This window comes from Aotus nancymaae, unplaced genomic scaffold (assembly GCF_030222135.1).
Source record: "Aotus nancymaae isolate 86718 unplaced genomic scaffold, 86718_ANA_hifiasm-v0.15.2.pri h1tg000025l, whole genome shotgun sequence".
Taxonomy (NCBI): domain Eukaryota; kingdom Metazoa; phylum Chordata; class Mammalia; order Primates; family Aotidae; genus Aotus; species Aotus nancymaae.
This window is the reverse complement of record NW_026988438.1, coordinates 34,053,516-34,124,604: the sequence shown is the minus strand read 5'-3', so window position 1 is coordinate 34,124,604 and position 71,089 is coordinate 34,053,516. Positions and strand designations below refer to the sequence as shown.

The window sequence follows — 71,089 nt, the reverse complement described above, 5'->3', positions numbered from 1 at the left end:
AAAATGAAAATGGATGGTATCAGGAGGGGGGTAGTAGCAGTTGCTTGGCCTGGCATTAGAGCCCTGGATCACCACAGGAGGTGAGGAAAGCGGGGCTGGAGACACTGTGCTGGGCAGCCGGTGTGGGGTTGGCACAGAAGGCCGGATTCCTGCCCTGAAAAGCCGGGACAGTGACTGCACAGAGCCCCGGGTGCAGACGGCCCAGGCAACCGGCTGCCGCGGAAGCTTCTAAACCCCTGAGACTTAGAGGCATTGGCACTTGGCACTCTCTCCCCACTCCATTGTTACCAAACTACTATCGAGAGGAGGGAAAGATGTATATCAGAATCCCAAGCAAACTCCAGAATGAGCCAGATCTTCTTCTCTTGCATAAGAAAGAAAAGGAAAAAGAAAAAACAAGCTGAGTGATCAGAAAATGAAAAATTATAATGGGACATTACCTTTGAAACTTTTGTGAGTGGCCTGAAGAGAACAGGATGAGAGATACATGGGAACCTCTACAGAAGGAGGCCACAAGGGGAAATCAAGTAACCTGGGGACACAGATATGAGCCTGCCCCCAGAGAGAGCGGCAAACCATGACCTGGGCCCATTAGCGTGGGAAGGGAGCCTGTGACCCTCCTTATCCCCGAAACAGCTGTGTCTGTGGACGAGGGCCACAGTTCTCCCTCAGGCGGCTGTGTCTGCTCCCTTCCCACCTCGGCTCCTGTCCACCTGCCCTGGAGCACCGCCTCCTTACCATGGCGTATCCAGCTTGCACTCAGCTCTCGGATGCCTTTTTCAAGTTAAGGTCCTTTCCTCGGAGCACACCAGGCTAAAATCACTGATCTGTCTTCTAAGCCCACAATTTAATAATAACAGGTAACACTCAGCATTTGACCTTGTGCCAGGCACTGTTCTAGGTGCTTTTATGTATCTCAACTCCTTTAATCCTCATAAAAACACTATGAGGGAAGTATTTGTCTCCACTTTATAGATGGGACACAGGGCGGTGGAGCAACTTGCCTGAGGTCACGCAGCTGGTGAGCAGCAGAGCTAGGATTTGAACTCTGGAAGGCTGGCATCATTGTCTATAGTTTTAATCGCTCCATTATCCTGACTCTCAATTCCAACCTGTCCAATAGTGTTGGATATTAGGATGTGTCAGTTAATATTTAGGTCCTACTTTTTTTTTTTTTTTTTTTAACACAGAGTCTCACTCTGAAGCCAGGCTGGAGTGCAGTGGCGCGATCTTGGCTCACTGCAGCCTCCACCTCCTGAGGTTGATTCTCCTGCCTTAGCCTTCCAAGTAGCTGGGATTATTACAGGTATATGCCACCACGCCCGGTTAATTTTTGTATTTTTAGTAGAGACAGGGTTTCTCCATCTTGGCCAGGCTGGTCTCGAACTCCTGACTTCAGACGATCTCCCCATCTGGGCCTCCCAAAGTGCTGGGATTACAGGTATGAGCCACCATGCCAGGCTGGGTCCTACTATTTTAGCCAGAGAAGCCTCCCACAAGCGTACTCAGCCCTGCCTAATTTCTGAGCCCATCAGGACCAAGGCAGTTCATGGCTGGGATCCTGGCACCTTGCCCAGCTCTTACCAGGTCCCTTCCCCTGGGGCTCGGCCCTAACTCTGTATCTCAGCTCCTGGCTGGGGTCCTATCAAAGCAAACCTCTTACCTGGGACCACCATACTGCACCTGGGCTGACTTTGAGTCCTTTCTCTATGTGGAAGCCTGGTTACTACACGGCAGTCACAGGACTGAACCCTGTTTATGGTAAGTTGGCCCAGCCAGGGTACCCACTTTCCCTCACACTGGGCTGCTCACAACCCATCTTCTCCCCAGCTTCCTCCCATTCCCCACAAGCCCCTGCTTCCCTACAGAGCCCATTTGAATTATAACAAGCTCAGATATCCTATGAGGGCAGGGCTCTTATCCACGAGGTCAACACTCCAGACAACTAGTGAACTGGTCCTGGCTCTTTAAAAGTAAGCTGGTAAACAAAACGCAACTAGAGTGGACGCTTCTTCCTAAAGGCCACGTGAAAGGAGCACTATGAAATCCCTGCCCTCAAAGTCAGTCAAGGCCTCTGCTAGGTCCCCTTTCCAACTTCTCATTTGCTACCGGCTAACCACACTGTGCAAGCAGTGACAGAGTTGACAACAGTGTGACCCAGGGAAGCAGAAGGGAAATGGTCCCCTAGGTGTGGTTTGGAGATTGTGTGGAGGGAAGCAATGAAGACAGAGAGTAACGATATCTAGTACAGCATCCCTGGGTGCACGCCGGTGTGGCATTTCTTAAAGGCTTATCACAGGGGCTTCCAGCAAGCACTGTAAGGTGGAGGTGATATGTGGAATTGGTATTTTCTCCTTTGGCTCAGGCATTCATTCCCAGGGATACAATGTCAATTCAGAGTTTCCAGATGAAGCTTTGCCAGAAACATTGCCAATTCTGCCATCCAGGGCTTTTCTAAGAACACATTCAGCTTATGGCCACTAGTGAACACAGCCTGCAGAAGACTGTCAGAGTGGTTCCGGACAGCTAAGAAACACACGCGTATATTAATAAGTGGCATTATTTTAAGTAATCTAGACACTAAAGTAGTATTCTCCAAAGCTGACTCCAATGGGTAGTAAAAAATATGATAAAGAATGTTGGCTGGGCAGTGACTCACACCTGTAATTCCGGCACTTTGGGAGGCCAAGGCAGGCGGATTGCCTGAGGTCAGGAGTTTGAGACCAGACTGACCAACATGGTGAAACCCTGTCTCTACTAAAAATACAAAAATTAGCCAGCATGGTGGTGGGCACCTGTAATCCCAGCTGCTTGGGAGGCTGAGACAGAAGAATTGCTTGAACCCAGGAGGCAGAGGTTGCAGTGAGCCAAGACCAGGCCATTGCACTCCAGCCTGGGCAACAAGAGTGAAACTCCATCTCAAAAAAAAAAAAAAAAAAAAAGAATGTTTCGGGTATCAACTAACTGGGGCCAGTGGCACAAGGATAAAGGAATTTGCCAAGACAGTCATAAGTAAAAAAGGCAGAGTTATTAGGAGAAGGTATGAAAATATGTTGCAAAGGTGCAATGGGCAGATCAGCAAGAGAGGAGCTGACTGCAAGGAGACAAAGGTTTGGTGGGGATTGTATAGGATGGTGTTTGTGCTGGAGAGGGCTATGTGCTGCACTGAGGTTGCAGTGAGCTAACTCATTTTTCTATCAGCCGAGGGTCTGGTGATAAGTCAGTGCAAGAAAAGCGTGAGTTATTTGTGCAGGAGGACTACGTGTCCAGGACCATGAGGAAAGGCCGACTTACAGCTTTCCTTCTTTTCCTTTTTGCTTTCCCCTGCTCCCACCAGCCTAACTCCCTTTCCCTTATGAGGACTCCACGTAGAATGAAATGCTCATAGTCAAGTGAACTTGGAAAATACAGAATCAAACAAAGTGAAATGGGCTTCTTTCCTGCAGAACCTCCCGGGGCAGTGGCATTGGAGTCTGCGGCAAGAGGAGTCCGTCAGAGGCAGCTTTTTCCTCACTTTTTGGTCAACAATCCCCCTTCACCTCCACCCCCATTTTTTTCCCCTCAGAGAGTCCCATAAAGCAGCAAAACAGAGCTGCTTTAATGTTAACTAAAAGCAAAATGGTCAGAGCACCTCACCTCAATGAAAAGCATGCTGCTGGAACCCTACTGCAATAGGCAGTGACTGTCAAGGGCAGCTAAAGCTGTTAGATGAAAAGTCCCACAGGGAACTTAATCATAAATGGATCAGGCTGATGCTAACTGAACCCACCCATCAGTCCTAACATCACAAAAAGAGAGGCAGCAAGGCAGGGTGCCTCCCGGTGGGATGCAATGGGATGTTCCCAGCACCTCCTATGAGGTTTTCTTGCCAAAAAATCCCACGTGATTACACCTCTAGAGCTGACTACTGTCTGTAGGGAATATAGAGGGAAGTAAAACATAGTCACCAATGTCATGGGAATGCATTCAACAAAATCCAAAATCAGGGACATCTAAGGAACAAATGGCCAGGTTTCTTCAACAAATAAATGACAAGAAAGAAAGGAAAAAAGAAAGGCTGCCTGGCAAACATGGTGAAACCCTGATCTCTACCAAAAAATACAAAAATTGGCTGGGTGTAGTAGGCCAATAGTCCCAGCTACTTGGGAGGCTGAGATATGAAAATCGCTTGAACCCAGGAGGCCGAGGTTGCAGTGAGCCAAGATCATGCTACTGCACTCCAGCCTAGGTGACAGAGTGAGACCCTGTCTCAAAAACAAACAAGCAAACAAAAGGACAGTAGGGTAAATAGTCAGGTTTAGTCTTCTTAGATTTATAAGACCTAGCAACCAAATGCAATATTTGAATCTTGATTTAAACAAATCGACTATTTTAAAAAAACACATTAATAACCAGGGAAATGTCATAACTGGCTGGATTTTTGGTGATATAAAGAAATTATAGTTAAACTTTTAGGTGTGATTATGGTATTGTGGTAATGCAAAAAGAAAAGATTTTATTTTTAGAGGTACCTACTGGAGCATTCATGGATAAAAAGATATGTCTGGGATTTTCCTCAAAATAATTCAGTGTAAAGAAGGGAAAGAAAATGGATGGCAGATAGAAGAAACAAGAATAGCCTTGAATTCATAATTGCTTGGAGCTGGCTGTCCTATCTAATTTTGTATTGAATTTGAAATTTTCCATGATAAGTTTAAACAAAAATACATTGCTGAGCAGCAAAATGTAGAGAAGGACCTAAAGTCTTGGACGTATTAACTTTCTAATAATCCAACCTCTTATAAATATAGGGTGTTGAAATTTCACCTAAAGATTACAAGACCAGGATTTTTATGTTTGCTTTCCATCTTTTCTGTCAATTTTAGAAAAGATGATACCATTAGAAAAAGACAATGCCATTTATATAAAGCAGAATGGAGAGCTCTTTTAGAGTCAAGGAAAAGTAAAAATTAAAGCTAGGCTTTCTTCAGTCCTCACTGTGTGTGATATATGGTGTTTTGTATGTATTAATTTCCTGTTTAAAATCCTCTAATAGCCTGGGCACAGTGGCTCATGCCTATAATCCCAGCATTTTGGGAGGCCATGGCAGGAGGACAACTTGAGTTCAGGAATTTGAGACCAGCCTGGCTAACATGGTGAATCTTTGTCTCTACTAAAAATAAAAAATAAAATTAGCCAGATGTGGTGGCACGCATCTGTAGTCCTAGCTACTCAAGATCCTGAGACAGGAGAATAGCCTGAACCCAGAAGGCAGAGGTTGCAGTAAGCCGAGATCACACCACTGCACTCCAGCCTGGGTGGCAGAACAAGACTGCATCTCAATAATAAAAAATAAACAGATAAAAATAAAATCCTCTAAGAGCATCCCACCCTTCTCAGAATAACATACGAATTCTTCACCATAGTCTGTGATTTTCAGTGTGACTTGGTATATAATACAGGTTTCCTTCCTTCTCCACTGGCCTCTCCCCGTTCTTCAAACATGGTTGCTACTCTCCTTCCTCAGGGCCTTTGTACTTGCTATTCACACTACCAAAAATACTCTTTCCCCCACCAATAACTGTGTGACTTTCTCCTCTTTCAGGTCAGACATCCCCTGCCTACCTCCCTGTGTAACACAGGTAGATGATCCCATCTATACACCATCACCCTCCTCCCCTTCATTTTTTCCCCCTGCTTTATTTTTCTTTTTAGCACTTATTATCCCCTGGAGAAAAAAAAAAAAAATCTGTTGTCTGTCTCTCCCAAGTGGATCGCAAGCTCCATTCGATCTGGAGCTTTGTTTTATTCATGGAACAATGTTCTCAGATCAATGCCTTAAATATAGCAGGTGCTCATGATATATTTATTGAATTAATTAATTAACTTAGCACATACAAAAATCTGTTTGGTAAACATGCCCACGTATCTTTGGAGACTGGAATTACGTGTTTCCATGGTGCCCAAGATCCCCATAGATTAGTTGTACCTAGTTAAGCTGGGCTAAGATGTCTGCAGAGCAGTTGAATGCCATGCCGTGAAAGAGGACACACACTCCTGGTCTATCCAACCTAAGGGAGGGACAACTGGAGGAGCTGGCCTAGGGCCCTGGCTGAGGCTGGGATGACTGTTCTCTTGGGAAAAGTGAGATTCGATGAAGGTGTAAATAAAGGGTGGCAGTATCTGTAGGAAATAAATTGGGAAGGAATGGCATAGCTAGATGGAGTGTTTGAGGGCTTCAAGAATGTTGTGGAGTCAGACTCTACATATGGTTTGAGGTTCCCAAATTAATTCATTTTCAGGGAGAGTTGGAAGAGACACAGATGGATAGAAATGCTGAGTGGCAAACATCCCACTGAGCAATACACTGTAGGAGGAAAAATGGGCCCTGAAAACTGTTTAATGCATTTTGAAGAATTTCACTCTGCTGAAGTCAAATGAAATATACAGACAAATCTCTGAAATTAAAATGTTTTATTTGGGAAAAAAGAATTGCAATTTGGGCCATACACACAGACTGGGAGGTCTTCAGTATGTCTGAAAAACAAAGAGAAGGTCAGAAGTTTTCTTTAAAAGGAGAAATGTGACATATTGCTCTTTGAGAAAGTTCATTGGCACTAGTAATGTTTTAGGAAGCTGGCAAGTTTTGATTGGTAAATGACAGCAACAGGTAAATGATTCTTAGAGACACAGGAGGTAGTTTCAGTAGCTAGTAGATAAAACTGGTTTTAGGCTTCAGCAGGCAGTTTCAGCAGCCAGGCTTGCGGAGAATAACACTCTTGGAGCAATGTTATGTGCCCTGAGGGCCATCTCCTCTTGGCCTCTCAACTCTGTTTTAGTTGGGTAGAACAAAAATGACCCAGTTTATTGATCAACTTTCACAACTCCTACCTGAGATGACCTTTTGAATTATTCTTCAGGTTACTACTCAAAGGAATCTGAGTTTTCTCCAAAGGAATCCAGGTAACTAAGCCCCTCCTTTGGAACTCAAGTCAGATAACTGACCATTCTCAGAAGCATGTTGAACAGGCTTGCCTCCTAAAAAGAAAGGCTATTGATGATAGAGGTGAGGCACCAGCATAGACCTGGGGGCTGCAACACTCTGAGGTGCTAGACTTTGTGTGTTATGCTTCAGCCTGAAAACTGCAACAAAACTGTGTTTCCATCTGCAATAGGAGAAAGTATTTGCTTCAGAGAAAGCTTATTTGCTTCAGAGGAAGCATAGTTGAAACAATAAAACCATGAGAGGGGCCCCATGTTTTACCTATCAATTGCTCACTTTCTAAAATGCTGTACAACAAAATAACTTGTTAAAAAGATCTGAATGTTTAAATTGATTAGGTAATCTTGCTGATTAAAAGCTTCCTATGGGAAATACTATGGTAAACAATCTCTAATTTATAGTTTTAAAAATGAAACACATTACTACACTTCCAGTTTTCACATAGCAAAGCACCGCCTCCCTCCCTCCCTCCCTCCCTTCCTTCTTCCTTCCTTCCCTCCCTCCCTCTCTCACTTGCTTGCTTTCTGTTGGAGTCTCACTCTGTCTGGAGTGCAGTGGCATGATCTTGGCTCACTGTAACCTCTGCCTCCCAAGTTCAAGCAATTCTCCTGCCTCGGCCTCCCAAGTAGCTGGTATTACAGGTGTCTACCACCATGCCCAGCTAATTTTTTGTATTTTTCTAGAGATAGGGTTTCACCACGTTGGCCAGGTTGGTCTTGAACTCCTGACTTCAGGTGATCCACCCACCTCAGCCTCCCAAAGTGCTGGGATTACAGGTGTGAGCCACTATGCCCAGCCTGTATAAGCCAGTTTTGGATCTGTAAGCCATCTTGCTGAATTTGTGTCAGTTATGCCAAATAATCGTCTCTTGGCTGGGAAAAGATTTTCCAGCAGGCCCTCAAAGACAAGGACAGATGGCATTCTACTGGGGGTACTCTTTGTTTTAACAAATATTGACACTTTTGTAGGAAACTGATCCAGATCCTGTTTCTTCCTAACTCATCTTGGCAATCTTGAAGGTGTGAAGAGGTATAGTTCAATAGAATTGTGAAGATGCACTTACCACTGGATTATAAAAAGGCATACATCCTGAAGAATAATGTTCATGGTTAATCGCTGCTTGTAAAAGTCACAAAGTAATAAATAATACTGGGACACTGTGATCACAGAGCACTTTCAAGCAGAAGTGAGACAGGAAAAAAGGGAGAGAGGAGAGGACAGAAGAAAAATGCTTCCAAAAAATTCAAATTGCTATATGAAACTTTTAAAATTTTTATTTTTATTGTTTTTGAGACAAGGTCGGCTCTGTCACCCAGGCTGGGGTGCTTTGGTGCCATCTCAGCTCACTGCAACCTCTGTCCCCCAGGCTTAAGTGATCCTCCCACCTCAGTCTTCTAAGTAGCTGGAATTATAGGTACACATAACCATTCCTGGCTAAGTTTTGTATTTTTTGTAGAGATGGGTTTTTGCCACGTTGCCTACTGGTCTTGAACTCCTGGACCCAAGTGATCTGCCCACCTCAGCCTCCCAAAGTGCTGGGATTATAGGCATAAGCCACTACCCCCAGCCTGAAACTTTTTTTAAAAGACTCTTTCTAACCTAGATGTTAGTAATATCAAGGTTATGGTAGTTTACCTAGAAAATCAGGGAATATTTACTATAATTCAGAATTAGTATATACTATTTTGTTTGTTTGTTTTTGAGACTGCGTCTCACCCTGTCGCCTAGGCTGTAATGCAGTGGTGCAATATCAGCTCACTACAATCTCCACCTCCCAGGTTCAAGTGATTCTCCTGCCTCAGCCTACTGAGTAATTGGGATTACAGGTACCTGCCACCACGCCTGGCTAATTTTTGTATTTTTAGTGGAGATGGGGTTTCACCATGTTGGCCAGGCTGCTCTTGAACCCCTGACCTCAAATGATCCACCCACCTCGGCCTCCCAGAGCGCTGAGATTACAGGCATGAGCCATCATGCCTGACCCAATAACTCATCTTATAAAAGCCTTAGGTTTGTGTTTTGCTGCAGCCTTGTTGGGGGTGGGAGGAAAAGGATAAAATGAGGATGGTACAGGTCAACCTTGAAGGTAAGACAGGAATAGAAGAAAGGATGCAGGTGGTCTTCTCAGGCAAGAACCCACTGTCAGTGCCAAACCATGTCCTGTGTTCCTGCTCCACCATGCTGGACAAGTGCTGGCCCCGAGTGCAGTATCTCAATGCCCTGCTTCAGCAGTCCTCCCCCCTTTACCTTTGCTCCAAGGCTGCCTTGAACTCAGCAGCACCCAGAGTCTCCCAGTTTTTACTCAGGGAAAAAGTTCTTTTTTTTTTTTTCAGTTTTACTGAGGTAAAATTGACAAATAAAAATTATATATATTCAAGGTGTACAATATGATGACTTGATGTATGAATACATTGTGAGATGATTACCACATCAAATTAATGAACACATCCATCACCTAACTAATGCAGTTAGTTACCATTTATGTGTGTGAGTGTAGTGAAGACCTTAAAATCTAGTTTCATTGCAAATTTCAAGTTAACAATACAGTATTATTAACTACTTACTCATCCGATAACAAAGTTTGTTATAGAACTTACTCATCCTATAACAAAGTTTGTACCCTTTAACCAATCTCTCAGGCCCTAGAAACCACTAATCCACTCTCTGCTTCTATAAATTTGACTTTTTTTTCTTTTTTTAAAGATTCCACACATTTAGCTGGGTGTGGTGATGCACACCTGTAGTCCTAGCTGCTCAAGAGGCTGAGGAAGAAGGATCACTTTGGGCCCAGGTATTTGAGGCTGCAGTGAGCTATGACTGCACCACTGCACTCCAGCCTGGGCTGGACAGAGTAAGACCCTGTCATTAAAAAAATTTTTTTACTTTAAAAAATTTAAAAAAGATTCTACACATAAGTGAGATCATACAGTATTTGTCTTTCTGTGTTTGGCTTATTTCACTTGGCATGATGTCCTCCAGATTCATCCATGTTCTGCCAAATAACATGATTTCCTTCTTTTTTGTGGCTGAATAATATTCCAAGACTGGACATGGTGGCTCACATCTGTAATCCCAGCATTTTAGGAAGCTGAGGCAGGAGGATCGCTTGAGCCCAGGAGTTGGAGACCAGCCTGGGCAAATAGCAAAACTTCGTCTTTCCCAAAAATACAAAAATTAGCCAGTGTGGTGGCGTACACCTATAGTCCCAGCTACTCGGGAGGCTGAGGTGGGCCCAGGAGGCAGACGTTACTGTGAACAATGGAAACCGCTCTATTGCCCTCCAACCTGGGTGACAGAGCCAGATCCTGTCTCAAAAAAATAAATAAATAAAATCTATATGTACACACACACACATACATATTCCATAGAAATAGTTCTTATGTAACAACAAGAACAAAACAAAAATGGAAGGAAAATAAAAAACATATCTGTAATAGTTTCCCTGGAATGCAATAACAAACGACCACAAACTTGGTTGCTTAAGATGACAGAAATGGGCCTGTCATGGTGGCTGATGCCTGTAATCCTGTCACTTTGGGAAACTGAGGCGGGTGGATCACCTGAGGTCAGGGGTTTGAGAACAGCCTGGCCAACATGGTGAAACCCTGTGTCTACTAAAAATACAAACCATTAGCCGGGCATGGTGGTGCATACCTATAATCCCAGCTACTGGGGAGGCTGAGGCAGGAGGATTGCTTGAACCCAAGAGGCGGAGGTTGCAGTGAGCCGAGATCGCACCACTACACTCCAGCCTGGGCAACAGAGCTAGACTCCATCTTGGGGAAAAAGAAAAAAAAGACAACAGAAATGTATTCTGTCATAGTTCCAGGGCCCAGAAGTCTGAAGTCAAGGTGCTGGCAGGGCCATGTTCCTCTGAAGGCTCTGGGGAGGATCCTTGCTTGCCTCTTCCAATGTCTGATGGCTCCTGGCATTCCTTGGCTTGGGACAATATCACTCTAATCTCTGCCTCTATCTTCATATCACCTGCTTCTCTGTGTCTTTGTATGAGTTTTTCTGTCTCTTATAAGGCACTCATTAGATTTGTGACCCACACTAATCCAGTATGATCGTATCTCCAGCCTTACGTCAGGATTATATCTGCAAAGACCCTATTTCCAAATAAGGTCACATTTTGAGGTTGAAGTGGATGTGAATTTAGGGATGGGAGGTATATTCAACCCACTACAATAGCATGGACACATTTATTCAACAAATCAAAATTATGACTAGCATTTACCTTTTTAGAAAGCAGATAGAAGGCAGGCAGAGGTTGAGGGGGCTCAGAAGTGGGCCTAGATGGCTGAGGAGTCCCACCTTCTATTCTGTTGCCTTCTGACAATCAAAAGGCTGCTGTCTGGTTAAGATCAGATAGTGATTCCACAGAGCTGATGATAAAACTAGGAATTAAAGACAGCAAGGACTAAGAAACAGTTGAAAAGAAATTGTTTAATGATGTGAATTACTAAAGAGAATATTATAGTTGCTACCAAAAATATAAATGTGCTCAAGGGAGATGATTAAACAATTGAGAGAATTCAGGTACTAAACTAATAGGTCAATTCAAATATAAAAACCCATCAACTAGGCTGGGCGCGGTGGCTTGCGCCTGTAATCCCAGCACTTTGGGAGGCCAAGGTGGGCGAATCACCTGAGGTTAGGAGTTTGAGACCAGCCTGACCAACATGGTGAAGCCCCATCTCTATTAAAAAAAAAAAAAAAAATAGAAAAAAGAAAAAGAGACCGGGCGCGGTGGCTCAAGCCTGTAATCCCAGCACTTTGGGAGGCCGAGGCGGGTGGATCACGAGGTCAAGAGATCAAGACCATCCTGGTCAACATGGTGAAACCCCGTCTCTACTAATACAAAAAAAAAATTAGCTGGGCACGGTGGCGCGTGCCTGTAATCCCAGCTACTCAGGAGGCTGAGGCAGGAGAATTGCCTGAACCCAGGAGGCGGAGGTTGCAGTGAGCCGAGATCGCGCCATTGCCCTCCAGCCTGGGTAACAAGAGCAAAACTCCGTCTCAAAAAAAAAAAAGAAAAAGAAAAGAAAAAAACCGTCAACTTTATTAAATACTGATCAGGGTCGCTGGCCTCAAAACTAAGGTTTTTTCTAGCAAAAGCAATAATTAGGTCCTCTGCAGAATGTGCTTTTGTTAATTTTCAGTTACGAGTGCTTGGGTTTTCTAATTTGTAAATAATCAGTGACTTTGCCCACAGTCCAACTTACTTATGTACTGCTTTCCTACCATCAAATAGTGTGCAATTAGGGAATGCAGATCAATATCAGTGTCACACATTCACAGTGTCAGCAGGCAGATACATGTACTGACAAAAAGAGTAAGATGCATCCCAAAACCAGAGAGAGACCTTTCAGATTCTTCCTCCAGATGGAGATTTAATCAAGAGTAGAGTGAAATATCTTCTGTGTTTTTGTTTTGTTTTGTTTTGTTTTTTTGAGACAGAGTCTTGCTCTGTCACCCAGGCTGAAGTGCAATGGCATGATCTTGGCTCACTGCAACCTCCACTTACTGGGTTCAAGCGATTCTCCTGCCTCAGCCTACCTGGTGGCTGGGATTACAGGCACCCACCACCATGCCCGGCTAATTTTTGTACTTTTAGTAGAGATGGGGCTTCACAATGTTGGCCAGGCTGGTCTCAAACTCCTGACCTCAGGTGATTCACCCACCTCGGCCTCCCAAAGTGCTGGGAGGACAGGTGCGAGCCACCACACCTGGCCATATCTTCTGCTTTCTTTTCCAGATCTATATGGTAGTGCTTTTAGGGCTGAAAGCCACAGAGTTAAGCAAGAACACCAGAGTTTGGTCATTATCCAGCATAATTCTTCACTTGTTGCCAGGGGTTTCAGAGACACTCAAAGTGTGAAGGGAACTTAGAAATCTGTCCAGCTCAAGTCCTCACTGTGAAGATGAGTGGCTCTGAGGTCCAGAGATGTAGTAGGTGTCCATTCTAAAATGACTTGCTTGTGCCATACTAGGATGAGACCTAAACCCCAAGCTCTTTCCATGATATGCCCCACTGACCATCCTCACCAGGCAGCATTTCCTAAACATCTAGACTGTCAGGGTAAAGTGCTGCTCTACCATAAAGAAGTCATTGAGGTTTGCGTTAATGTATTAATTCACCATGAGTGGCTAAAAGAGTCAAAAAAGAGCAAGATAGCCAGTAGGTATTAAGTGGTTTTCAAATGAATGGAATACAGAATAAAACCAAAGGTCAGTAACTTACCACGTGTGCAAAGATAGCCATCCATGCTCTCTTCTTGGTCTTGGGCACAGCTGGGCCCTCCTTGCAGCCTCCCTTTGTGAGAGTCTGCAGCAACTTCAAATCTTGCCCCCTCAGAATGCAACTGAGGGGGGACAAGGCAGAGTGAGAGACTGAGGCAAGTTTTAAAGGGGGAATGAAAGTTTATTAAAAAGTTTTGGGGCAGGAATGCAAGGACATAAAGTATACTTGGAAGAGGGTCAAGGGGACACCTTGAGAGATCAAGTGCATGGTTTGACCTTTGACTTGAGTTTTCTGTGTTGGCATGCTTCTGGGGTCTTGCTGTTACTTCTCCCCAATTCTTCCCTTGGGGTGGGCTGTCAGCATGTGCAGTGGTCTGCCAGCGCTTGGGAGGGGCCACACGAGCAGTGTTTACTGAAGTTGTATGCATGCTCACTTGAGGCCTTCCTAGAGGAAGATCATATAGCAGTTAAATGCTGGCATTTTGCCTCTTAGTGCGCATGCGTGAGCTCACTCGCCCAACTCCTGAGATCTTATCGGGAAGCTGCTGATCACCAGTTTCAGGTTTTTTCTATCTGTTGGGAGATGGCTTTTCCCGGGTGTTGGCTGTTACCAATTATTATTTTAGAGAGATGGTTAACCATCACCTGACCGTCACCTGACATTTCTGGTGGGGAGAGGGAAGCCGTCTCCTGCCCTGTTCATATCTGACTAGCTACCTATCATAACACCTCGCCGTTTAGGTGTGGCCATGTGGCCCAGTTCTGGCCAATGAAGTATGAAGTGCAAGTAATGAGCACCACTTTCCGGCCTGACCCATAGAATCCTCCTGTGCTTGATTTTCACTCGCTCCACCCACTGGCTGAATAGACAGGACTCTGAGGATCCAGAGGAGTCCAGAGCCACAATAAGAAAGAGACTTTGTCCTCAAATGACCTTAAAGGACACCGTTTCCCTTTATCTTACACCCTTTTTCTGAACCATAAAATAAGCAAGAGGCCAGGTGCAGCAGCTCACACTTGTAATATCAGCACTTTTGGAAAGCCAAGGCTGGAGGATTACTTGAGCCCAGGAGTTCAAGACTGGCCTGGGCAACACAGCATGACCTCATCTCTATTAAAAAATATAAAAATTAGCTTGGTGCAGTGGTGCACGCCTGTAGTCCCAGCTACTTGGGAGGCTAAGCTACCTGGGGGAGATGACTTGAGCCCGCAAGGTAGAGGTTGCAGTGAGCCAAGATCATGCCACTGCTTTCCAGCCTGGGTGACAGAGCCAGACCTTGTCAGACTAAAGCACTGAGATTTGGGGATTGTTACAGAGGCTGTCCCATCCCGACTAGTGCACTACGCTTGTGTGGGTGGTTAAACAGAAACAGATCCAGCACTTTGGATCTCATGGACAAGACAAAAGTTGGCAATGGTAGTTCCCCTTTGCCTCTAAATGTGTATGTTGTAATCCCCACTGATCAGCCTGACTCCAAAGTCCCCTAGACTCCCCTTTCATAATTCCCTTTCCATCCTCTGTGCACACGCGTGAACACACACACACACACACACACACACACACACACACAGAGCAATCACAAACCCTCGAACCTTAACCTGAGTATAATAATTCCAATTCACGGCCTGGCGTGGTGGCTCACACCTGTAATCCCAGCACTTTGGGAGGCCGAGGCGGACGGATCACCTGAGGTCAAAAGTTTGAGACCAGCCTAGGCAACATGGTGAAACCCTGTCTCTACTAAAAATACAAAATTAGCCGGGCATGGTGGCACACACCTGTGATCCCAGCTACTGAGGAGGCTGAGGCAGGAGAATTGCTTGAACCCGAGAGGCATAGGTTGCGGTGAGCTGAGATCGCACCATTGCACTCCAGCCTGGGCAACAAGAGTGAAACTCTGTCTCAAAATAATAATAATAATAATTCCAATTCACACCAAAGAGACTAGGTGGGAGCTGGCAAGCCTACTTAGCTTGTGATATCCTGGGATAGGCCTAGTCCTAAACATGTTTCTCATATGAGGAGTCCCAGATTCCTCAATCAGTGTTGTGCAATTCTCCATGTACACATCCTGCTTCCCTAATAAGACCACAAACTCTTGCCTTGACAGTGTTTGCATCCCAGGGACTATCACCAATGGATGCTTAAAATATGTCTTTGAGAGTAAACAAGGCTGGCATGAATCAATAGGAATCAATAGTATGCAGGAACTACCAAAGAGCCAAGCAACAGGAAAAAGTGCTCTAAACACAGTTAGTTGTTTTTGTGTGAAAGATAAAGAAAGAGAGGCATCATATGAAGGGGCAAAATCCAATACTTCATTTCTTCTGACACTTTGCAGAGAAGAGAAGATGTTGGCAGATTTTACACTTGCCAAAGCTGTGGGAAGAATGCTTGATTGAAGAAGGGCATTCTCTCTTGCAAAAGGAGGAGAATGAATCAAATAAACATGCAAAACCGTGCAAAGGAATGGTGGACGGCAGCAGAAAGTTGACAGATTGTGGATTTCAATTCTGATTCTGCTGTTTACTGAGGGCTTGTCTTTAGGCAGAGGGTGGCATGTCCCAGAGCCTCAATATCCTCATCTAAACTCTAAGAAATGGAGATAATTTTAGGAGCTCTAGCTGGAGCTCCTAAAGTTACCCGTGTAACTTCCTGAGTAATAAGTGATAAAAGCATCCCTTTTTTTTTCTTTTTGAGACGGAGTCTTGCTCTGTCGCCAGACTGGAATACAGTGGCACAATCTTGGCTCACTGCAACCTCCGCCTCCCAGGTTCAAGCAGTTCTCCTGTCTTAGCCTCCCAAGTAGCTAGGACTATAGGCAGGTGCCACCACACCCAGCTAGTTTTCGTATTTTTAGTAGAGACAGGATTTCACCATGTTGACCAGGATGGTCTCGATCTCTTGACCTCGTGATCCACCCACCTTGGCCTCCCTTACCCTACCTAGGATTTACAGGTATGAGCCACTGTGCCTACCCAAAAGCATCTTTTGATATGATACTTGGTTTTTGTCCCTGGCTACCCTACTTTACAGAGATGCTGTAAGGAATAAATGCACGAAAAGGGCCCAGCACAGAGCAGGGTTCAGTGCAACATAGCTGCTATTGTGAATGCTGTGTGCAAGAACTCAGTAATCATTGTCATAATGTCGAAAGCAACTTTAAAGTCAAACTTTTGGAAGATTGTAAACTAACAAGGAAAAAGCATAAACTCATCCTCTGCATTAAGTATCAGTTGATTCATCACCATCAAGATCGGTATTACACAGCAAATCAGGTCATTCATAAAGCTATTCTCTTTTGCAAAAGCCTTTGGCAAAAGGTCCCAAGATATTTAATTCTCGTGATTATGCCTGCTTTAAAACTAGCTAGACGTAATTCTCTTTCCTAGATGATACAATTTATGTCTTAATTTATGTCTTGGACTTTAACAGGCTATTTTGCTTAATCCTGGAATTTCTACCACAAATTTAAATTTCCTGTGGCTAATATTAACAGAAACTTTCTTTAAAAAAAAAGGATGTCAAAGTTTTGACCTGTTTTCTTTCTTGCTGATTTTGGATAGATGCTGTGCTCTTGTGATACAATGAGAAATATATTTTTGGCTAGGTGCAGTGAGCCAAGATTACACCACTGCACTCCAGCCTGGGTGACAGAGAGAAACCCTGTCTCAAAAGAAAAAAGAAAAATACTCAAACCCACCATTTATACATATGTCTTTGGTCTTTGTCTCTGGCTTCTGGCCAGAGGGCCTAAAACCCTTATAACTTACAAGGTAATAAGACTGGGAAAGGAAAAGGGCTAGAGATTGAATTCAGTCCCCAAAGGCTAACAGATTAATCAACCATGCCTACAGGCCTGGTGTGGTGGCTCACATCTGTAATCCCAGCACTTTGGAAGGCTGAGATGGGCAGATCACTTGAGGCCAGGAGTCCAAGACCAGCCTGGCCAATGTGGCGAAATGCTATCTCTACTAAAAAAAAAAAATTAGCCAGGTGTGGTGATGCATGCCTGTAGTTCCAGCTATTCAGGAGGCTGAGGCATGAGAGAATTGCTTGAACCCGGGAGGTGGAAGTTACAGTGAGCCGAGATTGTGCCACTGTACTCCAGCCTGGGCAATTTTAAACTTCTGTTTAAAAAAAAAAAATCATCCCTACATAATGAAGACTTCATAAAAAATAAATAAACAGCCCAACGAGGTGGCTCATGCCTATAATCCCAGCACTTTGGGAGGCCATGGCGAGCAGCTCATGAGGTCAGGAGTTCGAGACCAGCCGGGCCAGGAAACCAACCTGGCCAATATGGTGAAACCCCATCTCTACTAAAAATACAAAAATTAACTGGGTGTGGTGGTGGGTGCCTATAATCCCAACTAATGGGGAGGCTGAGGCAGGAGAATTGCTTGAACCCAAGAGGTGGAGGTTGCAGTGAGCCAAAGGTCATGCCATTGCCCTCCAGCCTGGGCAATAGAATGAGACTCTGACTCATAAATAAATAAATGGACAGGGTTGGGAGACAATCTGGGTTGCTGCACTCATAGAGATGCTGGGAGGGTGGTGCACCCGGAGAAGGCATGGAAGCTCTGTGCCCCTTCCCCATACCTTGCCCAATGTGTCTCTTCCACGTATTGCATCTTTTATAATAAACCCGTACACATGAGTAAATGTTTCCGAGTTTTGTGAGCCATTCTAGCAAATTATTGAATCTGAGAAGGGGGTCATGGGAACCCCCAACATATGGCCCATCAGTCAGAAGTTCAGAAGGCACAGATGAGATTGGCATCTGAAGTGAGGTCTGATGCTAACTCCAGGCAGATAGTGTCAAAATTGAATTGAGCTGGAGGACACCCTATTGATGACCCCAGAGAACTGGAATCAAAGAATTGCTTGGTGTCAAAAACCTACACATTGGTTGTCAGAAGTGTTGTGTTAGCGTACAGAGAGGAAGAAACAAGTTTTTTCTATTTAGATGTCTACAAGAAATTTCCATATTGTGTTCATCTCACACCAGCTGGGATGGCCATGTTTTTGTAGTCACTATCTTTCATGGCAAGTTATAATTTTTTTTTTTTTTTTTTGAGACAGAGTCTTGCTCTGTCACCAGGCTGGAGTGCAGTGGCTTGATCTTAGCTCACTGCAATCTGTGCCTCCCAGGTTCAAGCAATTCTCCTGCCTCAGCCCCCCGAATAGCTGGGACTACAGGCGCATGCCACCACACCCAGCTAATTTTTGTATTTTTAGTAGAGACGGGGTTTCACCATATTGGCCAGGCTGGTCTCGAACTCCTGACCTCATGATCCACCCGCCTCAGCCTCCCAAAGTGCTGGGATTACAGGCGTGAGCCACCACACCTAGCCAACAAGTTATAATTTTACATTTAAAGAGTTAAGGCCTTTAAATACATCTAGGGACTAGAAGGTACTACTGTAAAGTTACTTCCTAGTTATAAATTAGTCATTGACTATATCATTAACCGTATAGCACAACTGCAGTTGCATTTTCAGCTCCTTCTACTCGACTGATGTCTACCTCTTTTTCTTTTTTAAATAGAAACAGGATCTCACTATTTTGCCCAGGCGGGTCTCGAACTCCTGGGCTCAACTGGATGTCCACCTCTGGCACAAGGTATACAAGTTATCTATGACTACGTAGCAAATTACCCAAAAATGTAGTGACGTCAAACAACATTTATTATCTTAGATTTATTTTTGGGTCAGGAATCCGTGTGCAGTGTAGATATGTCCTCTTGCTCGGGGCCTTTCACAAAGCTGCAATCAAGGAGTTGGCGTGGACTGCAAGCCACCTTGGTCACTTCAAGCCTCAACCGGGAAAGGATCAGCTTCTAAGCCCACTCAAGTGGCTGTTGGCAGGTGTCAGCTTCTCTCTCACAGGATATTGGCCTTGTCATATGAGCCTCTACATAAGACTTCTTAAAACATGATAGCTTCCCTGTGGACATGGTGGCTCATGCCTGTAATCCCAGCACTTTGGGAGGCCAAGGTGGGTGGATCACCTGAAGGCCAGGAGTTCAAGGCCAGCTTGGCCAACATGGTGAAACTCCATCTCTTCTAAAAATACAAAAACTTAGCTGGGCATGGTGGTGGGCACCTGTAATCCCAACTACTCGGGAGGCTAATGCAGGAGAATTGCTTGAACCTGGAAGGAGGAGGCTGCAGTGAGTCGAAATCACGCCACTGCACTCCAGCCTGGGCAACAAGAGCAAAACATTGTATTAAAAAAAAAAAAAAAAGCAAACAAAACAAAACATGGTAGCTTCCTTCTCCAACAAGAGTGAGGGCTCTAAAAGGGAGAAAGTGGGAGAGAGGGTAAGCACGATAAAAGCCACTCTGTCTTTTTGTAATCTAAACTCAGAAATGAATGAAAGCCCACCATTTTTGCCATATTTTGTTTGTTAGAAGCACATCACCAGGTCTAGCCCATGCTCGAGGGAAGGGAATAATCACTGGATGTTATCTTAGGAGTTGCCTACCCTACCAGGATGCCATTTAAGGCGGTGCTTCTCAAACTAACCCCGGTGAAGAACCAACTTAAAAAAAAAATTCAATTTGTTGCAAGTCAATACTTTTGTAAAATAAAATAGAAATTCAAAGAAAAAATAGAAATTCATTTCTAGGCCGGGCACAGTGGCTCATGCCTGTAATCCCAGCTCTTTGGCAGGCCAAGGTAGGCGGATCACGAGGTCAGGCGGTTGAGACCATTCTGGCTAACAACATGAAACCTTGTCTCTACTAAAAATACAAAATATTAGCTGGGCATGGTGGCACATGCCTATAGTCCCAGCTACTCAGGAGGCTGAGGCAGGAGAATTGCTTGAACCTGTGAGGCAGAGGTTATAGTGAGCCAAGATCATGCCACTGCACTCCAGTCTAGGCAACACAGCAAGGTTCTGTTTAAAAAAAAAAAAACAAATTCATCTTTAGAAATATAAAATGAAATTATAAAGGCATTTTTTAAAAAAGCCAAAACCATGGCTTATTTGTTGATGTGGTAATGATGTCCAATTGCTATAAAAATTTCTTTAGGCTGGGCATGGTGGCTCACACCTGTAATCACAGCACTGAGGGAGCCTGAGGTAGGAGGATTGCTTGAGCCCAGGAGTTCAAGACAGGTCTGGGCAACACAGCAAGACTCCATCTCTACAAAAAAAAAAAATTCTTTTATTCTCAATTCTATTACTTATCTCATTTGGATCAGAAACAAATATTTTACATATGGGCACCAGTTTCCGGTCAACCTTTGAGTAGCACTGATTTTGGGATTTTATGAATGCAGATGACTTTTCAAGTCTTTTACAACACAATGGTTTGGACTTTTCACGTGGCTATTTCTAGATGGAAGATTCTAGAAATAAATCTAAATAGAAGCTCCTTCTAATTTCATTCATCTCTCTCCATGCTCCTAAAAATGGGACTTTTTATTATGAGTAAAGTCAAGGGTATGTAGGATTAACACTTTCCTGCAAGGTCTTTTAGGGACCTCATTCCCACCAGTCAGAACCCACAGAGTTAAGCCACCATTTTGAAGTGTGTAGTCTGAAAGATATTTAACATAATGATTATCAATTCACCTTGTACAATAGTGAGGGGTCAGCCCACTTCCCAACAAATGTTAGAAGTTTGAATGCCCTTCCTGTTCCTAGTCTATTCATATTTATCAAAATACATCTCAAGTGTAACCTCCTCAATTCAACTAATAAATACATTTTTTGAGCATCAACTGTGTGCAAGGTTCTGGAGGGACCACCTTGAAGAAGATACCGCCTCTGCTCTCAACTGGTTTATAGCACTCCCTATGTAAACCTTGAAGTAATTTACATCTAAGTATTTTGGCAACTGAGTACATTATTTCTCTTGTTTCTTGGTGTTTCACAAATGTTTGACTCATCACCTTAATGAAACCATAAACTTAAGGAACAAAAGTACTCCATTTCCTATCCTTCATGCCTCCAGTACAGCATCAGGCAGTTAGTAGGTCCTCAGTAAAAAGCTGAAGGCAGCATTTACTAGGCCAAGACTCCCCAAGAGTCCCCTGTTCAGAGACTAAATGCTGTCAATGGGGTCTTGGTAACCTCACAATCACCTTTCTTCATCCTCTTTACCACGCCAACTCATCCTCCAAGGTTTAACACAGAAGAAGCAACTTAAGAAGTCTGCTTCTGCTGCCCTGGCCCCTATTCTTTTCTGTTCTTACTACACTAGTCCAGGAGAGAGAAGAGAAAGCCAGGTGGAGGAAGGGACCTTTTAAAACAAGTCTTGCTCAACTTTTTACACAACTGCCCACTCTCAGTTGGGCACCCCCTCGTATCCCCTTTTCTTCCAAGGAAGGGAGCTAAAGTTAGCAAAACCTACCCTGGCAAGGCCCAGTGCCGGGTACTGTGCATGCACAAAGGTGAACCAAACAGATTCCTTGCCCTCAAGAATGTACAATGGGCAAATCAGGCCGATTCTCAACTACAACACAGAGTAGAATGGGGCCAACTGTTACAATGTTGGCAAACGGAGAAAGCACTGTGGAACAGATGGGGGAGAGATTAATGCCAACCGGTAAAAATTCAGAGGATGTAGCTTTGGAGCTAAGCCTTGAGGGTGAGTAATACCAACAACGGGTAGCAGAGAGCACTTCCTACCTATGCAGTGCTGTGGTCGGTAGTCGACATGCGTTATCTCATTTGGGGTTCACAAGAGGTCTGCGGGGGAGGTGCTATTATTAGTCTTATTTTACAGTGAGGAAACTGAGGCACAGAGACAAGGAGAGATTTGTCCAGAGTCCCCCCTCAAGTGGAGGGGGGACTTGAACTCACTCAGGGTAACTAGAGCTAGTGCTCGCAATCCTCAAGGAAACAATGGATAAGGAGCAAAGGATACCAGGAGTTCTGGTAGTAGTATGCAGAGCACGCCCAGAGAAGAGGGGTCTGTGAGGCTGGGACAGGGGTGTGCAGAAGGGTGGGGTGACTGATCCCAACGGCAACGGTGGAATTTATATGTGAAACTCCTAACTTTACACAAAATATTTCATCTGATCTCATCACATCCCTGTTTGACAGGCGCCATGATCCTCGTTTTACAGACAGGGGAACTGAGACAGAGCGGTTACTCTTGCCCACTGTGCATGCCAAGTGTCCTCACGTGGGTGGAAGCCCTTTGCAAGCTGCCAGGCGCCTCACAGCTGCCCAGTCACTCTCCGCCCAGTCTACACATCCTGTCCCTTCCCACCCACCTAACCCGCATCGAGACCCCCACCCCAACTCCCGCCCTTGGCTTTCAGCTAGGATGATCCAGCTCACGGCCACAGGGTGGCAAGGGGCCACTTGGTGCCCAGAACAACTTCTCCTCCCAGAAAGCCTTGCGTTCCCCGGACATAAAGAGGCTTTGAGCTCGGGGAGCCCCGCCTCGCGCGGCCCCTCCCACGGGCACGGGCCCCGGGCAGCAGGGGGCGTGTTCCCGGCGGCAGCGCCCGCGGCCCGGGGCGGAGCTTGGCCACAGTATAGGGCTGCGGGCGGCCGGGCGAGGCGCTCGGCTCGCAGGTGGCTCCTCCTTCGCTTTTCCTGATCCCCGGCCGCGCCAGGCACGGTGCCGGCTGGCGCGGGAACGCCTTTGTGCCCAGTCCTGGGAACCTGCGACGGCCGCTGCGCGTCCCGGCTCATTGTTCAGCTTCTCCGGGTTCCAGGCAGGTGCGGGCGGCGCGCGCGCGGGATCCGCACGTGTCACCGCGGCGGCTGGGGCGCCGGGACTCGCGAGGGCCGGCAGGTGCGTTCCCGGGCGCGCGGCGGGCTATGAAGCACCTGAAGCGGTGGTGGTCGGCCGGCGGCGGCCTCCTGCACCTCACCGTTCTGCTGAGCTTGGGGGTACTCCGCGTAGACCTGGACCTCTACTTGCTGCTGCCGCCGCCTACCCTGCTCCGGGACGAGCTGCTGCTCCTGGGCGGCCCGGCCAGCTCCGCCTATGCACTCAGCCCCCTCCCCGCCTCGGGAGGGTGGGGGCGCGGGGGCCAGCTGCACCCCAAAGGCCGGGAGCTGGACCCCGCCGCGCCGCCCGAGGGCCAGCTGCTCCGGAAGGTGCGCGCGCTCGGGGTCCCCTTCATCCCCCGCACCCGGGTGGATGCCTGGCTGGTGCACAGCGTGGCGGCAGGGGACGCGGACGAGGCCCACGGACTTCTCGGCGCTGCTGCCGCCTCGTCCGCCGGAGGAGCCGGCGCCAGCGTGGACGGCGGCGGCCAGGCTGTGCAGGGGGGCAGCGGGGACCCCCGAGCGGCTCGGAGTCGACCCTTGGGCGCCGGGGAAGAGGAGAAGGCACTCGCGGAACCGACGGCTCAGGTGCCGGACACCGGCGGATGCGCGAGCGAGGTAGGTGCAGAGCGGGACGCGAGCGAAGTGCGGCGTCTTCGCCGCCGGGAGCCCCTGAGGCTTGTGTCGGACCTGGGCAGGGGGCACACCCGCTGTGTCCTGGCACCCTTAGCCCCTGAGCGTTGCGGGTTCGCAGACGCTGCTGCTCTGATTCCGAATGAAGAGCCAACTAGTGCTGTCGCTGTGGATTTTAGGTTTTTAAGGAAGAAGTGGACGAAATCATCCGTTAACAACTTTCCTTGTGTTTGATGGCTGACAAGGGTCGTTCGGAGATGGGGAGGGGAGAAGCAATGCCCAGTGTCTTCGCTCAGCACTTCATGTACACTGGGTTGTTGTTTTCTGGGACCCGTGCCCGACCGGACGATAGAAAGGAGGCCTTGACTCTGGGAGGATGCACGTTTTTAAGAACGACTCTCCCGGCCTAACACAAGGGCCCTTTCCCTGATTTCAACCCAGTTACTGTTTGTTTTTGCCGCTTCCCTGGATTAAGGTGCCATGGTGAGGGTCTACTCAGAGGCCAGCTGGCAGGCGGTCCCCCTGTGACCTAACCATCACCCCGCACCTAGCAATCCTCCTTCCTGGAATTTGTGTAACCTCTTATTAGCATAAAGAAAACAGGTACTTTAACAGTCACCTAGTGACTAACAAGTTCCCTTTAGTTTATGGGTGCAGACCCTTCTCTGGCTTCACTTCTTTGTGAAACCAAGTTTGCCAAGATCTGTTGAAGTATCTGGTGCTCCCCATGGAGAGTTTGAGTTCAGTCTAACGACACTTTAACACCAATTTCCACAAAACCAAAGTTCCTTCCAGGAGACTTTTAAAATTCTTCCTTGGCTCAAACTTTAGTGTTTACAGCTGGTATCGATCAACAAGTGGTGATCAACGAGTGTTCCTCCGATGTTGTTTTTGTGGGGTGCATTCTTATGCAAAATGGGAATTGGGGGCTGAACTGGTTTGTTTGCTGCTCTTGAGAATTGCTGTTTATGTAGGCAGTTGCCTGACTAGCTTCTCCACCCTCTCCTGCAGGGGTCATTGTGTGGAAGTGCTTGGTGATTCACTGTTATGCTGATGTGAGCCCTTCCTCTTCCTGGGGACCAGAACTAATGGGGAGGGGGCCAGTGTGAGTTGTGGAGAGATCCTTCTGTGTTCAGAATATACAGTGGGAGTTTCCTGTTCACTCATCCAGTCTGGACCCTATGGGGTCTGTCTAACCTAAATGGCCTGCCCTCTAATAAGCGGGTACCTGCTGCACTACCACCTTTCCTGGTTCTGTAACACAGGGTTGAAACCTAGTGCTGGACGCTGTACCAGATGGCACCCTGCCACCCATACCCGAATGCCAACCTGTGTGTAAAGTGTACAGGGACCTGGAGGGAGGAGAGAGGAAGCTGTTCAGTCCTCAGAAACTTCCCTCCTGGCTTCACCTGGGAGACAAGGTGGCCTTCCCTTAGTTGTTTTTTGTTTGTTTGTTTTGAAGACAGGGTCTTGCTCTGTCACCCAGGCTGAAGTGCAAAGGCGAAATCGTGACTCACTGCAGCCTCAACCTCCCCTGCTCCAGTGATCCTTCCACTTAAGTCTCCCAAGTAGCTGGGACAATAGGTGTGCACCGCCACACTGGCTAATTTTTTTGCAGAGACAGGTCTCACTGTGTTTCCTAGGCTGGTCTCAAACTTTTTGGCTCAAGCGACCCTCCCGCCTCAGCCTCCGAAAGTGCTAGGTTTACAGGCATGAGCTACCAAGCGTGGCCTAGATAAGCAGGCCTGCCTTTGAGGCAGCTCTTGAGCCTGGGCCCGCCAAACCACCTTGGAGGCTCTTAGTCCAGCTTTCCTTGGGGAGACAGTGAAGCTCCCCCAGAGCCATTCTCTTGGCAGTGCCTTCCTGGCTGGGCTGGCATGTGTGCACCATGTTCACTGCTGGGATAACCTGATTACATTTAATCTGGCAAAAATCAGCTGTCAGGCACCTTAAGTTCTCATGGCCAGTTCATCTTTGTTGCCTTTTACATCAACCTTTTGTGGTGCGCTGGCCAGGCATCCTTATATCCAATTTGTACTTAAGAAAAAGAGGACTGTGTGTGGTGGCTCACACCTGTTATCCCAGCACTCTGGGAGGCAGAGGCGGGCAGATCACTTGAGGTCAGGAGTTCGAGACCAGACTGGGCAACACGGCAAAACCCCGTCTTTACTAAAAATACAAAAATTAGTTGGGCGTGGTGGTGCGCGCCTGTAGTCTCAGCTATTCCCAAGGCTGAGACATGAGAATCAGTTGAACCTGGGAGACAGAGGTTGCAGTGAGGCGAGATTGTGCCACTGAACTCCGGCCTGGGTGATGGAGTGAGACTCGGTCTCAAAAAGCAAAAAAAAAAAAAAAGAAAACTAGAAGCCCAGGTTAGGGATTTGGCAAAAGCCACATCAGTGCCAAAAGAGGGACCAGAGTCTGAGGCTCCCGACTCCCATTAAGTACCTACACTGGCACATTAAGTACCTATACTGTACTCAGGCTCTCTGGACATCTGGGACATCTCAGTGCATCTGGGATGAGGTAACTCAGTCTCCCACTGCCCAGGCTAACCACTCTCCTGTGCTAGACTGTGCCATTCATAATGAAGAGGTTCCAATTTGGAACCATGACTTTGAGAGAAAACGGGCTGGAAAAACATCACTGGTCTTTGCAGTCTGCTAGACCTAGGTTTGGGAGCATCACCTGCTAGCATGCCTTCCCACAGGCTGCTTGAATCATTCCAAGCCTCAGTGTCTCATGTCAAGTGGGAGAAGAATGTGTGCTCCAGAGGGAGTTGTGCTGAGTACGTGAGAAAAGCCCATGGGAAGAAGGGCAGCACGGTGCCTGGATCGTAGCTTCTCTCTTCTGCCCTCTGTCTTTTTTTTTTTTTCCTTTGAGACAGTCTTACTCTGTCACCAGGTTCCAGGCTGGAGTGCAGTGGTGCAGTCTCGGCTCATTGCAACCTTGGCCTCCCAGGTTCAACCAATTCTCCTGCCTCAGCCTCCCAAGTAGCTGGAACTATAGGCGCGTGCCACAACACCCAGCTAATTTTTTTTTATTTTTTAGTAGAGACGGGGTTTCACCATGTTGGCCTGTATGGTCTTGATCTCTTGACCTCGTGATCTGCTCGCCTCAGCTTCCCAAAGTGCTGGGATTACAGGCGTGAGCCACCACGCCCAGCCTCTGCCCTCTGTCTTTAACCCACCCTCCTTCACCTGTCCCCCTTCACTGGATTCCTTTTGGCTTTTTTGCCTAATATCTAGTTTGGTTGGTTATGAAAGGAGTAGGGTGTGATGGAGCCAGACTGCCTGGTTTTGAATCCCAGCTCTGCCACTTCTGTGACCTTGGACAAGTTGCTTAACCTTTCTGTGCTTCATTCTCCTCCTCTGCACAATGGGAATCAGAAAGGTGCTTACCTCAGAGGGTTGATGTGAGAATTAAAAAGTGCATTCCATGTAAAGGCTTAGAACTTGCCTGTCACTTAAGTGCTTAGTGAATTTTAGCTACTGTTAACTTCAAAAAGAGAAAGTGCTTTGTCCCATAGGAACATAATTTTTTAAAAAAACAGATAATTCCAGTGGCTTACATTTGAGTTGCAGGAGCTGTTTTATACTATAATTTTCCATAATTTTTGTACATATGCAAAAATATTTTGGAGTTGGGGATTTTCCAAGTATCAAAAGGAGTACTGCTGTGGTTTCACTTCTTACTGGGGCTTATCATTATCTGAAAACAGACTCTGGAATTCCCCAAGGCCGACAGGCTACTCTTCATAACCACAGTTATTCACAATGGATGAAACATGCATTCTTCAAAGTAACACACAGGTTAAACAAATGAACAGTTTTTGTAGAACTGAATGTATAAACATACTTGAAGATGGATCAGCTACCTATAGCCAGCTTCAGTATTTCAGAGAGCTGTTGCCACTTTGAAACTGAGAGGGCTTATGGTCATTTTGATGTGGTTTTCTATCCTGGTATGGAGACTTTCTGCTGGGTGAGGGGTCTGGTAAGACCTCTTGATTAACTGCTTGAAGAAACTGTTGGGCTGGGCCAGGCGCAGTGGCTCACACCTGTAATCCCAGCACTTTGGGAGGCTGAGGCAGGGTGATCACGAGGTCAGATCTAGACCATTCTGGCCAACACAGTGAAACCTCATCTCTACTAAAAGTACAAAAATTAGCTGGTCGTGGTAGCATGCGCCTGTAGTCCCAGCTACTCGGGAGGCTGAGGCAGGAAAATCGCTCGAACCCAGGAGGCAGAGGTTGCAGTGAGCCAAGATCGCGCCACTCTACACTGGGCAACAGAGTGAGACCCCGCCTCAAAACAAAAAAAGAAACTGTTGGGCTGGTTTCTTCAGGGCCCAGAGAGAATCTGATCCAGTCAATTTTTTTTTTTTTTGAGACAGGGTCTCACTTTGTCTCCTTGAGTAGTGCCATCACAGCTCACTGCTGCCTCAACCTCCTGGGCTCAAACGATTCTCCCACCTAAGCCTCCCAAGTAGCTGGGACTACAGACCTGTACTGCTGCCTCTGGCTAATTTATTTTAGTTTATTTTTTGAAATAGAAATGAGGTATTTCTGTGTTGCCCAGGCTGGTCTCAAACTCCTGGGGTCAAGTACAGGCATAAGCCACTGCACCTGGCCTCAGTATTTAATTCTAAGAGTAAAGGAAAAAGAAAGAAGGTCCTTGATTGTTAAAGTAAAAATTGCTTTTCATTTCAGAATAAAAAGTAGTCTCTAATGCTTGGGCAATTGGACAAGAGATAAAATTTCAGACATTTACCTGTTTTTAACTCACAGCTATGTCACGGAAATAGTCTTATAATTACATACATTGCAGTTATGACAAGTGTTCACAGTGGGGATTTTCATTTTGTTTACTAAATGACATTGTAAAGGTAGACTATTGTCTTTGTATGGGAAAGCCTGTCATAAGTCATTGTATTAGTTTGCTAGGGCTGCCATCATTACTAAAATGATGGATGTGTTGATCTATGCAATAAACCACCATGGCACACTTAAAAAAAAAAACAAAAAAAAAAACAGAAATTTGTTCTCTCACAGTTCTGGAGGTGAGAAGTCCAAGATCAAGGTGTGGCCAGAGTTGGCCCTTCTGTGGGTCTTGAAGGAGAATGTGTTCCACAGCCCCCTCCTGCCTTTTGATGGTTTGCTGGCAATCTTTGGCACTCCTTGGTTTCTTCATCACCTGATTTCTGCCTTCATCTTCACATGGGGTTCTCCCTATGTGCATGTCTGTATCCAAATTTCCCTTTTTTGTTGTTGGGTTTTGTTGTTGTTGTTGTTTTGAGATGGAGTCTTGCTCTGTCTCCCAGGCTGGAATGCGATGGTTGCAATCTCGGCTCACTGCAACCTGTGCATTCAAGCAGATTCAGTGGGTTCAGGGGATTCTTCCGCCTCAGCCTCCCAAGTAACTGGGATTATAGGCACCTGCCCTACCATGCCCAGCTACTTTTTTAAATTTTTGTAGAGACAGTGTTTGGCCATGTTGCCCAGGATGGCCAAATTTTCCTTTTTATAAGGACATCATCAGTCATTGGATAAGGATCTACCCTCTTCCTATCTCAACTTGCCTAATACCCTCCTTTCTATCTTAACCTACCTAATTACATCTGCAATGGACTCAGTTTCCAAATAAGCTCATGTTCTAAGTATGGAGGTTAGGAGTTCAACATGAATTTTGGGGACACAGTTCAATCTGTAACAATCACCATCTCCCTTCCGTCAACTCTTGGGGTGTTCAGCTTGCTTATGATTAAAAGTTAAGTAAGCTGTTTCTGAAAGCAGCTAGTCTATATGGAGGATCATTTCATAGGACTTGGTATGTGCTCATGAGAGTCTGGGGTTTTGCTGGCTGGATGTACAACCGTGGGGAAGCTTGGCTCAAACCATCTTTTTCCAGTCAGTCTTCCCCCTCGATTAGTAGGTTAGAGAAATCATCTTTGCCAAGTTATCATTCTCCTTCTTTCCATGCCCCCTACTTCTCAACCTAGACAGTGGGAAATTAGCATGCAGGGCTCAAGCGCTGACTTGAGGAAGGCTGGTCTAGGGGGTCTTTGGTGCTGGCCCTACAGTCAGACTAGCTGGGAAGATCCCAGCGCCACACTGGTTGTGTGATCTGGGGCACACTTATTACTGCTCTGAGCCTTGGTTCCCTTATCTGTAAAATGAAATGGTAAGAGCACCTTAGGAAGTGGTGAGGATTGAGTGAGGTAGTGCAAGTTGAGCAGGGTTGTTACACTGTTAATAATTCAGGTGGGGCTTGTACTGCTTCCTCCCCAATTTACTCCCATCCATTGCATCGTCAGGTGCAGGTTTTCAAAGCATACCTTGGTTCATCTCTGCTTTGTGTGGGATGCCTCCTCTAGCTCCCCATTGCCTACCTATTCAATATTTTGTCATTGGGGGCCGCCCTTGTGGCTTATGTGACCCAACCCCCAGCTGCCCTTGCTGGGCCTCTCCATGTAGCTTTCTTACCAGCAGAAAACTTTCTCCATCCCTTTCCCCAAACAACCCCATGCTCTCCTGTCCTTTACTCTGTTCTTACCTTTGCCTGGAATGCCTTCCTTTCATTCCTCTCAAGTCTTTTACTGTTAAATTCTCAAACTCAGCTCAACCATCATCTCATCCATAAAACATTTCCCATTCTTCCCTTTGAGCCCTATTGCACTCTCTAACATTTCTTCTGTAGGACTTAGCGTCCTCTCCTTTGAACTGCAGTGGCTGGAGTGTGGAGACTGGGTCTTGGCTTTCACTTGCAACAGCACCCAGGGACAGGGTTAGGAGCAGAGGTCAGTTCAGCCTGTGTCTGTCTGTTGAGCACTTAATCATAAATCACATTGGCTTTGTAGAACTTCCGAAGATACCAGGGGTGTGAAGGTGTGTTGGGTCCTTCAAGGCCCGAGTCTCAATTAGAAAGTAGGTCAGATCTGAAATCCTGATGGGCCATCTGACTCTTTAATGCCAACTATCTGAATGGATGATGGCAGTGGAAAGCAGACTTTCAGGCTGGCATTATAATTAATCAAGTGGTGAAACTTGGGATTGCCTGAAGTTATATAGCAAGTTAGTGACCTTGCTAGGAATAGAACAGGTCACTGTTGTTAAGCACTGAGTAAACCACACCTCCTGCTCACTATAAAACTTCAAAGGTAAAAGCAAAAGTCTCTCCCATTCATGGCAGCCTTGTGGTAGGAGGAGTTTATTCTCAAACTCTTGTCTTTTTTCTTTATCCCTTTTTTTTTTTTTTTTTGAGAGAGAGTCTTGCTCTGTCACCCAGGCTGGAGTGTGCAGTGGTGCAATCAGGTCTCACTGCAGCCTCAACCTCCGGGCACAAGCCGAGCCATCCTCCTGCCTAAGCCTCCCAAGTGGCTGGGACCACAAGCATGCACCACTGCACCTGGCTAATTTTTTGAAAATTTGTTTGCAGAGACAAGGTCTCACCATGCTGCTTAGGCTGGTCTCAAACTCCTGAGCTCAAGCTATCCTCCTGCCTCTCCTCCTAAAGCGCTGGGATTACAGGTGTGAGCTACCGCGCCCAGCTGGATCTATGTTAATATTCAAATACAGTTCTGGGCAGCTGAAGCCTTCCTAGGCTGAGGTACATCCCTGAGTTTTTGGTGGCATTGCAGGTGGTTGGCAGAATGCGGACAAGTCACAGAGGCAAGATGGGGAGAACTGGGTTCCTATCTGTGTCTGTCAGAGTTCTCCAGAAAAACAGAATGAGTAGAATATGAATAAATAAATACATACATACAGATTTATTTCAAGGACTTGGATGACATAATTGAGAAGGCTGGCAAATCCAAACTCTCCAGAGCACCCAGAAACGCTGAAGGCTCCGCAGGGGCTGCGATGCTGCAGGCTTAAGGGAGAATTTCTTCTTTCTCAAGGAAACCTCAGTTTTGCTCTTAAAGCTCTTCAGTTGATTGGATGAGACCCACCCAGATTATTGAAGATAGTCTCCTTTACTTAAAGCCAGCTGGTTGATTGTAGATGCTAACCACATGTGCAGAATACCTTCAGAGCAACACATGGGTTAGCATTTAATTGAATGACTAGTAACAATAGCCTAGCTCTTTGACATTTAAAATTGACCACACCATCTAGCTCCATCTCTATCTGGGAAACCATGGTTTCCAAATTGGTAAATGGAGAAAATTAACATCTTTCTTGAAGAGTTCTTGTGAGGATTAAATGGCACTCTGTTTAAGGGCTGGTACAGTTCCTGGCATAATAGATGGTGAACAGATGAGTCGTTTTCACTGCTTCTGAGCTCCAGATCAGACCTCCATGATACCCCTGTCTTCTAGAGGAAATTACCAAAGACTGGAATCCACTTCAGCATGAAAGGAATCCTTCCCTCCCCAAGGGGTAGGTCATACTGGAAAGGGTTGAACAAACTAGGACAGTTCCATGCAGAGGAGATCAGACTGAAGAAGGATCATAATCACCAACTTCAGATATTTGAAGAGCTGTTACGTGAAGGAGGCCTTCTACTTGAGGAGATAGAACGCCATTGCCAACTAAAGTTCTGCTGAAGCTTAACCATAGGAAGAACTTCTTAATTTCTTAGCTTTTCTCACTCTCTTTAGAGTTTTCTAAAGAGATCTGCCTTTCTTTAGAGTTTTTCCAAGCATCTGAGGGCAATCCAGGGACGGTAGTTAAAATGCAGATTGCTGGGCCCACCTGTCTACCACCAGGCTGACTGAACACCTCTGGAGTTTTCACACCCCCAGGTGGTTCTCATGCAATCCCAAGCTTAAGGTCCTCTGCCACAGCGCTCCTCCCCCAGGGCTCCTCAGTGTCCAGCAATACCTGAATGGGGAGGGAGTGTCTGGCTGAAAGCCCTTCTGTAAGGCCCAGAGCAGTTAAAAAATTGGTCCAAAGTGACTTAGCAGGTATTGAAAAGTCAAAACCCGATTTCCCTAGCTCCTTTTATTATTGCCTCGTGTATTTTAAAGAACATCTCTCTGGATGGGGGTGGAATGGGGAATGGGGATCTAGCATGCAAAAACAATGAATACAGAACTAGCTTGCACATATGTGCAGTTTAAAATTCATGCTTAAGGCCAGGAGCAGTGGCTTATGCCTATAATCCCAGCATTTTGGGAGGCCAAGGCAGGCGGATCACTTGAGGTCAAGAGTTCAAAACCAGCCTGGCCAACATGGCGAAACCCTGTCTCTACTAAAAATACAAAAATTAGCTGGGCATGGTGACAAGCATGTGTAATCCCAGCTACTTGGGAGGCCGAGGCACGAGAATCATTTGAACCCAGGAGGTGTAGGTTGCAAAGTGAGCTGAGATCACGCCACTACACTTCAGCCTGGGGGACAGAGCTAGACTTCATCTTAAAAGAAAAAAAATGTTCTTAAGCTCTAGAACAGACAAAGCTGAGCTAAAAATATCAGCAGGAGAGAACTTTCTGAAATGTTCTGTATAATGGTTGGGGTGTCAGCTTTATGAGTGCCTCCATTTGTCAAAATATACACGTAAGGTTTCTGCATTTCTGCATGTGTAAATCTTACCTAAAAACTATTAACGAAGAATTGAGTGGGGAGGGGTGGAGGCATTGATGATAAAAGAGTGCTGATCACGGTTGCAACTGGGTAATAATTACATGGAAAGTGCACTGTATGATTCTGTATTCTGTTTACATATGTTTGAAAATTTCTATAGGAAAAGTACAAAGACATCATGTATTTTGAGGACCAGTTGGCCTATTCTGCCTGCTGGGATAATCTAGCACTAAATAAATGAATCATAAGTGATGCTCTTTACTGCTGCCCCCATGGAACATGGGCCTGATGTGTTAGCTTCAGCTACCTACAGGATGTCTGCCAAGTTTTTCAGCTGTTTCCCTGCCTTTTCCAGGGGACCTTAGAAGTAAGTTCAGACTATTTCACTTTTATTTTTTTTGAGACAGGGTCTCACTCTGTTGCCCAGACTGGAGTGCAGTGGCATAATCAGGGCTCACTGCAGCCTTGACCTCCCAGGCTCAGGTGATCATCCCACCTCTGCCTCCTGAGTAGCTGGGACTACAGGTATTCACCACCACATCTGGCTCATTTCTTGTATTTTTTTGTAGAGATGGGTTTCACCGTGTTGCCCAGGCTGGTCTCAAATTCCTGGGCTCAAGTGACCCACCAGTTTTGGCCTCCGAAAGTGATAGGATTACAGACTCATATCACATTTCGTTATGGAAAATGTCAAGCATGTATTACTAATGGAGAAAAATCAAGATGGATAATGACCCCCCTCTCCATCATGTAGCTTCAGCAGTTACTAATTCATGACCGATCGTTTTGTCTTTAACTCTCACTCCCTCTGTCTGTCCCTCTATTCTTTTGAAACAAATCCCAGACATTTTTTTTAATTGCATTTTAGGTTTTGGGGTACATGGGAAGAACATGCAAGATTGTTGCATAGGTGCACACATGGCAGTGTGATTTTCTGACTTCCTCCCCTTCACCTATATCTGGCATTTCTCCCCATGCTATCTCTCTCCAACTCCCCACCCCCTGCTGTCCCTCCCCTATTTCCCCCCAACAGACCCCAGTGTGTGATGCTCCCCTCCCTGTGTCCATGTGTTCTCATTGTTCAACACCTGCCTATGAGTGAGAACATGCGGTGTTTGATTTTCTGTTCTTGTGTCAGTTTGCTGAGAATGATGGTTTCCAGGTTCATCCATGTCCCTACAAAACACGAACTCATCGTTTTTGATGGCTGCATAATATTCCATGGTGAATATGTGCCACATTTTCCCGGTCCAGTCTATCATCAATGGGCATTTGGGTTGGTTCCAGGTCTTTGCTATTGTAAACAGTGCTGCAATGAACATTCGTGTGCATGTGTCCTTACAGTAGAACATTTCTTATCAAGGAGAAAAGCCAAGCATTGTTCCTTTCTTACTCTTCCACTACCTCCATTGACTCAAAACCTTCTGTAAATATTTCGGTCTATATCCTCAAATCGTAAAGACTCTTTTAAACATAACCACAATCCCATTAGCACACCTGAAAGAAATTCACAAGGATTCCTTTTTGTTTGGCTTTTCTTTTTGAGACAGAGTTTCACTCTTGTTGCCCAGGCTGGAGTGCAATGGTGCCATCTCGGCTCACTGCAACCTCCGCATCCCAGGTTCAAGCAATTCTTTTGCTTCAGCCTCCCAGGTAGCTGGGACTACAGATGTGCGCCACCACACCCAGCTAATTTTTGTATTTTTAGTAGAGACAAGGTTTCACCATGTTGGCCAGGCTGGTCTCAAACTCCTGACCTCAGGTGATCCACCCGCCTCGGCCCCCCAAAGTGCTGGGATTACAGGCATCAGCCACCGTGCCTGGCCAGGATTCTTTAATAGTCATCACATATCCAGTCACTGTTCAAATTTCCTGTTATCTCATGAATAATTTTTCATAGTTGGTTTGAATAACAATCTGACAAGATCCATATCTTGCATTGTATCCAGCTGTTTTTGCATGATAAAGTAATATTCAAGCAGACAGGAGCTTCGTTGGATTGGTATGCAGTCAGCTCCTGCCAGCACCACCTTTGTAATCTGTGTGATGCAGCGTGTATCGAGGTGTGGTGGAGGGTGGGAGGGTGGTAGCAGGAAGCAGAATTCACCCTGGATGGCTCAAAGGAAGAGAGTTAAATGAATGACTTCTTAAAGCCATGTGGTCAGGGCAGACAAGGACATTGGAGTGCCCAGAGGCTCCCAGTAAAAAGGGATGGAAGGAGTTGCTAGAGCCCAGGATGAGGGGCTGTCATTGTGGATCATGGAGGAAATGCCCTGACCTCCCTATTGGCTACCCCTGTGTTCTGCTCTAGCCTTCCCCTGGTGAACCCAGCTGGATGCCAGCCAGGACAGGAGCCCTAGAGTTTCTTAGGGACACACATGGACCTGGAGGGGCAAATAAGAACCAGTACTATGGTTAAGAGCTGGCTGTAAAATAAAAATGCCTGCCGCCAAATCCTGGTTCTGTCATTTACTAGCTGTGTGACTTAAGGCAAGCTGCTTAAGTCTCCGTGCCTCAGTTTCCTCCTCTGTAATAACAATACATACCTTACAGGGATGCTGAGCAACTTAAATGAGATAATGTACATAGGGCCTGGCTTACAGCCAGTGCTGAATCAACACAAGCTGGAATTATTATAAACTGCTATTAAACCACCCAGGCCAGGCAGGACACAGTCTCTCTTTATCTAGCCCTGATGACTCCAGCTCACCTCCAGCCTAGAGACAGGCCTCAAAGTGCTTTGGCCTCACCACTCTCCCTCTGATGTCATCCTTCTCATAGACCACACTGTTCTTTGTCTTTGAAGGTTCTTCCAACCCTAGAGGTCAAAGCAGGTCTCAGTCCTTCCTCCTCCAGATGAATAAGTGAAAGGCCTAGCTAAGGCTGCTGAGGCTGTTCACAAAGGGTATTTTCAGGGGCAAACCCTCTACCACGTGACTCAGATCCCAGAACAGCATGACAGGGGCTTCAGAGACTGCAAGGAGAAGAGAAAAGCCCAGCTTTGCTCTTTCTTGCCCTTTCCACTGTGTTACTTGATTTAGAAAACCTTTGCGCAAGACTCTTCTGCTCTGCTCCTTACATAGGTGGCAAAGGTGAATGGCTGGAGGGCAGGTATCAGGTTTACAGCTAGTAGGAAAGAAGAGACCCATATAATTTGTGATTTTAGATAGACCGGGATAAGTGCTGTAAGAAAAAAAACCTAGAAGACATGGGATTTTAGAGACAGGAGAACCCAGTTTGGGTTAAAGGGCCCAAACTGAGAAGGTTCTGGATCTTTGCAGAGCACGGAGGAGTCAGTTCCCAGCACAGAGGGATGTGGTGGGGCAGGCCTTTCTACCAGGTGCCAGTTCTGTACAAGTCATTAGGTTTTTAGTTGTGATAGTTGTGACTAAGGGCCCCAGCTCACAAGTTCACGATAGCTTCCTGTGGCAGGTGTGAAAATGTACTTTTTTATGTCTCAGCCCCACAAGAGTAAAAGTCACCTGCACACAAATAAAATGTAACTTAATGATGGGTTTAACTTGCCTATTATTTAAATTAAGAGCATGAACCATAAACCTCAAGTGTATATATACAACAGTACTTGTAAAACATACTCTGTATCTCAGCTCTATGTGACTGAGTTGAGAAGAAAAACAGAAAACAGCGCAGAGAAAATAATTACTGGCTACCAGAGCTGGGCGGTTTGGCTTTCTCTTGAAATTCAGATTGAGTTATTGGCAGTTAATCATTAATTGTAAATCTTCAGAATCAAAAAGCAGTAGAAAGGAGTAAATTATGTTTATATAGCAGCTTACATGTATGAAGGGGCTGTTTCTAACATGAATATCTGATTTTAAATTTTTTAATTAAAATTTTTTTTATTTCCAAACAGGTGATGTTGGGTTACATGAGTAAGTTCTTTAGGTGGTGATTTGTGAGATTTTCGTGCATCACCCAAGCAGTATACACTGAACCCAATTTATCCCTAACCGCCTCCCACCCTTCCCCCATCCCCCAAGTCCTTGAGGTCCACTGTGTCATTCTTGTCATTCCTTTTTTTTTTTTTTTTTTTTTGAGATGGGTTCTCACTCTGTCACCCAGGCTGGAGTGCAATAGTGTGATCTTAGCTCACTGCACCTCCACCTCCACCTCCCGGGTTCAAGTGATTCTCCTGCCCCAGCCTCCCAAGTAGCTGGAACTACACACCACCACACCCGGCTAATTTTTGTATTTTTAGTAGAGACAGGGTTTTAACAAGCTGCCCAGGCTGGTCTCAAACTCCTGACCTCAGGTGACCCACCGCCTCAGCCTCCTAAAGTGCTGAGATTACAGGCATGAGCCACTGCGCCTGGCCATTCTTGTCGTTCTTATGCCTTTGCATCCCCTTAGCTTAGTTTTCACTTACAGGATAGTCTATGTAATTGTTAACCAAGTAGTTAAAATCCACCTTGAAAGTCATTTCAGTTTGTAACTAACTCTTCATTTATTTATTTATTTATTTAGAGACAAAGTCTTGCTCTGTCACCCAGGCTGGAGTCCAGTGGGGCGATCTCGGCTCATTGCAACCTCTGCCTCCTGGGTTCAAGTGACTCTTATGCCTCAGCCCCCCGAGTAGCTGGGATTATAGGTGCCCACCACAACGCCTGGCTAATTTTATGTATTTTTAGTAGAGATGGGGTTTCACCACGTTGGACAGGCTGGTCTCGAACTCCTGGCCTCAGGTGATCCACCTACCTTGCCTCCCAAAGTGCTGGGACTACAGGCGTGAGCCACCACGCCTGGCTATTCTTGTCATTCTTATGTCTTTGCATCCCCATAGCTTAGCTTCCAGTTATGAGTCAAGAACACATGATGTTTGGTTTTCTGTTCCTGAATTACTTCACTTAGAATAAGTCTCTAGTTCCATCCAGGTTGCTGTGAGTACCATAAATTTGTTCTTTTTTATGGCTGAGTAGTAGTCCATCATATATAGATACACATATATGTATATTCCACAATTTCTTTATCCACTCATTGATCAGTGGACATTTGTGCTGGTTCCATATTTTTGCAAGTGTGAATTATGCTGCTATAAACATGCGTGTGCAAGTATCTTTTTGGTATAATGACTTCTTTTCCTCTGGGTAGATACCCAGTAGTGGGATTGCTGGATCAAATGGTAGTTCTACTTTTAGTTCTTTAAGGAATCTCCACACTGTTTTCCATAGTGGTTTATATTCCCATCAGCAGTGTAGAAGTGTTCATGAAGGGGCTATTTTCAACTAATTCCTTAAAATGTAAATTAGATACTATTATCTTCTCATTACACAGATGAGGAAACTGAGGGTCAAAAAGGTTTAGCAACTGGCCCAATGTTACCCAGCTATTAGGGTAGGATAGGTCTTTTTACTCAGCTGTTTTGAACTTGGGCCCTCCTAGCCACTAGGCTGTTTTGGGCTTTGCACACTGCACATTATATTACACTTGATTCTAGCCAAAAGGCCTAGAAGCGATTGCAAATTATATTACAAATTCCATAGGCCTTTTTCACCTTGTAAATATTACCATAGCGAATCCTTCACCCCTCTCTGCCTTGCAATTCTCCCTCTCTCCTCCTTAAGGTAGAATAATTGCTGTTACAAGTTGTGTTCTCTGGGAAGCAGACTCTGAGACTGCCTTTAATGTGCAGGACATTTATTGGGGGAGGCCCTTGGGATCAGTAACTGGAAACAAGCAGGATTAGACAGAAGCAGAAGTCAAACTGTGATGCAAGCTGGCAGTACCCAGCACACTGGGGCTGACATGGATGCATCAGACTTGTCCCACATTGGGCCAAGATGGCCTTGTCTTTCTACTCTCACCTGACAGGTCTTGGGATGTGGGCACACTGGGATGGGTGTGACCTTAGGTGAGGCAGCTCTCAGCTGCTGGAGGCTGGGTATCCAGGAATAGCCACAAGTCCTCCTTTGAAGGGGACCTGGCTGCACATCTCCACATGCATCCCACTACCCCTGGGGGAACTTCTTCTCATTTATCACTTATGATGCTTGTGTTTATTATAGTAGCTTTATAATAGGTTCCCAAGAAAGAAAAGTTGAATGAATGAAGGAAGGACCATCTAAGAAGACACTTATTCAGTACCTAAGGCTGTGCAGGATAAAGCATTTCTCTTCCTTCAGTCTGTGGAATTCAGCCTGCCATCCACATTCTTAAAAGTGGCCGGGTGCAGTGGCTCATGCCTGTAATCCCAGCCCTTTGGGAGGCCCAGGTGGGAGGATTGCTTGAGCCCAGGAGTTTTAAGACCAGCCTGGGCAACATGGCAAGATCCCGTCTCTACCAGAAAAAAAAAAAAAACAAGCTTCTTGAGAGCTGTGCAATCTCTTCTTCCCCTGTGGCCTCAGGTGGGTCACCATACGGGATAGTTCTGGTTTATGCTTGTTGCCCAGCCTAATTGTTAATAGCACCCTCTTACCCTCTCAGAAGTGGACCCCTCAGAATTGTTAATAGCACCCTCTTACCCACTCAGAAGGTTTTGTGATGAATTATATGGTACTTATTCATAGACCTTTGGAGTGTCAGAGCTAGAAGGGGCCCTCTTAGGAAACTGGGTTTTCAACACTGAAGTGACACAGCCCCCACCTCTTGCTGTCTTCCTTTCCTGCCTCTCTCTACCCGGCTACAGAAGAAACACCCACTGTAGCCACTGCCTTCCTCCCTTGGCTCTTTCAGTTGCTCATCTTTAAGAGCAGGCAGGCACTCTCTAACATTCTGAATCTGTCCCTACCTCAGTCCAGAGTTGTGCCCCTCCTATCTTCATATTCACCACTCGTTTCCTATGTGCACTGATACCTGCAAGACTGTCCTGCTAATGAGATGTTTCTCACCTTTTAATTAGCAAATATTAAGAAACAAACCCAGGGTAGGTGGGGTGTGAGGAAGTGGGTATGCTCACATACCAGATGGCAGTGTAGGCTGGAACAGCCTTTTTGGATGTCTGTTGGTATATCCCATGAAAGAAGTTTAAAAAGTTGTCAGAATAGTTTCTTCAGAAAAACAAAAAACTCCTGGCACAGAAAGAATTCAAGGGAAATTCTTTCAAATATTCAAAGTATAAGAAATTCCAATGTTAAATAAAGCTTCCTAATTATTTTTTCAAAACCAGGTTGACAGTGATACCAAGGCCTAAAAAAGCACATCAGAGAAAACCATGAGTCACTCTTGGCCTGCGTGACTCCATCCTTTGGAAGGCTGAGTAGGGAGGATCGCTTGAGCCTAGAAGTTTTGAGACCAGCCTGGGCAAAATAGCAAGATCCTTATCTCTATAAAGTAAACATTAGCCAGGCATGATGGCATGCTTCTGTAGTCCCAGCTACTGGGAAAGCTGAGAGGTGAGAGGATCACTTGAGCCCAAGAGTTTGAGGCTGCAGTAAGCCATGATCACTAGTTTGGCACTTTTATCAGATTGGCACTTTTATCCATTGTTGGTAGGAATTTTAATTGGTACAAACTTTTTTAAAGTGCTTTTCAGTAGAATCCATCAAATTAAAAATATACATATCCATTGACCCAGCATAAATTCTAGGAATGTATCCTACTTCACGTGTACAAAGAGGTATGGGTGAGGATATTTCAATATCTGTTATAAGATTAGAAACAACTAAATATCTACTATTAAGAGGCCAGGTAGGGTCAAGTGCAGTGGATCACTCCTGTAATCCCAGCACTTTGGGAGGCCGTGGTGGGTGGATCATGATGTCAGGAGTTTGAGACCAGCCTGGCCAACATGGCGAAACCCCACCTCTACTAAAAATACAAAAAATTAGCCAGGCATGGTGGCATGAGCCTGTAATCCTAGCTATTTGGGAGGCTGAGGCAGGAGAATTTCTTGAACCTGGGAGGCAGAGGTTGCAGTGAGCTGAGATTGCACCACTGCACTCTAGCCTGGGTGACAGAGCTAGACTCCATCTTAAAAAAAAAAAAAACAGAGGCCAGGTAGGCTGAGTGCAGTGGGTTCATGCCTGTAATCCCAGCACTTGGGAGGCTAGTGGGTGGATCACCTGAAGTCAGGAGTTCCAGATTGGCTTGGTCAACATGGAGAAACCTCATCTAAAATTACAAAATATAAAATACAAAAATATTTATACAAAATATAAAATACTAAAAATACAAAAACTATCTGGGCATGGTGGCAGACACCTGTAATCCCAGCTACTTGGGAGGCTGAGGCAGGAGAATCACTGGAACCTGGCAGGTGGAGGTTGCAGTGAGCCAAGATTGTGCTTTGCACTCCAGCCTGGGTGACAAGAGCAAAACTCCGTCTCAAAAGAAAAAAAAAAGCCAGTTAAATAAACTATGGTAAGAGGCAAATGAGTACTGTTTGGATATTATCTATGCCTTGAATTCCTTTGTCTCCTTTTTTCACATAGCTAGCTAGCTCTCTTTCACTTACCATAACTTGGAGTTTTTCATTAGTTCACTTGTATTTTTGGTTCCCTCTCTCTTTAGAATGTGAGATCTGGCCAGGAGTGATGGCCCACACCTATAATCCCAGTGCTTTGGGAGGCCAAGGCGGAAAGAATTGTTTGAGGCCAGGAGTTCAAGACTAGCCTGGGCAACATAGCAAGACCCCGTCTCTACACAAAAATAAAAATAGAATGTAAGATGTGAAGGGGGCAGGGTCTGATTATATTTTTCACTATCATATTCCCAGCACTAATGTTGTATTTGATACTCAATTTAAAATGACTGTGACTGTATCTTAAATACAAGTCATCCTTATTGGTTGAAGCATTCTCATTAAATTCATCAGCAAGAATATCGGGTATCACCATTATTTAGCATCAGTTGGGAAGCACAGCCAAAGCAATTAGACAAGAAAATGAAATAAGAAATGTAAATATTAGAAAGAAGTGTTGCCAGGCTCAGTGGCACGTGCCTGTAGTCCCAGCTACTCAGGAGGCCGAGGCAGGAGGATCACTTGAGTCCTAGAGTTCTGGGCTGTAGTGAGCTATGCCGGTCGCATGTCCACACTAAGTTTGGCATCAATATAGTGACCGCGCGGGAGTGGGCAACCATCAAGTTGCCTAAGGAGGGGTGAACCAGCCCAGGTCAGAAACCTAGCAGGTCAAAAGTCCTGTGCTGATCAGTAGTGGGATCACACCTGTGAAGAGCCACTGCACTCCAGCCTGGGCAACATAGTCAGATCCTGTCTCTAAAAAAAGAAAAAAAAGATTTGAAAATAATTATTAAAGTTTATATATCTATACACTTGGGGGCAAAATACAGAGAAACAGAAAATTTAATGGGAGAATTGTTCTGGGCTAACCTTACCTTGCTGTTGCCTTGGCCAAAGTGATTTGCTATGTAGGAATTTTTAGGTGAACCTTTAGCTAAATATAATTTCAGACTTTTAAAAAGTGACAAATATATATACCCTTTACCCAGATTTACCTATTTATGTCTTGCCTCATTTAGCTATGTTAATAACTATGTCTCTCTGTATACATGTCATTCTTTTCGTATTGAAACATTTACAAGTGAATTGAAGCCATCACATCCCTCAATACCCAGATACTTATTAGTGTATATTTCTTAAGAACATCTATATTCTTTTCTATATCCTGTTATCAAATCAGGACATTTAATATGAATGTAAGTCTACTATCTAATCTATAGTCCATTTTCAGAATTTGTCAGTATTTAGTTGCCAAATCTCTTTAGTCACCTGTAATGTGGAAATGGTCCTCACTCTTGGTGTTTCTTCACCTTTAGATTGATGAAGGGCATCAATCAGTTAGTTTGTAAAAAATGACCCTCAATTTTGATTTATCTGATGTTTCCTCAATGATTAGATTGAGATTGTGAATTTTTGGTGAGAAAACCACAGAAATGGTATTGTGTCCTCCATATCAGGAGACCACAGTGTTGGTTTAACTCCATATTTTGATGATACAGTTGACCATTTGGTTAAGATGGTATCTGCCAGATTTCTCCTGTAGTGTTATTACTTTTCTCTTTGTAATTAACAAGTAATCTGCAGAGAGATACTTTGAGATTACTTAAGTATCAGATTTCTAATGAAATTTTCACTCCATAAATTAAGCATCCATTGATGGTTTTCTAATTCATCATTCTCCTTTTATGTTTATTGTTTGTATTCCATGAGAAATAGATTTCCAGCTGGGCACAGTGGTTCATGCCTGTAATCCCAGCACTTTGAGAGGCCGAGGCAGGCAGATCATGAGATCAGGATATGGAGACCATCCTGGCCATGGTGAAACCAATTCTCTACTAAAATACAAAAAAATTAGCCTGGTGTGGTGGTGCATGCCTGTAGACCCAGCTATTCAGGAGACTGAGGCAGGGGAATCGCTTGAATCTGGGAGATGGCAAAAGAGCAAGACTCCATCTCAAAAAAAAAAAAAAAAAATTTCCTTTTTCCTTATTTGGTTGTTTATATTTGAGTGTACTCTTTGATTCTTTTATTCAACTCATTTTATTCAATGAGTTATGATCCATTATTATATAACAGGATTTTTAACCTAATTTTGGCTTCTTGCAGTGTGAATTTTGTTTGTGTAGAATTTCTCTGCCTTTAGTCCTTATCTTCCCGAGTTTTCAGGCAAGTCATCTTATATACCTTTGTTACCAATTCATTACACTCTAAAAGTTTCCCCCACAAAAAAAGCTTTCCCAGACAAAAGTCTGCTTGATCAATTACTTTATTGGCTTCATCTCTATCAACCACTTGTTTCTCTCTATTGTTTATGTAATATTATAGGTAACATTCTTGTGTTTGCATGTTTGTGTGTCCATGTGTGTTGTATTAATGCATATATTACAGATTAAGGGGACTTTGTTTCATGGTTCTAAAATAGATCATTTGATTTAGAGATTAGATGTTTCTCTGTCTACCAACAGCAAATTTTTAAACAAAGTTAGGTACCTCAGGTATCCAAAATTTTGAATTTGATAATCTTCAGGTTTAACAACAAAAAACCTTACCTTAGCAAAAGATGAGAGGTAAAAAGTGATCAGTTACCTTTTCTTCCTTCCCCAGATTTAGATAGTATTGTAGTTGCAGGAAAGAACAATGCATCAGAAGTAAGATCTCTATCAAAGTCTGAGGATATTGTGTCTAAGAGTTCAGCTATTCAACAAATATGTTGTAAGGGTCTGTTACGTGCCGGGATCTGGGTTAGGAAGTGGCCATACAGCAGGAACCAAGCAGACAGAGTCCTTGCCTTCAAAAAACTAGCATTCTAGTAGGACAAACAGCAAACAAACATGGTAATATATCAGCTTGTGCTAAATGCTATGGAGAAAAAATAAAGCAAGATAAGAGAAATATGTCAACTGATCACAGGGAATAAAAGAAAAAAAGATAAGGGAAATAGTTATTGATGTACTTTCTAATATAGAGTGATTAAGAAAGGAAAGTGAGATGGTAAATATTTGAAGAGACCTGGGGGCAGGAGGATAAGAGGGTTGAGAGAGTTTACAGGCAGAAAGGGCCGCAAATACAAGAGCTGTGAAGTGGAAGAGCACTTAGCAGACCTGAGGACTGAGCCTTGGGACACTGCTGTGTTTAGATATCAAAGGGATGAAGAATCAGCAAAGCAGAAGTTCTTAGCGAGGTAGGAGAATAGAGAGGTACTTGTTTGCCAGGCAAAGAAGCTGTTTCCAGGAGGAGGTGATAACTAAGTCAAATTTTGCTGATGGGTAAAGAGAAAACACACTGAGTGCAGATAACTCTTTGGAAGTTTTTGCTTTAAAGGGTAGCAGAAAAATGGGATGGGATCTGAAGACTAGTGTGGGACCAAGGGGGGTGTTTTTGAAGGTGCGGGGTATTCCTGTATGATAGTAGGCTGATGGGAATTTTCCAGTAGATGAGAAACAACCGTTGATGCAGAAGAGAGGGGAGAGTAGCAGAAGCAGTATCTTAAACACACGAGCAGGGTTATAACGGAATGTACAAAGGGAGAGACTGATTGAGCTCTAAGACCAAACATCATCTACATGTCTAGACGGAAGGCACGGTTTCAGAGTTAGGCACCATCAGACAGAGAAGCCAGTAATGCAAGAGGGCCAGCAGAACATCAGCCTCCTTTTTTCCTTATCTTGCCTTGATTTTTCTCCTTTCTTCTCGCATCTGTAAATTTCCATTTCTTTGACCTTCACTTAAAAAAAACTTTTTTTTTCCTGTGGTTTGGTGGGAAGAGGGTGTGCCAGTGTGTCTTGTTCCTGGAAGAAACAAATTGTGAAAAAGTTTGAGAAGCTTTGATGTTAGAGGGAAAAACATATCCAGAGAGATTTTAATATCATAGTTGAAAATATCTAAATATGTACTACACACTAAATGGTAACCATATTTGAATGTTTAGAAGAATTATCAAGCCTTTTAATTATTTAGGTCTCCTTATTTATAAAGTAAATTAAAAGGTAGAAGGATTTATCTGGGTAAATAAGTATAGATCTGTGGAGATGTTTTATATTTATCATTTTCCTGATTATAAAAGGAATATGTTGTAAAATATTCAAACAGTTATAGACATGTATAAAGTGAAGTAATAAACTCCCACTCTGTTCCCAACCTTCCAGAGATAACCACAATAAATAGTTTGTAATAATACTTTCCATATTTATCAGTGTTTGCTTCCAACTTAGCTGTTTGTTTGATTTTCAACAGAAAACTAAGTAAAAACTGTCCACTGGCAACATTAATTTCCAAATCTAACTCATGAGTATTTTAAATTCAGGGGCCTTAAAAGTGCATGTTAATTTAAACTGCACAGATTAGAACAGGCTGTCTCAGGACAGGATATAAAACTGACCTTTGTTTCTGAATTAAATGTTTCTTTGATACTGAAATAATGAAATGCCAGTCTTAGCTTTTGACTTGTGGGCTTTCATGGTCACTGAACAATAAGCACAATGCAGTTTTAAAGACGTTTGCTCATTTGATGAAATATAGATTTCTACTAAGCACATTATTTGGTACTTTCATAGGAGAATGAGGTACTAAGAGAAAAGCATGAAGGTGTGGATCATAGTTCCCAGCATGAGGAAAATGAAGAAAGGGCGTCAGCCCAGAAAGAGAACTCATTTCAGCAGAATAATGAAGATGAAAACAAAATAGCAGAGAAACCCGACTGGGAGGCGGAAAAAAGCACTGAATCTAGAAATGAGGTAACCTGTCAGAATATTCAAGCCTTGCCATTTTGGTTTTAATGTAGATTTTGTGGCATTGACATTTTGTGTCAAGAATGAACATGTAAGTATGCCATACTATTATCAAATCTCATATATGAAAATACCTATGTCTTTAAGTTATGGGAGTAATAATTTGATTTATAAACAAATTAGCCCATATAATTGTTTTCTGTGGTTAAACTCAATATTTTGTGTGTATGGCCGGGTGCGGTGGCTCACGCCTGTAATCCCAGCACTTTGGGAGGCTGAGGTGGACAGATCACCTGAGGTTGGGAGTTCAAGACCAGCCTGATCAACATGGAGAAACCCCGTCTATGCTAAAAATACACAAAATTAGCCGGGTATAGTGCCGCATGCCTATAATCCCAGCTACTTGGGAGGCTGAGGCAGGTGAATCACTTGAATCCAGGAGGCAGAGGTTGTGGTGAGCCGAGATCACGCCATTGCACCCTAGCCTGGGCAAAAGCGAAACTCTGTTTAAAGAAACTCCATTTTAAAAGATTTTGTGTGTATACACACACACACCCCTCCAGGACCTTGCTAGCAGGTTTTGCTGATTATGTTTGCCAAGGCAAGAGATGAAGAAATAGTGAACCTAGGAGTCCTCAACCAGCCACACGAACAGGCAGCTAGACTGGCCTAGTCCAGGAGAGCAAGCCAAGGGCCAGCCCTACAGCCAGTCATCCGTGATACCAGCTAAGGCTTGGGCTGAAATCTTTGTTCAGTCTCCTGGCAGCCTGGCTGAACCATTGGGATCCATGGTCCAGTGGGACTACCTCATTGGCTCCTCATTGCCTAACCTTTTTTTTTTTTTTTTTTGAGACAGTGTTTTGCTCTTTTTGCCCAGACTGGAGTACAATGGTGTGATCTTGGCTCACCACAACCTCCACCTCCCAGGTTCAAGGGATTCTCCTGCCTCAGCCTCCTGAGTTAGCCGAGATTACAGGCATGTGCCACCACGCCCGGCTAATTTTCTATTTTTAGTAGAGATGGGGGTTTCTCCATGTTGGTCATGCTGGTCTTGAACTCCCGACCTCAGGTGTTCTGCCCACCTTGGCCTCCTAAAGTGCTGGGATTACAAACGTGAGCCACCACGCCCAGGTAACCTTACTCTTCAGCTGTGAGAAGAGGTGTAGAAAGATGAACTCCAGGAGCCAGGCTCAAGGGATTGATTCTTCTTGCAATCTATGCTTCCCCCTCCTTTCATTTGGGCTGTACTCTGGTTTCTTTTCAGCCCTGCTGAGGTCCTGCCCACAAGCATGGCAAACAGGTGCTCCAGAAATATTTAATAACCACATGGCACTTCCACCTGGAAGGCACACCCTTGCAAGTCTTGCCCTGATGGTTCTCGGCCATCACCTGCTTTAGTGTGTCCCCTTCCCAGAAGGTGGAGTTTAGCACTGTGTTTTGAATACCTTGGAGGATGAGAGTAGCATACCCTGACCCTTTTCAGACAGCTGTCACCATAGTATCCCCAATCATGTAATAGTACAAACATTACTTATTTGGCATGAAATCAGAACAGATTTGTTCTCTTTGCCTATCTACCACTCCCTTGCCCCTCCAGTTTCCACCTAGAATCCCTTGGTGAAATCTAGGGCAGGTCTCATAAATTCTAGATACTTATAAAAATCCCTCTGGCTATGCCAGTACAGCAATTGATAAGAATAACCCAATATGGCCGTGTGCAGCTGCTCATACCTGTAATCACAGCACTTTGAGAGGGCAAAGCAGGCAGATCACTTGAGCCCAGGAGTTGGAGACAAGCCTGGGCAACATGTTAAAAACCAGCTCCACAAAAATTAGCTGGGTGTGGTGATTTGTTCCTATAGTCCTAGCTAACTGGGAGGCTCAGATGGGAGGATCACCTAAGCCTGGGAGGTCAAGGCTGCAGTGAGCTGTGATCACACCAGTGCATTCCAACCTGGGCAACAGAGTGAGACACTGGCTCAAAAAAAAAAAAAAAAATGTAGTTCTCAAGAACACTGAACCAAAAATTAGCTAGGGCATAGTGGTGTGTGCCTGTGGTCCCAGCTACTTTGCAGGCTGAGGTGGGAGGAGCCCTTGAGCCAGGAAGTTGAGGCTGCAGTAAGCTGTCATCATGCAGTGCACGTCAGACTGGAATTCAGAGCAAGACCCTGTCTCAAAAAAGAAAAATCCAAAACAAAAGGCACTGAGCTAAAATTCAGCTTCTTCCTTCAGTTTTATGTGCCCTGCCCTGATTTTTCTGGGGTTGACGGTATGTAGGAAATTGTTTCTCTCCACCATGTGATACATTTAAATATTATACAATTCTTTGTCACATGGGCACTTTCTCATTGCATAGGTTCTTTGGAGACTCGTGGCCCCACAGCTGGGAGTCTTTCCCTTGACAGGGGCAAATGTATCTCCACTGCAGCTGGTCCTTTAGGACTCTACCTGAATGTTCAGTGGTATACCCATATCTCACCTCTCCAGGTGGCTCTCTGAACCACTTGCTGGCCGTCTTACACCTGAAAACATACCCTTAGACTCTTTTTCAGTTCCCTAAGTACAGGTCTTGAATGGTTTCATGTTTTTAAAACGACATAGCCATGAGTCAGCATGTGCAAAAGTCAGTATTACTAAGTCCTCTGAAAAAGACTATAAAATCAGTTCATGAAGAAACAGTCTATAAAGCAAGAACAGACTATCATTAAAAAAAGGAAAAGTAGATCTAGAAAAGAACACAAATGAAATTCTAGATATATGAAAAAATGTAGTCATTTTCATTGAAAATTCTGTGGAAGTTGTATGAACAGCTAAAGGGCAAGTTAGAAGGACGTAAGAAAATTATCTAGAATGTACCACAGAGAAGATGCAAAATATGACAGCAAAATTGAGACAATGATAGAGAAGAATCTAAGTTACGTCTAATAGGAGTCCCAGAAGAAGCAACTACAAAATATGAAAGAGAAGCAATAATTAAAGAGTTTATGGCAAAATATTTCCAGAAAAGTCCTCAAAGGACTACACAGAGCTCCTAACAAAGTAAATGAAAACAAATTAAGTCCCAGACATATCACATTGAAATAGAACATGAACTAAGAAAAAAAAATCTTAAATTACCTGAGATAGAAAAGGTTCATTATAAATAGCACTGAGAGCAAACTTACCAGTAGTAATAAATGCCTTACAGAGTACTGACAGGAAACATTAAACCTGATACTTTTACCATCATTTTAGCATGAAGGCAAAATAATTCCACATAGCCCAGGCACAGTGGGTCATGCCTGTAATCCCAACACTTTGAGGCCAAGGCGGGTGGATACCTGTGGTCAGTTCCGAGACAAGCCTGACCAACATGGCAAAACCCCATCTCCACTAAAAGTATAAAAATTAGCTGGGCATAGTGGCACATGCCTATAGTCCCAGCTACTCAGTAGGCTAAGACCCAAGAATTACTTGAACCCAGGAGGCAGAGACTGCAGTGAGCCAAGATTCTACCACTGTACTCCAGCCTGGGAAACAGGGTGAGACTGTCTCAAAATAGTAATTCCATGTAACAAAAACTAGAAAGAAGCTACACAATGAAGGCCAGGAGATGAAATACCAATGAGTAATGGTTTTTAAAAAAAGTAAATTTAAGAAGAGACTGTAAAAATTACTTTGAGACAAAACCTCATTCTGTTAGGCTGGAGCTGTCACTACCTACTGTACCCTCAACCTCCTGACCTCTGGCAATCCTCCTGCCTCAGCTTCCTGGGCAGGGTAGCTGGGTCCACAGGTGCACACTGCCACACCCAGCTAATTTTTATTTGTAGAGGTCTTATGTTGCCCAGGCTGGTCTCCAACTCATGCACTCAAACGCATCTGCCTGCTTTGGCCTTCCAAAGTGCTGAGATTACAAGCATGAGCCACCAACCTGGCAAAATTATGTAATTGTGTAACCAATTGGGAAGGTTGGCTATGGAGGGGCAAAATAAATTGAAACTAAAAGTACTAGCCAAAAATTATATAGAAGATGTTTAGGGCAGGAATAGAGATACTGATTAGCTTATGCATGTTCAAATATTGAGTACTGTAACAGAAACAGGCTGGCTGCAGTGGCTCACGTCTATAATCCAGCGCTCTGGGAGGCTGAAGTGGGAGGATCACTTGAGGTCAGAAGTTTGAGACCAGCCTGGCCAACATGGTGAAACCCTGTCTCTACTAAATACAAAAATTAGACGTGTAATCCCAGCTACTCAGGAGGCTGAAGCAGGAGACTCCTTTGAACCTGGGAGGTAGACGGTTATAGTGAGCAGATTGTGCCACTGCACTCCATTTTAGGTGACAGAGACCCCATCTCGGTAAGACCTGGTGACCCTAAAGACCCAATCAGTTCAGTTTTTTATACACCTTTGTTTTACAGAGACATCTGAATGGGACAGATATTTCTTTCTCTCTGGAAGACTTACTCCAGTTGCTTTCATCACAGCCTGAAAATTCACTGGAGGTAATTGGAACCTTGGCTTTTATCCTCATAGGAACTTATTGGTGAATAAATACAACTCCTTTACTTGAATGACATAAAGGAATGCTTATTTTTACAGAAGCACTTCAACTTAGAATTGACCAAATAACCAAACAAGTATAGCATTCCTCTTCCTAAATAATCCCAAAGGTATAATGAGATGTAGACCAGTCATGGAACAGTATGGAGGTTTCTCAAAAAACAAACTATCATGTGATCCCACTGTCAGGCATTTATCTAAAAGAAAGGAAATCCATGTAAAGGGACACCTGCACCCCATGTTTATTGCAGCAATGTTGACAATAGGCTTACAGTGCTTAGTCCTTTAAACCTCTCCCTTTCATGGACTACTTCACTGTAGCTTATTATCCCTGACCCTCCACAATGTGATTACCAATGGCTAGGATTCAAGTTGCATCTTACTATAAGGTAGTAAATTACAAGACTGTAATATTAGATTTCTTTAATAACAAAATTCAGTCAGCTTTTATACTAATCAATGTTAATTTCTAGATTATACAGAATTATTTACTTCAAGTCTAAGTATTCTGATTAGGGACTCACATCACATAATTGTATTGCCTGTATTTTAACTAGTGAGTTACTGTCAACAGCATATCCCAATTAAATACAGAGGAACTGACAAAAGTGAGGGAAGTTGTGTTAGGTTATAGAACTGCTTCAGAAATAGAGCTATTTATGTTTAAAGTGTTTCTCCTTTGTTTTTCAGGGCATCTCATTGGGAGATATTCCTTTTTCAGGCAGTATCAGTGATGGCATGAATTCTTCAGCACATCATGTAACCTTCAGCCAGGCTATAAGCCAGGATGTGAATCTTCATGAGGCCATCTTACTTTGTCCCAACAATACATTTATAAGAGATCCAGTAGCAAAGACTTCACAGCCACAAGAACCATTTCTGCAGTTCAATTCTCATACCACTAATCCTGAGCAGAGCCTTCCTGGAACTAATTTGACAGGATTTCTCCCACCTGTTGACAATCATACGAGGAATCTAACAAGCCAAGACCTTGACTTAAGTATATTTGATGAGATAGACTTAATGTCATTACTGGCCACAGAAAATGACCTGGATCAAATCGATATTTCTCAGCTTTTTGATGAACCGGATTCTGAATCTGGCCTTTCTTTGGATTCAAGTCGCAACAGTACCTCTATCACCAAATTTAATTCCTCTCCCTCTATATGTGATGAAGGTGCTACAGGTTATAGTAGTGACTATGACTTAGGTGCTGTAGGAGGCTACTACCAAGAACCCAGTAAGCTTTGTCATGTGGATCATGATTCTGGTTTCCACGGGGATCTTACATTTCAACACGTAACTCATAACCACACTTACCACTTAAAGCCAAGTGCACCACAATCTACTTCTGAACCTTTTTCATGGCCTGGGAAGTCACAGAAAATAAGGAGTAGGTACCTCGAAGACACAGATAGAAACCTGAGCCGTGATGAACGGCATGCTAAAGCTTTGCATATCCCTTTTTCTGTAGATGAAATTGTCCGCATGCCTGTTGATTCTTTCAATAGCATGTTAAGTAGGTACTATTTGACAGACCTACAAGTCTCACTCCTCCGCGATATCAGACGAAGAGGGAAAAATAAAGTTGCTGCTCAGAACTGTCGTAAACGCAAATTAGACATAATTTTGAATCTAGAATATGATGTATGTAACTTGCAAGCAAAGAAGGAAATGCTGAAGAGGGAGCGAGCACAATGTAACAAAGCTATTAACATAATGAAACAGAAACTGCATGACCTTTATCGTGATATTTTTAGTAGATTAAGAGATGACCAAGGTAGGCCAGTCAATCCAAACCTCTATGCTCTTCAGTGTAGCCATGATGGAAGTATCTTGATAATACCCAAAGAACTGGTGGCCTCAGGCCACAAAAAGGAAACCCAAAAGGGAAAGAGAAAAGAGAGAAGAAACTGAAGATGGACTCTATGTGAAGTACTCATGTTCAGAAACTGATTACTTGAATCAGAAACCGCTGAAACTTCATATAGTACTGCTACTTGATTAACTCAGGCTCTGTTTTGAAGCTTATACAGACAATGTTTAGGACTTCAAGATCACACTCATGGGAAATCTGGGGGAGCCACAACTTTTCACAAAATTGTCCTAACTGCATTGTATACAAGATTCATAAATACTTGTTAGTAAGACTTTCCAGTTGGGCAGCCATCCTTTTTAGTAAGTCACTTCAAAATGAGCTAACACTGGGGATGAAATTATTTTAAGAGGTATTTCAGTTTTTTAAATGCAGAATAGCCTTACTACTTTGTTAGCACTCTAGTGAGCTTTTCAAACACTATTTTAATCTTTATATTTAACTTATAAATTTTGCTTTGTGGAAATAAATGTTGTATTTGTATTAAAAATTAACTCTTCCCTTTTATACAGAAGTCTAAAGCCGCAATTTACCTTTCCTTCCCAAAATACCCACATTAAGAAATATAGGTGACAAATAGGGCATTGTAGTGATTTTCAAAACTTACTCAAGCCAAACTGAAGTCACATAGTATGCTCAAATAAGGCAAATCCACCCCCCAAATTTAACACACAGAATACTATGTTAGAGTGCATTGAATACCTATAGTTGCTGGTAGTTTAAGCCACGGGCCTTCCCTCCTGTAACGAGAGAGAATGGGCTACCTGCATAAACAAAACTCAACTGTGTATTAAATCCATAAAATCTGACAGTAGTAAAGCTAGCTCTCAACCATTAGAAGCCATATAAACAAAACAGAAGAGTCAAAAGACAGTGAAACCATCTAAAGAGCTGTTTAAAATGGGTAAAAGCTATTGGGGGGGGGAACAGGTGAATTTGAAAATAAACCAGGGTAGGGTAAATGCTAGAAACAATGGCATTTGAAATGAAAACCTCACTGGAACAGTAAACAGAAGATTGTTAATTTTCTGAAAACAATGACCTCAAGTTTGGGGAACATCAAAATTTTAATGTGTACTATTAAATAGTCTGATGCTTATTGTCCAAATTTTAGAATGAAGGTTCTCAGATATTTCTGCCACAGGAATTACTGACAATGTAGACTATTGCATAAGTATCCTGGGCTAGGAGTACAGTTTATATATACAGTCGGGTTTTAATAATAAAATTTTGTTCCAAAGCCACCATTTTGCCAGAAATGCTTCTAGATAACAAGTATTGCCCCTTCAATGACTCATGGTGTTCAATGATCATGTTTAGCATGCTGACAGGCTGCCTTTTGCAAAGGAGTACTTCAGATGTCTTAAGCTTGATGTTTACAATTTAAGTACACACACAAAATATTTCAGTCCATAGCAGGAAATTTTACAGTACCCATTTACTTGTTTCAAAACTAAGTGCAGTCATATGAGCCTCTGCTTGTCGGACAGCATTCTTTTCAAGCCTCTATAAGGAAAATACAGCGCAGAAAATCTGTTTTCAGTCACTGGTTACTGAGGCTGAAATGCAGTGGTCCCAATCACAGATCCAGCCTTGAACTCCTGGACTCAATCTGCCTGCCTCAGCCTCTCTAGCAGCTCAGATTATGAACCATGCCAAGTCTTAGGTTTAAACCGTAAGAAAACTTAAATATAGCACACACGAATTCAAGTAACTGCAAACAATATAAAGACGGTAGTGTCTGTACTGAACTTTTTGTCACTATATATAATGCAGCATACTATTTACCCAGCTTCCTACCTATATTAAGAGTAACCACACACACGTATGAGATATGCTTAAGTCATGTGCAAATACACATTTCATACAAGGAGGCTAGAGCATCCATATTTTGGTATGGTGGTGGTTCCTGAAACTGATGCCCCCCTCTCCCAGAACAAGGGACTTTAACTGATGCATTAGGAAGTCAGCTTCACAAGATCTAAATGACTACGGGTTGGTTTCATGATACAACCCCACCTTCACCTTAACATGCAGGATTCAAGGCATAAAAACTGGATATGCTTTTCTATCACTGACAGTCCAGTTTTAAACATGAAATTCCACATTAGGTTTCTAGCGCAAACCAACTAGACAACAAAGCCAATGCCCAAAAGCTGACAACTGCTGGCTAGGACTCTCCACTTACCTACCTAGTTGAGTAGTCTTGATTTTATGAATAAGATAAAGACGACCCAAGTGGGACACTTTTTTCCAATTAAAATTGTCACCTGAGCATCTTCACAAGCATTATCAGATTTTAGGACAATTGTACAGAAACTCCAAGCAAACAAGGCCATCTAGATTTCTTGAGGTCCCCTGGTCTCAAAGCAGGCTTAAGTTCGGCAGAGCTTCAGAACACAAAACATCAGCAGCATACAAGTTTGTGGTAATAATCTTAACTTCCCTAAATGCACTCAGGTAGCCAGAACATTCTTTCCCCATCTCAATCTTTGAACCATTAAATTTGTTCTCTGGTAAATCCACACACCTCACTGGTTATCCCTCAAACCCCCTCCAACACCCCAAAACCAGCCAGTGTTAGTTTCATTACTAAAATAATGGAAATGTCAAAATTGTGTGGTCAACCATCTCAGTACATTAGTTCCAAAGACAGCAAATTTAAGCAACATGCACACTCCAGGTGTCCTGAAATAGATGCTTTCTACCTTTTGCACTTTTAAACCAACAGTGATGAACTGAGACTTGTTGCCTTGTTAGCTCCCAATACCTAACAAGTATTAGGTCAAGCCGATTTAAACCAACTTACTTTGCACTGATCTACCAAATTAGACTACATGGAAAACCTTATACATACAGTAGTAGTTTCACAGTAGTGCATATAAACTTAGTAAGGGCACCTCCTTGAGTGTGGTAACCAGCATCTAAGACAGTTCCCAATGATCCCTACACCTGCTTGGTAATTATACCAGTGAATAGAACCCTCCCACCACATTCTGTAACCATAAAGGATGCAAGATGGCATGACTATGTTAGTGTTCATTTTACAGCTTTTCTTGCTTGAGTCACTCACCAAGGGAAGCTGACAGTATTAATTTTTCAGCCCTGTTAGTATGCCACTCTGGATATAAAAAATTCTCCAATCCTACTTTTCGGTGATTGCAACCTTGAGCTTTACCCTGATTCAGTTAACTTGCTCCCAATTGCTGACCCATAGATGAAGTCTGTTTCTCTAAACTGCTGTTAAGTATTAAGTTGTTACACAGCAACAATATAAAGGCTCAGGCAAAAGGCAGCCTTTCTTCATTTAGGGCACTGTCTCAAGGCTGCACAAGATCTTAAACTCCAAAGACACGGCTCAACACACAATACATACAAAAATGTAAGCCTATGTTGAACATCCAACATTACCCTGTTTCAGTAAACCCTCCTTAAATCAATTCATTTCAGCCTATTGTGCATTACCTAATTCTCCCCTATTTGTGTAATATCCCCTTGACCTTGCTGGATCAGAGTTGCTATTTTGAGGTTGTGCATATTAACTTGATGTATTTTCAATGTTCAACGTCTTTGTACATCACACATTTTTAAACCTTCAAAATTAACTTTCTTGGAGTTGATGTATTTGTACAAGTCTGTAATCGATCAATTCCACTACTATTTCAAATACAAACCTGCTTTTTATTTGTTAGCTGCTGTTAGTTTGACTTACCTGTTAAGATACCTCAAATTATCAAAACCAAAAGAAATTATCATGGAATCAATTAACTTGGCCCTTGTTATTTGTTTTGGTTTTCTTAATTCAGGTAAATGTCCAAATAAACACTGTTATTTAGAAAGCCTTAAAAAAAAAGGATACTCATTTACTCAGTGTAAAACACAATAAAACTAATTGACATTTGACAATCTATTACATATTTTAAGCCTCAGTGCTTTGCAAAGGCAGTTTGGAACGCTCAGGTTAATTTAAAATCCATGATTTTCAAACACCAAGTACTGTTAAACATACAAGATAAAGCCAGGAACTTTAGGAGTACTCAAACGCTGAATATACAGTGCATAATGAACAGCATTTTATTGGGGACAGCCGATAATGTCCACAATGCTCTTCTCATTTATCTGTAAATATTAAAAGAAAATATGCATAGCTTTGTGAAACTGCTTTAAAAAATTTAGGGGATGGTGATCTTTTAGACAACCAAATGCTTATAGAACAAGATTCACACATTTTATGTGTAAACATTACACCAAATATTTGGATACAAAAGTATTTATTTTATAAACTTTAAAATAGAATTTTAATCTGTCTACTCACAAAACCTAATTTAAAAACATGATACATTTATCTCTCTAGCCAAGTTGATGTTACTGTTTTACAAACACTCACTTTGTAACTGTTTTATATCAAGAACCTGAACTAAATGTTTATCAGAAAACATTTCCCTTTTAAAGAGTGCTTTTTAAATGAAGGCACCAACAAGAACTACTTTCAGATGGTACAGAATTTCTTATTTCTTGAAGACTCTGTGGTTGACCACTTCTTCATTAGTTACCTGCAGCAAGACACCTTCCTGCCAAAGGAAAAAAAAATTATCTGAAGAAGTTTATCATGTTTGTCCAAAAGAACCTAACAACTTCAGTAGTGGTCTTAGGATCAAATAAGACTCACTGGTGCATATAGTAGATAGAGTAAGCCCTGAATATCACATTCCTGTAAAGGCAATAAAGCCAGGCAATCAAATTGATATCTAAGGAATGAATCTTAACAGCCAAGCTACAACTTCCTCTTCAGGGTAAGACACTGAACTAGAATTACCACATTTAACCCACCTATTTAGTACTGGATACATACAGGCTTCATAACGTAGACAGACACTTCACTCAAGTATGAACTATTATCTGAAAATAGATTCAACCATTTTGACGCTACCTTTTTTCAGTCTCATCCTGATAAGCATGTACAGCTAGAACCATAAATAGAACAAATTACTTTAATAAAAACCCCTAGTTCACTCAAAATGTTTGATCCAAGAAATGTGAATACACAAGGGTGTAACGATGGGAAATCTCATATTTATTCAACTTGCAGCCTAACTTTTACCTACCATTTTACTACCAACACCACTGAAGGAACCAAGAAAAGCTTTATTAATGATCACTTGGCTTGCCTCAGCTGTTGAAATGAAGCACTTTACAGTCTTTGTGGCAGCAGAATATACTTGTCCATGGCTCATATCAATGCTAAAATTCCAGCAGGGAAAAAAATGATATGTTAAGCACCTGAATCTTCACATGGAGGGGGAGGGGGGGGAAAGGAGGAAAAAAAGGGAAAAACAACCAAAATAATTTAAGTAAATGACAGATTGGAAAACAGGGTTTATAAAAATTCTCTTGAGTTTATAAATTGTTAAACTCAATTTATAGCTATGTTAAACTATTTAAGAACCACTATACTGAAAGACCATTGAAGAATATTAGTTTATCTTTTAGGGAGGAAAATTAAGAAAGGAAAAGTAAATAAGATCTTACCTAAAGAAGTTTAACTGAAGCTTAGAACTATTTTGCTCTACACCCTCAGCTTTCGTTGGCATCCTTATAAACTACTGTAGTTAAAGTTTTGTAGAAACAGCACAGTTTTTTAAGACTGGCTGAACTTAGTAGCCGTCAAGTTCTCTTGTACTAGACCTGTGTCCCTGAAGAGTACCTCGCTGGGGTTATTTCCTTTCCTTGCATTGAAGAAGCAGCATCTAAAAGATCTAAAAAGGTGTTTCTCCTTGCAGAGATATCCCTTAAGTTATCTACATAATTTAATCCTGATGAATTGCAGACAACACACTTACATCTGACCAGCATTTATCTTACACAAATATAACAGCAGCTTTGCAACGAACCTTAATTATACTACCCACTCCTTAACTTATTTAAAATAAAAAGTCTATAATTACACAATTTCCTTTAGAATTATTTTATTAAATCATAAATGTACAACAGCTTCTTAACTCTACACACGCACTTAAATTTTTTTTAAAGGAAAAACGTTATGTCTTATTACACCATGATCCTGGCTAATAGCTTTTCAAAACTTTGAGAAAAATCTTAAAAAAGGTTTCACATGTCACCTGAAACTTACAAATTTAACATTATCAAAGAAGGAATGCTTCTACACTCTTACAAAGACCACTAGAAAGAAACAACAATTAAAAAGCTAAGAAACTGTCTCAAAGGCATTTTTTTTTTTTTTTTACAATCCTTCCTCCACAGTAAGGTAATGTTATTAAATAATCCAATCCATTCACAAAATGGCTCTCTGCATCTGCTCTGGTGTCTTCTGCCATATCACTGCATATTTATGCATGACTGAGATAAGAGTTTCCTTAACATTGTTATTTCGATAACCTGAAGCTGTTCTGTTACCTCTGGGCTCTCATCCTCTCCTATTTATACAGTGAAGCCTGTTTCAACAGAAGTAAAGAGTAAAAAAAAAATAGGTTATGAAATTATCCATCTAACCAGATTTTAAGGAAAGATAACATGATCCTAAAAAGCTTTTACTCCTGCAGCTAGGTCTCCCAAGATAATAATAATTGTAAAACTCAAAAGCTACTTACCCATGGCAAAGAGGAAGAAGCTCAATATCGGCTCCTCCCACCATAACCCCCACTTCCTCCACTTCCTCCTGGACCATAGTTTCCTAGAATTGTTGGAACAGAAAGAGAAAACAAACTTAGATTTCCCATGATCAGCCTACTACAGTTGATTCTATTTTATATCTATCATATCTAAAACAAGCAGATTCTAACTTCTGCAGCCAGTTAGCAGAATTACTTGGGAGATAAATTACTCAGGTTTTTATTTTGTGGCTGACACTATTCTTTTCAATAAAGGGTTGGTCCTCTCACTTCATTTGGACTGAGTAAGATTTTTTAAAGTACATCAAGCACAACACAGAAAATGTATAGTCCTGCTAAAAACCTCAAGAATAAACTAAGCAATGGTCATGGTTGAAGTATTTAACTTCAAAGACCCTCATACCAAATTTATACCACTTGCAATGCTGGTTGCATTTTTACTTGGCTGTTTATGAGACCCTACCAGAAATTCTTTCAACTACTGAACATCCCCACCTCCAGCACCCCTAATCCCAATCTGATGTTATAATTGCTTGCTAAAGTATTTTTGGAGACTTATGCATTAAGATCGCGTATGGAGCACCGCCCAAAATACAAACTACTTAGTATGGTATCTTCCCTTTAAATCACAAAAGGCTAATCCTTTAATCACAAAAGCCTGAACAATCTCAATTTTTAGTTATAAATTACCTCCACCATATGGTCCCCCCATGTTCCTGCTACCACCAAAGTTTCCACTCTTCATTGGACCGTAGTTAGAAGGTTGCTGGTTATAATTTCCAAAATCATTGTAATTTCCACTTCCATAATTTCCTATAAAAAAAATTGGAATACTAGCATAATGGACCTCAGAACAATACAAACATTAAACCAATGATACATACTGACTATTCAGACCAAAGCTCCCACAAAAACAAATAAAAGCAAACACCTATCTATAACTTTTAAGGGCCTCCAGTGACAAATATTGAAATAATAGATCAAGTGTTACAAAACCATTAATTCCACCCCCAATTCTCAAATAAAGGATCTTATAATAAATTCCCAAATAATTGCCTGTGAATTTATTACCTCCTCCATAGTTGTCATAACCACCTCCGTAGCCCCCACCCTGGTTGCCATATCCAGGTCCTCCACCACCATATCCTCCTCTTCCTCCTCCATAACCAGGGCTACCTCCAAAATTGCCACCTATTATAAAATAAGCCTTTAAGTAATCACTTAATATTTTTAATGACATTCTTAACTGTCTCATCACAGCCATTTACAGCTTTCCAAAAATACACGTTTGTATGTGAAATGTTCAGTGAGATCCCTCTAAAATAGCCTGAAGGGCTGAATACATACCCTTGGTAAACATTTGGTGGCTGGGGTGCCTACCCAGCCAAATGGATAACACCATGTCTACACTCTGAAAATACCTGTATTGCCGCAGTTTTCCCTTAAAACTAAGTATCCTAAGGTTACCTTTTCAAAGTATCTTGAAATACTCCATGTATATTTTGGCTAACGATCGCGAGGCTAGACTAGTAGTGTGGGCTTGGGGTAAAGTAAAAGAGCACCTCCTCTTACTGGCCCAAAAGATCAAAGTTTCTATTATGTTTACCTACTAATTACCAATCTTTCTTAAAACAATGTTCTCAGCTGGCTGTACCTGCCTGTAATCCCAGCAATTTGGGACACCGAGGCAGGCGGACTGATTCAGCCCACGAGTCCAGTCAAGAGCCCTTGGGGCCAGTCAGGGCAACATAGCAACACCCCCCCCAAACCAAAAAAAAAAAAACAAAATTAACCATACTGGTGGCACAACCTTGTAGTTCAGCTACGCAGGAGGCTGAGGTGAGAGGATGGCTTGAGGCCAGGAGGCCAAGGCTGCAGTGAGCCAAGATCACAACACTGCATTCCGTCTGAGGAACAAGGCCAGACACCATCTCAAAGGGAGAAAAGAAAAAAGACCCAACACTCCACTAAATATGTTCTTTACTGTATCCTAAATAGAAGTGGGGAAAGAAAAATTTACTTTCACGTAATGCAAAACTTAAAAACTTGGGGGCTGAGTCTCAAATTACTTGTAGTTAAGTACAAGAATTCAACTTTCTCTAAAATATTCATTATAAAAGGCAGGAACAGTGAGATACAGTACTAACTTAGTCATGCCTAATGAGTGGCAACACCAGAAATCAAGTTTATTACCAGTTCATAGTTATAGAAGTCCCTTATTACTAAATCTGTCAGTGTGTATCACCCTTTTCTGTACGCCAGTAAAACTGATCAATTTTAACATATTACTTCCCTTATGTTTAACAGTAGTTCACAATCTTATCTGCAGCCAGGAGCACACTAAATACTTTAGAAAATTTCCTCAGAAAACTATCCTGGGATGCTTGTCATCTATGTGTTAAGACATATTTTGTATTTTTCTCCTACATGTATTCTCCCCCTTATGTTTTGCTCTCAGTTAAATCCAGTATCCTGTACTTTTCTAGAGAAACATAGTACAAATATATATCTAAATCCTATTATTCCACTTGAAAAATGGCATCTTTTTTTATTTAAAATGGCACTCTAAAGGCCAGGCGCAGTGGCTAACGCCTGTAATCCCAGCCCTTTGAGAGGCCAAGGCGGGCAGATCACGAGGTCAAGAGATCAAGACCATCCTGGCCAACATGGTGAAACCCCATCTCTACTAAAAACACAAAAAATTAGCCAGGCATGGTGGTGCACACCTGTAGTCCCAGCTACTCGGCAGGCTGAGGCAGGAGAATTGCTTTAACTGGGAGGCGGAGGACTCAGTGAGCCAAGCACGCCACTGAACTCCAGCCTGGAGACTCCTTCTTAAAAAAAAAAGGGGAGGGCACTCTATTCCTTAGTAACTGCTAAGATAGCAAACTATTTATAAAGGAAAAGAAATAACTGGACCACTATCCCCCAAGCTGTTTATAAAGGGTAACAGAAAATATCTAAAAACTCAAAAGTATAAAATGAACTAAATGTACAACATGCTGAAGTATTAATCACATAAACCAAAACGTAAAGGAAACTGACCTCCGGGTCCTCCTCCATACCCATTGTAGCCATCTCCAAATCCACGTCCACTGCCATATCCATCTGTTAGGAGTCAAAAAACATTATATTTACAATAAGCTATTCAGCATTACTGAATTTCTAATACTCATTTTTTCCAGTTCTCTTAACTCCTAAGCACAGGAACCTCAGAAAAGCACACACTAGTGTTACCACTCTATTCACAAAACATGAAATCATATAATCTCATTATCATCTAACTTTTGGACTCTTAACTGAACAAGTCTCAATTTTAGAGATTCCATCCCACTCATAAGAACAACACTTGATGGGGCCAAAGCTTTTCTGAGGACATTTTACATTAATCCAGATAAATACAATTGTTATTAATATGACCCTATTACCTTCTTTTCTAGCCAAGTCACAGGGGCTTGCCAGGGTATAATCTATTTGAAGGGTCTTATGGAAAATTTGGATTTAAGTTGGATTTCCTGTTTCTAATGAAAACCTAATCATATTTAAAATAAAAGCAGAGTCATCCTTCAAACACTTGTAATTTGAACTTACCAGATCCTCCTCTAAAGTTACTTCCTGGTCCTGGTCCAAAATTTCCTCCGCCGCCACGAGAATCCCCAAAGCCAAAGTTGCCTACAATAAATGCCCCAGTTAAAGCAAGCACTTATATGAACAAAAAGCAAGAAAAAACAGAATTAAAATTACCTCCTCTTCCACTCCTAGAACTTTGAACTTCCTGCATTTCTTGCCTAGACAAAGCCTTTCTTACTTCTGCATTATGACCATTGATGGTATGGTATTTCTGCACTGGAATAAAAAATTGGCTCCTTTTAAATTACAGCAACATTGTAATATCAAGCAACTTTAAAAGTTTACCTTTTAATCAAGTTATAGATATTAACACACAAAACTGAAGACACGGTTAAGAACAGTACATTTGTGGCTATAGACACTTACACACGATTTTATCCACAGGATCATGGTCATCAAAAGTAACAAAGCCAAAGCCTCTTTTCTTTCCAGACTGCCTATCAGTAATTATTTCAATGGTATCAATTTTTCCATATTCCTCAAAGTAATCTCTAAGGTGATGTTCCTCAGTATCTTCCTTAATTCCACCAACAAACAGCTTCTTCACAGTTACATGAGCCCCTGGTTTTCCAGATTCCTAAAACAGTGGTGGAGTAAAAGTCAACCAGAGAAAACACAAACATGATACAAAGCACCTGACCTTTGTTCCACACTTGGCTTGTATCCATCTTACAATAAAATATCAGATATAAAACAATAGCTTTTGGGGACCTAGTCTTTTAAAAAAATAAGTTAGCTTAAGAAGAAAATGGTCCAGAAACCCAACACAGCTAACAAGAGGAAAACTCTTGAGTTAAAACTCAATTCAGAAATACTTTCTGATGTTCAGCAGGGCAGCATTCTTCATGTTAATTGCACAAGACAGTCATGGTTTGCTTACCTCTCTTGCTACAGCACGTTTTGGCTCAACGACTCTCCCATCAATTGAATGAGGTCTTGCAGCCATGGCAGCATCAACCTCAGCCATGGATGAGAAAGTTACAAAACCAAATCCTCTTGATCTTTTGCTTGCAGGATCCCTCATTACCTTTCAAACCAAAGGGGAAACTTTAGCATTTAATCTCATTATTGTAGTAAACATTCACTGTAATATATTTTTACTATGGTGATGTAAAATTATTTCCTCCATGACTCACTTAACGTACAGCTAAACCACTAGTATTTAGTCACAATTCAGTAATTTACGTACCACACAATCTGTAAGCTTTCCCCATTGTTCGTAGTAGTTCCTCAAACTTTCTTCTGTGGTTTCAAAGCTTAAGCCACCAATAAAGAGCTTACGGAACTGTTCCTTTTCTCTCTGCAAAGGAAAACACCATTTCAATTTTTATTTACATTTTTCTCTTTGTATGCAGGAAATTAAATTCTTAAATATGAGGTGACCTGCTGGCAGAGTACCTTTTTCCTCTCCAAAGGAACAGTTTCTAAAGTTTTCTGGGGGGAAAAAAAAAACTTACATCAAATTTAAACCATATGTTAAACTGCATATTAGTTGTGTTACACCAAAAAATTGCCTCAGCTGATCTACACAAGTTTCAAAGTCATTAATGCTTGATCTAAATTTACTCAACATTAAATTATCTTAAAATTATTAATTTAAAAAAACTTTCTAAGGAGAAATGAACAAATGTAGACCGTGGTTATCAAAAGATTAGTAAAGATTCTTTACCCAAAACTTTCAACCCTATAACCTAAAAACGCAGATTTCTATTTTTAAACATCAGAAAATAACTCTTGGATCCTTGCTTATAAACCAAATTCACGATTCAGTATCTGAAAAGTACCATTTATTTTCCCTTAACTGCCCCCTCTGGTGGTGATTCTAAGTATCTCAGCCAAAAAAAAAAAACTAAGACAAATACTAGGTTTCTCCATATGACTGTTACAAAACATTTAAGCAGTCAAGATATGCATTAGAAATAACCTTAAAAATTAATCAATACATTCACCTGGCATAAACTCTAAGCATTTTTTTAAAGATACTGAAAGGTGACGCTTACTGAACTTGATTGGCCATGTAGGAAGACACGGCACAAAACGATTTTCCAAGTCAAAAGGAAAAACCTCAGAGATGAAATATTTTAATACCTGCAAACCAACAAATATGCTATACTACACAGCATTGTATTTTGGGCAGTTAAGGAAGAACGTTAAGTAAACCTATTTTAAAAGGCAACTACTAAAAACCTCATACGAGAATAAGTCATATATATCCAAGACCAATTGCTACGAATGCATAATGCAAACTTAAGAATCGCGTATCATTTTGAGTCAAGAATTTTTTGTTCCTAGCAAGCGGCATTTATTGCTGCTCTCATCCCAGTTCTACAGAGCTCTCCCGCCATCCACATGTTCCCAACTGCTAAGAAAAGAAAAAAAAAAAATGGTGATAAAAGCCAGTTCAGATCTTTTTCTTGTAGTGTTGTCTTCAGGACTGGTAAAAATTAAAAAAAAAAAAAAAAAAAAAAAAAAAAAACTAACTGAAAGCATCAAACTAGTTCCTATAAGACACATAGTAGTCTTTCGAAATGGTTACTTGCCAAGATACATATTTTGATTTTTTCAGCTAGCTTTTATTGTCGTCAGTACATATGTATCTCTCAAACTCAAATTAAGGATAATGTACATTTGTAACAAGTCTTACAAATCACTAACAAAAAGCAAAAACTCATTACTTACCTCACAATTTTTCCAAACTTACCCGACGTCCACTATCGGTTATTAACAATGTTATTTTATAAACGTGCTTAGGGTCAAAGAAAATAACCAGGTAGACCCCCTTCGCTTGAGACCTTATGCTTATCAATGTAATGTTCAACCAAGATTGCAAACATAAATGAGAAAAGCAAGTAACAAAGTTCAAATACAGAATGGCCCAGGCCCAATACAATTTTGCACATCAATACACACGCATTACAGGAAAGAGCCTCTGAAGCCATGTTTTAACCGAAGTACGACTAAGGACAAAACAGTTTTCACTTTCCTCGTAATCTTTAATCTTCTATAAAGGTCCGTGGATTGGCCCGTGAAGATTAAACTTCTCAGTAAAAATATTTACAAAATGACTAAGCTCTACAACTTAAGTGGAATCCTTAAGGGCGGTAAAGGATTCTGACGTTAATATCCCTCCCCCGCCCCGAAAACCACCATTCTCCCTGCCACTCGTGGCCGAGGGCTTCCAATTTCTGTCTACTTCGCTGGGATTCATCTTCCTTATTAGTAACCGAAGACCCAGACAAAACCATCAAAGAAAAAAAAAAGAGCAGGAAAAATATAAAATGGCTTCTTTCTCCTATGGCTGGTGTTGAACCCGGCCCGATGCTCTCTCTGAGTGGTGATACCTCCTCTGAAATCGGGCCTGCGAACCCGGCACCACCCCCGCCACCCGCCCCGCTCTTCCGTGTGGCTTCCGAACGCAATGGCGCCATTTCATCGAGGGGAAGGCTGAGCGCCTTTAATGAGGTGCGCAGGACTCTAAAGATCCAAGCTCACAAAACACTCCAAATCCACCTCGAAACGATATGGAAACAACCCAAGAAGAAAGAGAAATAATTAACCACCTCTAAGCCTTGATAGAGAAATAACACTAGGAAAATTAAGTGGGTTAAAAGAAAAACGCCAAAATGAAGGCGAGCCATGAAAATGGCGGCCGCCAAATCCGGTTCCCGGGAGAGAGGGGGAGGGGAAGCTCCGCAGCCTCGCTCACGAGGACCCGCTGCCCGCCGAAACGCTAGCCGCGGAAACGCCGGAGCCCCTAAAGCAGCGTGCTTTAAAAAGGGACTAAGAATTCCCGCCTCCGCGCCCCACTTTCACTCCAGCGGGGCTGCGTCCGCCATGTGAAAGTTTCCCATCCCCCACCCCCAGTGAAGGGAAATGGCGCCGGGAGGCTGAGGGTGGGGAAGATGTTGGTACGCTCAGGCCTCTGTCCAGACGCTGTTCGAAAACCTAGAGTCCCACTGCTACTGAAGCGGTCCAATTTCCTGCCGCTCTCCCACGGAGGCGCCAACGGCCTCGCCATGCCCTTTCCAATAACTCATTGATTTCAAACCCGTTACCTCCATCGCGGACTCAGTCGCTTCAGCCCGATTTCCCGCAGCCGAGCGAGATGAGAGAGATCTCCGCGGACGAACACGAACCGGACTCGTCCTGGCGCTGTAGTGAGAACTGCCGCTGCTCGAGAAACAACACCGCTTAGGGGCACCTCCGCACGAGACCTGGCGCTGCTGCTACTGCCGCTAGAGCCGCTGCCGCCGCTTTTCTAGAACCTTCCCCCCCGACTAACGCGTCTTCCTCTACGTCAGGCCGTTGCGTAAACGCCCTAACCGCCGCCAATGGCGGGAAGGCTCTGTGCCCCGCCTTACGCCAAATGCGTACTCCTCCCCACCTCGCGGCTAGCTACAGTGCCCGACGTTACTTCCGTAAATGCGCTCAGTGAATTGCGGAAGGCTTGATGCCTGCGTGCTATTACCTCTCAGAATAGGGTCCCGCCCCCCCGCCTTGGCGCAGGGCAGGTGAGAAACGGTCGCGCAGTTTGAAATTAACGCCGACGGGAGGAGCTTAAACCGCAGCCCGGAGGTCCAGCCCCCTCAACCCGGGAGGTGGTCTCTGCAGCTACGCCTTTAATACCCTCCTCCCTTCTCCCGCCATAAAAATCAGTAGCTTTCCCTTTTCGTTTTCCGTGCCCCGACTCAGCCCCTTCCGGAAACACCCGAATCAACTTATAGTCAAATTACTATTCACGCAGCACTGACCTAACCCTGGCCCGCGCCTATGGGGCTGACCCCTGCGGTACAGGAGGAGTCTCTGCCAAAAGTGGTCCCAAAGGGAGCACTAGTTTTTAGGTTCCCAACTCCCCCTCCCCCAGCGTCTGGAGGATTCCACACCCCAGGGGCGAGGAAGTAGGCGGAGTCCGGTTTTGGCGCCAGCCGCAGAGGTTGCGAGGCAGAAAAGCCACCGCCGAGAGACTCCGGTCACTGTCCTCGCCCCTCCTTCCCTCTCCCTCCCCTCGGGGGACCACCAGGAGCCACGCTGCAAACGGTAAATGCCGCGGTCGTTGCAGCCGCCCTCCCCCACTTGGGCCCCAGTTCCCAGCGGGCGCGGCGCGAGGCCCCTCCCCGCCGCCGGGCGGGCGCGCGCCCGCCGCCCCGCCTTTCGTGGCCGCCCGGCGTGGGCGGTGCTACCCCTCCCCCCGACAGCCCCGCGCGCAGGTCCCGGCTCCCTCCCCCCTTGGATGTGGCTGGAGCTGCAGGCACGCAGGGCCGAAGACGCCGCAGATCCGCGACCCGCGACCCGGAGCAGCTCGGAGGCGGTGAAGTCGGTGGTTTTCCTTTTCTCTAGCTCTCGTTCGGTGGTGGTGTTTTAGATACCACACACGTTCCGGGGTCCAGGTTCCTTGCTCCCCTCCTTTTCCTTCCCCGCCGGACCCCGCACCTGGAGCTGCGGGAAGGAGGGGAGGGTCGGGCGGTGGCCTCGCGGCTGGCGTGGCGCGAGCCGGCGCCTGCAGTTAATTGCGGGGAGTGCTCTGCCCTCGAGGGGGTAGAGAGTTGTGGCGACGGTCACTCTATTTCGAGACAAAGCGCATTAATCCTCCCCTCCCCCACCGGCGTTCTGGCGGAGGGGCCCCCTCCCCTGGAAGCCACGCGGGGCTGGGCCGAGACTTGGGCCTCCTGGAGGGCGGCGCGCGGCCCGCTGTCCCGAGAGTGCGGCGGCCGCCCCGTTACGTGACCGCCGCGAGGGTTGCGCGGGCGCTGTGGCGCAGTGCCCTTGAGCCCCAGCGACGCGGCCTTTGTTTCTCCCCGCGGATGAGCTGACCACGAGGCCCGCGCTCCCGGGTGGGGGCGGGCGCCCGCGCTTAGGCCTCGGGACGCGGGGGGCGGGGGCGCGGGTGTATAGAAGAGGTGATTGCTTCTTTAAAGTGTCACGAAACGGGGACTGCAGCATCTTAAGTTTTTTTATTTTAGTTATTTACCGATTGGAAAGAGGGAGGGTTTCTGAGCAGAAACCAAGTTAGGATTGCAGAGCAGAGAGAAGATTCACGGTGGTTTACCGTTGTGAGTTGTTGTTAATTGTGCCTGGTTTTAAACCGAAAGGGTTGTCCTTTAAAAATGGGACATGGACTTTATTATAAATGGGACTTCGGGTGGAAAAGACACTTGTCCGCTATTTTAAGCCATGTAAAGCTGTCTTAGGTACAAAGATCCCCAGTAAAGTCTTTCTAGGCTCACTTGGTTAGAAGACATACTTAGGCATGTGCAGCATAAGCAGTTTAAGTAGGAGCGCAAATCTACTCTAGAATTGGTATCTACGTTTGAAATGTGCGCTCCCTACTTGGGGGTTGGAATCCAAACAGAACTTGTATTTAGCTACTCTTTTTTGTGTCGTGCAAACATCTTTTAACTGTCATGCATTTTTCTAGTAATAGCTCTTCAAGTCTGCAATAAAAAATGGCCTCCAATAAAACTACATTGGTAAGTTAATGAAAACCTAAAATATGTAAGGATTTAACTAAAGTTTTTTTCCCCAAAAAAAGTGTAACTTTGCATCTCTGTCATTGAGAAATTTACATCCACATATTTCCCAGCTCTCCCAGCATAATTATTGGGGAAAAGTAGGAGCAAAATGAAATCATTACACGGAGCTACTGATTGGTTTAATAGTGTCTTACCAAGTTTAAAAAAGGCTAATCTTTGAAGGACAGTGCAATGTGGATTTTGCTGACGATTTCTATGTTCAAATAGAAATACACAAATTTTTGCAACGAGCAAAAATGTTGCATAAAATGATAAAGCCCTTTTTGGTTGACATAATCCTTAAATCCACTGAATTGTAGAGAAGTATTTTCATTAAAGCCCAATTTAGAAGAACCAGGTACGCTGTGCACCTAGATTGGAGCAAATGTCAATAAATCTTTCAAATTCCTTTGGTCACTTTATCTTGTTTTAACTTACTCTAACTTATAGAAGAATCATAAATTTAATTTATTGCAGTGTTCTGTTGTTTGAACACAAAATGATCAAAATCGTAAATATGACCCAGGAGGGAGAAAAAACTAGATCTTCTGTATCTTTTGACCAATATTTTTCTCTCCAGCAGTTTAAGACATCCGTATATTCAGCCATGTCAAGTTTCAAGTTTTTTAAAACGCTGGAATAGTCACATAAAAATCACGAAATTCATAGTTCTAGTTCTCACAACATTTAATTCTAACATTGCATTAATAATCATAAGCGTGTAAAGGTGAGTGTTAATGTCTCCTAAGTAAAGCAAAGCATTTGTTTTTGGTCTGTATATGCTCTCTCTGGGTTTCACACTAAAACGGGCACGTTGGTGATTTTTAATATGTGCCATCATTAGATTGTACATTAAGTCAGAGACCCTGGAAAACAGACTGAGGTAAGTAATGTAAAACCTGTCTGGTGAGTCTGTGGTGCAAATGATTCTCATGTATTGTACGTAAAGATGAGAAACATCAATGGCTCCTCGGGATTGAGTTGACCTTCAGATTCCATAATCGGTAAACCAAAGTGTAGGTAATTGCCTTAAGTTACTTGTATCCTCCTTCAGGTATTAGATGGGAAAGGAATTAGCTGTCTATGAGGCTTTAAGGCTGAATATAAATAGAGAAAGCAAACAAATAGATGTTCCCATTAAAATTGAGTTGTTTTTGCACACAGTTGATAGCCTTTGGAATCTGTTATTTAAATATTTTGTGAAGGGTCACAAGTTGACCACTTTAAAAGTTTTTAGCTGACTTTTCATTTTAAAATTTCATTAGTGTTGTGAGATGTGTGTGCTGTAATTTAAATGGGAAATACTGAGTTAATTTCACTTAAATAATAGGAAATCTATTGTGACTCAAATTCACCTTGGGAAAAAACTTCTGGGTTAAGAAAAAATGGTGAGCATTTGAAACTAGCTTGTGAATGCCACAGTAGTAAGTACTGTATGGCATTTTGTCTGCCTTTTTAACTTAGTGTGTATCCTTTTTGTTTTCTGTAATTTTGACTTCCTCCTCATTTTGTTAGCCTTCTCCCTTTGTGGCAGTAGCTGTTTTGTTTTTCATCTAGTATAGGTATCTAACACACTTCTCTCTATTGCAGTTTGTCTTTACTCCTCCCACTATTATTCCTACCTTCTT

General features: G+C 43.4%; 3 protein-coding genes across 9 annotated transcripts in view; 2 read left to right on the top strand and 1 right to left on the bottom strand.

The window, feature by feature from the left end:
- The first annotated feature begins 22,714 nt into the window (after positions 1-22,714).
- On the top strand, positions 22,715-54,211 carry NFE2L3 (NFE2 like bZIP transcription factor 3). The gene is made up of 4 exons (XM_012447782.3): positions 22,715-23,589; positions 46,100-46,279; positions 50,676-50,759; positions 51,508-54,211. Exons 1-4 carry the CDS (start codon positions 23,020-23,022, stop codon positions 52,732-52,734), a joined length of 2,061 nt encoding a protein of 686 aa, XP_012303205.1. The 5' UTR covers positions 22,715-23,019; the 3' UTR covers positions 52,735-54,211.
- Positions 54,212-56,744: 2,533 nt separating this feature from the next.
- Positions 56,745-67,245, bottom strand: HNRNPA2B1 (heterogeneous nuclear ribonucleoprotein A2/B1). Of its 6 annotated transcripts, none has more exons than XR_001106695.2 (13): positions 67,008-67,245; positions 64,351-64,386; positions 64,142-64,252; positions 63,833-63,979; positions 63,319-63,529; positions 63,067-63,168; positions 62,914-62,994; positions 62,368-62,430; positions 60,394-60,513; positions 60,013-60,135; positions 59,302-59,384; positions 57,799-57,934; positions 56,745-57,264 (listed from the first exon to the last, which is right to left on the bottom strand). XR_001106695.2 is itself a non-coding variant. In XM_064380531.1 (12 exons), the coding sequence occupies exons 1-11, from the start codon at positions 67,011-67,013 to the stop codon at positions 59,323-59,325; spliced, it is 1,062 nt and encodes a 353-aa protein (XP_064236601.1). In that variant the 5' UTR covers positions 67,014-67,245; the 3' UTR covers positions 56,745-57,934; positions 59,302-59,322. The 6 variants fall into 6 exon arrangements, 4 of the variants coding, with proteins under 4 accessions (XP_064236601.1, XP_012303206.1, XP_012303209.1 ...); XR_001106696.2 differs by having other exon boundaries at positions 57,862-57,934; XM_064380531.1 differs by having other exon boundaries at positions 56,745-57,934.
- A 932-nt stretch (positions 67,246-68,177) lies between these two features.
- The window catches only part of CBX3 (chromobox 3), a 13,178-nt gene continuing 10,266 nt past the window's right edge, over positions 68,178-71,089 (top strand). The window contains exons 1-2 of one of the 2 annotated variants that reach the window (XM_021670148.2): positions 68,178-68,265; positions 69,368-69,419. In XM_021670148.2, coding sequence (XP_021525823.1) covers positions 69,396-69,419 — 24 coding nt within the window. In that variant the 5' untranslated portion in view covers positions 68,178-68,265; positions 69,368-69,395. Of the gene's footprint in view, positions 68,266-68,860; positions 69,420-71,089 lie in introns of those variants that run through there. The other variant, XM_021670149.2, reaches the window with a different exon arrangement.

Excerpts from the sequence above, each read along its gene's own strand:
- HNRNPA2B1 (XM_064380531.1), bottom strand. Across the intron at positions 63,980-64,141 it reads GAAAGCTTACAGATTGTGTG|GTAATGAGGGATCCTGCAAG; the intron begins GTACGTAAATTA and ends TTGGTTTGAAAG. Across the intron at positions 63,169-63,318 it reads TCCTGTGGATAAAATCGTGT|TGCAGAAATACCATACCATC; the intron begins GTAAGTGTCTAT and ends TTTTTATTCCAG.
- NFE2L3 (XM_012447782.3), top strand. The coding sequence starts at position 23,020 with ATGAAGCACCTGAAGCGGTGGTGGTCGGCCGGCGGCGGCCTCCTGCAC. Across the intron at positions 23,590-46,099 it reads CCGGCGGATGCGCGAGCGAG|GAGAATGAGGTACTAAGAGA; the intron begins GTAGGTGCAGAG and ends GTACTTTCATAG. Across the intron at positions 46,280-50,675 it reads GCACTGAATCTAGAAATGAG|AGACATCTGAATGGGACAGA; the intron begins GTAACCTGTCAG and ends TTTGTTTTACAG.